Raw genomic sequence first — 72,089 nt, forward strand, 5'->3', positions numbered from 1 at the left:
TGATGAATTAACATTTTCTGAAAACACCCAGCCACTTCTGCATATTTTGAATTATGTGGTTGTTTTGTGATCAGGACAAGCATTTTACAGTGTTTGTGTTTGTGATCTACAGATCAACATTTTCTTCCTCGTACCCGTTTTCTGACTGTTTTCACCCTTTCATTTCTTTTTTTTTTTTCTCAGAATGAAAAGAAAAAAAAAAGTGGAGATGTGTTGAATTTCTGCATTTTCAGACTGATCCAAGTAATGCCTGATCTAAACAGCACTACTGTGGTGGGGGCCAGGTTGAGACCCCCTCGGTGGGTACATTTGGGCAGGCTGTGGGCCCAGGCCACAGTGAGGGTCTGTTGGCTTCTTTCATGCAGAGTTTGGGGGGCAGAGTGAGCATCTAGGCTCATTTACATTGTCCCCAGTGGGGTTTCAACCAAGCAATGATGGTGCAAAAGGTGTGGTAAGAGTTATTTCTAGATAACAGTGGCATGGTTAATAAACAGGTGGCATAATGATGGAATTCAATTATATTTTTTAAACCTCTCAATGGTCATCAAAGTAGATAAATGAAAATAGCATATTATGCTATTTTTTGTCTCTGGACAAAATTTTAAAGTAAATATAATCAATAAAATTTATTTCTCATGCTGAGATTCATTTGGCATTTTATCAGGAGAAGATCAGAAGAGCTCTGAACAACTGTGAATGTTGACTACATTGGTTTTTGCCAAATCTTCTATCAGCTACTTGAAGATACTGGGACAAATGAATCATTCTTTACTACCAAAGATCTCAAAAATATTTGTAATTTTATTGGGATAAGAACCTGCTCTCTGTAATACTCTTTTTATAAGCACAAGTATAAATATACTGTATTTTGAATACTAATTTTGTTCCTGTAACACTCAGAGATATTGAGCAAGGCTCAATATGGCCACTAAGGTTCAAGGCCAGGCTGGATGGGGCTTAGAGCAACCTGATCTAGTGGAAGGTGTCCCTGCCCATGGCAGGGGGTTGGAACTGGATAAGCTTTAAGGTCCTTCCAACCCAAACCATTCTATGATTCTATGATAAGATGAACAACAGCTGAAAGTTAAGGAAGATAACTTTACTAATCTTCCTGCAAATACAATCATTCATTATTATTACTATTTTGAGCAGTTAATATGCATGCCAGGAAAGGCTGCAACGTTTCCAGAATTTTTTTAAGTGCAAGGGGATTTTTTTTTTATTGGAATATTCTGTTCAGTTTTCAGAAAAATTGAGATGCCTTGAATAGTTATTTGTTTAGCAAATATTATTTTCTTTACTATCGAGATTTAGCCAGTATCCATGCAGATCGTTCTTATCCCTGAGAACAAGAAACTCGTTATTTTCTTGGTGCATAAAATGTACTGCTATCTGCCTTCATGAATTAAATACAAATTATTTATTGTTAAATAATAGAAGATACAGGTTATATTTAAAATGGAGCTTTAGAGATGCATGCCAAATGTCAATGGATTTGTCTAAATAATAGAAAAGTTGAAATTATGCAACTTAAAATTGTTGGCTTTCTAACAAAAGAAGGCTTTAGCTACAGGAATTGTAATTGCTTAATACTGACAACTTTGAAATAAAATAACTCGATGTGGAAAGCTTGTAGGGGCAATTCTAACAGTTCTAACAGTTCCTTCTCTGTTTCCAGAGAGATCACATCTCACTATTATTTCCTTTTACTTTCTCCTTAATTTTCTAAAATTTACATTAGCAGCCTGTAAAAACTAGGGAGAAACAAAAAGCTTTTTAAAGTTGTAATTCATAGATCTGCAGTGGGCTGCTGCAACTCCAAAGCCATCACACACAGGTTAGTGTCTTCACCAGTGGCACTGTGACCTTGCAAACCAAAGGAGGAGCAAATGCAGCCCACAGGGGGAATTGTTTCTTCTAATGGGCAGTGCAGAAGAGGTGGGGAACACTTGGGTTTGGGACAAAATGAGTTAAGCATCACATGGCACCAGGCTTGGTGGCCCATCACCACCCTGGGTCCCCTTCCATTCTGAGTTGTCCAAGCATGGGATAATGCAGATGCTCACCCATTTTTGTTGAGAGTAATCAAATGGAATATTTTCTCTATAAACACTTCAGAAAGTAACCATCACCTGCCTTTCAGAGTTGAAGGATTTAAACTTTCAGCTACCTGTTTGCTGTAGATGCTAAAACAAAGGGCTAGAAATTACACCAGGACTGTGGTAAGCAGAAGAAGCTACAAGTCCAACAGCTTTGGGCAGGCTCTGTTGACAAATCTCCAGTAAGTTTTACACCTAAGAACTGCCATTCCCCACATCTAAGACTGTTGAACTCAAGCTACTCAAGCTGGTGGCAGTATGTCTATTGAATGTCCTCACAGTCCTACATTTGACAGAGGTAAGTCCTGTAATCCTGCCTTTGATAAGTCTAATTATGGATCAAGGTTAATTTATGAGGAATTGCAGTAATCAGGTATATAACATAAGAGGTATTGAATGATGAGTGGGGAGAAATGTGCACGCAAATGGACATACTCAGAAAGTAGAGGTTTTCCAGTGTGACACAGAATAGGCTGTCACTGTGGTCAAGAAATGAATGGGAAATAAGAAAAACATATGCCATGTACTGGCTTCAGCGTTCAAGGTTGGGTTTTTCAAGTCACTATTCTCAGAATCATTAAAGATCAAAAGTAAATTTATTCATGTCTTTCTATCTTGTATAGTCTATCACTTTCATATTTAACAGTGACTCCCATATATCTGTTTGTGTTTACTAGAAATGGAGGTGACTATCAGAAATCTGAAAGTCTTTTTTTATTATTAGGGCTTTTTGAAGTTTAAACTTCTAAATCATATGCAAAAAATATTAAAATAATACTATCAAAGGCTCTGTCTTTCGGAGATTCAGTTCATAAATATGCACTTTGATGGAGGAAATGCAGACCCTTTTATGCAGTATGAATGTCATCAAGGAGATATTCTCATGCTAATTATTACAGACAATTCATGGCTGAACAGCTCTCAGATAATGTAAGAAATGGCGGGGGCTTATTTCCGCATTCTTCTATTCTTCTGCTAAAGCTCCTGTTAACCACTTTTTCACTAGCTCTGCTATTTCGTTTGCAACTTGACATCTCCAGGGACAGGGAGCTTCTCATTTGGAAATAGTTGTTGGTGACAGTGGAAAGCCCTGATGGCCCTGAGCAGCCCCAGCTGGGACCTGCATGGACACAATGCTGGGCTAGGAGCCCCTTTCCAGCCCAGGGCACCCAACCCTTCCCCATTTGCCCTGAGGGTGCAGGGCTTCCTGCAACAGTCACACATGTGCTGCTCCTTTGCAAGTGGTAGGTGTACTTACTATATTTGCCTTTGTATTTAGACCAGATAATGATGTTATAGAAGTAGTCTATCTCAGCCTATGGTGATATCCACCATAAGTAACAGCTACTGTTGGTAAGAACATGGAATATCAGGTTCTGGAATGAGATGGACACAAGAAATGCATATGCATGATGAAAGTGGAAGATTAAATCATGAAGATCCAACTTATTTTCATTATCTTTCCTATTGGCATCTCTGCACCATTAATGAGATAAAATCCCAGCAGTCTGCAAAGAAATGGAGAAACCCATCCGCCCCTCTCTGAGCTCTGAATTTTATGCTTGTCGCAGTAGTTGTGAGCATCTCAAGCTAGAAGAGATGTAGAAAATAAACAAGTGAGGAAAAACAGCTTAAGGCAGAACAAGTTTAATATATTTTTTCCTTTTACATTAGGGAAGGGGGGAGAAGTGGGTGCCAAATTGAAAGTTGACAGCCGATGGCCATTACTTATGTAAGTAAGTTTGGCTTGCCAGCCCAGTGCACAAGGCTGCCTGACCTTGGCAGCCATATGTCAGTATTATTTTCCCACAAATCCAGTGTTCTTTGGCAGTTTCTGCCGTGCTCTGAACAGACGCAGGCTTGTCAGTTTATAGAATATGTTCTTCCTATCTTTTACCCTTTTCTTTCAAGAAGCAAGGGAAAACTAATGCTGGATTCTGTTTTAAGGGATGTTAAAGTGTGTGTGTGTGTATCTTTCAATTTGCTGTACTGAGAGAGCAGTTGTGGAGCTGGGTAGCATATAGAAAATGTTGTAGAAAAGCAAGCTCTTGAAATGTATGCTGGAATAGATGAATTCAGGTAGTAAAGGAAGAATAACTGAGGCTGAGCATCCTGACAAGGTTGTGCTGTTTGCATTTCCTCTGGGTGGGTGCAGACTCTACTGTGTGCCATTTTGCTGTCAGTACGGATCCTAAACAGGACTCAAGGAGGGGAGCTGAAATGCGCGTTAAGTGTGAACCAGAAATGTCAGGTTTCCAGGTCGGGAAACTAGCACAAAAATAAATGGGTGGGAAAAAAAGGGCATCTGCAATAACTGGCAGCTGAACTAGGGATTAATTATAGCAGCACAACACTGAATGATAGTGAGGTCTGTCAGATTTTACCACCCTGGGTCTGAAATGTTACAAAGCTGGTAGAATCCCTGGTTTTGGACCAGCTCACAGGCCGGTTTCAGGTCATGTCCAGTTCTGGGAGACCAACACCCCAGGACATGGGTGGTGCCCCATAGCTCTTACTGAGGACCTTACAAAGGACAGTCTGAAACTGTCCAGAGACAGTCACCCAGCTGTGACCCAAATTTGTTTTTCATTTGGTTGAATCCCAAATCAGAATAAAAGCAGGATAACCTGAAAAGATCAGGCGAAGTTTTGCCAGATTGATTTCATGAGCTCCTTAGAAGCTATCTTGGAAAATACATGAGACAGCATGGGGGTGTCTGGATCCCAGCACAGTGGCAACATATTACAATGATTTTCTTCCTGACATCCAGAGGCAGCCGGCTGCCATCTCCTCACCCTGCGCCAGCAGGCTCATCAGTAAGGGTTTTCAGCTATTGCTGCAAAAAGACATTTACCCACTTGTTCCCTTTAGCCTGAATACAAATCACTTTCAGCTAAACGAGTAGTTAAGACTGAGTCTAAGCCAGTAGTACTGGCTTAGACTGACTATTAGTTCACTGCTGTTTGTGTCTAGTTCATGCTTTATACATCAAAATGGAAAATGAAGTGCGAGTTTGCCCACTCTTGCTCTTTCCATCTGCTGCCAGGGTCGTTGAGCATGGCACATGCTCACATAAAGTCACATAAAAGGCGTAGAGGATAAAAGGGAAGTAGGGGTGAATGTCTGTAAGTGTGTATATATGTGTATCTATATATATATAAAGAAACAGCCTTCCTGGGACAGGGATAGAATCATAGAATCATAGAATGGTTAGGGTTGGAAAGGACCTGAAGATCATCTAGTTCCAATCCCCCTGCCATGGGCAGAGACACCTCGCACTAAACCATGTCGCCCAAGGCTCTGTCCAACCTGGCCTTGAACACCACCAGGGATGGAGCATTCACAACCTCCCTGGGCAACCCATTCCAGTGCTTCACCACCCTCACTGTAAAGAACTTCTTCCTTATATCTAATCTAAACTTCCCCTGTTTAAGTTTGTAAGCCATTACCCCTTGTCCTACCACCACAGTCCCTAATGAAGAGTCCCTCCCCAGCATCCTTATAGGCTCCCTTCAGACACTGAAAGGCTGCTATGAGGTCTCCACGCAACCTTCTCTTCTCCAGACTTTCTCAGCCTGTCTTCATACAGGAGGTGCTCCAGCCCTCTTGTCATCCTCATGGCCCTCCTCTGGACTTGCTCCAACAGCTCCATGTCCTTTTTATGTTGAGGATGGAAGACTGCTTCATGTCTTGATGTTCTAATGCGTGTAATTGCAGGTATACTTCAGCCATGAACAAGATTTTTTTTATTTAAAGCAGGTCAATTTCATTTAAATGTTGATAAAAATCTCGCTATGCTACACCTTTCATCTTTGTTCAAAAAATATGTATTTTTAAGCATCTTTCTTTCTATGTCCAACAGTGACTCAAGTGTCTAATTCTGTATGGATGAATTTTTTATCTGTAGTGTGATCCTGCTATTGTTGTAGATTCGTCCATCCCTTAGGCATTTTGGATGTATGCATGTGAATGATCAGACCTGTCTTTTGTAAGCTAATCTGGTAAACTATTAGTCTGTCATACTATAATAGGGAGTATAGCCAGGACTTTCCGATTACAAACACTCTATAACCGAGCTGGTCCCCTCAGTTTTCTCATCACTTTTGAACATTTCAGATGTCAGGCCTTCTTTGTCATAAGAAAGCCTTTAACATAGACCACTTCTGAGGCACGAATCAGGCTTATTTGATTTTGCTACTTATATGAATACTCAGGGTTTGGTTTTATTTCTTGCTGCTTTTCTGCTGGTGAAATAGGCTCTGACTCAAAGACTCATAGAATGGATTTATAGAATGGTTTGAGTTGGAAGGGAACTTAAAGATCATCTGGTTCCAACCCCCTTCCACGGGCAGGGACACCTTCCACTAGCCCAGGTTTCTCCAAGCCCCATCCAGCCTGGCCTTGAACACTGCCAGGGATGGGACAGTCACAGCTTCTCTTGGCAATCTATTCCAATGCCTCACCACCCCCACAGACTGCCATGACTTCTCCAATATAATTTTACTTTTTCACCCAGCTATAGTGTAAGTGCAAAAGAAGAAGGCAACATGGAATAGTAAACGAGAATTTTATATCCATATCCTTCCATAATATGATCCTGCCATCAGGTCCCCAGGGAGAGATCTTCCAGCAGCGCTCTTGAAAGCAAGTTTGCTGAGACCCACCAGCAGAACTAAGGGCTGCAGGGCTTGACCTCACTATCTAGTGATGGTGGCTAAGGGAGGACACACAAATGTACTTGCTCAAAATTAGAAGTAATTCTCTCTTTGTACAACAATGTACTTTCCTTTTACTAAAACTTATAATTTTTTTTTTTTTAAATTATACATTGTGCTTTTCTTTCAACACTCTATAAGCTCCTACTTCTTTTGTATCTTAATAAGGAAGCGAAGCTGAACTGAAGTTTTTAATATATTATATCAGAAACCTAGACTGGAATGAAAGATAAGAATCCGATAACACCAAAAAACCACATAGAATAGAATCGGTTATAAATGATCTATGCACCAGGATTAGGAGGTTAAAAAGGCAAAAACTTTAATGTTCACTCATGCAAGAATGTCAAATCACTGGCCTAAATATGGAATTTGACAGTAATAAGATTTTAAGAGTGGACATTTTCAGGTAGTGCTATCTGCTGTAATAAACAGAGGTCATAAAACTTTGATCTCAGTGTATTCCTGGGATGTTAATGGCTAAGATGGTCACTCAGCTGAACTTTGAAAGTGTATTTTATAACCTGTTTTAATAAACAGCTATTAATACAAGGCATATTTATATGCCTCAGTAAGACTGCTTCCTAGACTAGCTTTCATTATCTGTACCTCTACAGTCCTTGCCTAATGGCAGACAGTGCCAGTCTTCTGAAGGATTTGCTGCAGAGATAAACCTCATTTAGTTTCCATCTTGTCTAGGGTGAAAAGCATGCAATTGTCTTGAAAGCTTGATGAGAGAGGAATTTCTACATGCTAATGAAGGACATCTGTCCCTGAGTTACTTGGGGTGGAACTTTTCTTCCAGGATAGCACATGAGATATGACAGGAAAGCAGAGTTACTAAACTCACTGCAAAATTAAGTCCTCTTCCTGCTAGCATGTGTTTACATTTATTTTGAACGTGGAAAAGCTGAAAAACATGAAGTCTAGCTGTAGATAGATCAAAAAATAGTCCTGCCCTTCCTACAAAATCTACTTGTTGAATCAGAAGATTAGACACAAGAATAAAAACCAAGTTATAGCAAGCAGGGCATGGCAGGTACTTTAGATTGCTGCTTAAAATCCCTTGTTACTGTTTATAAATACCAGGTCAGACTGTAAATCTAAAGGGAATAACTATATAATTTTTACTTCAGCCTTTCAGAAAAATGGCTGATGCTTGGTGGTCTCTTTTCAGAAAAAGGTGATGTGCAGCAGCCACAGCCGAGGAGCTCTAGCAATGGTTCAAGCCTTATACTGTGGTATCATCTCTTTGCAGAACAAAAGGCATCACTTTGCCCACGGTGCCCATTGCTGTGCAGACCTGCACCGCAGGACCCGAGGTGTCGACAAGGGAGATGCCTCTGGGCTCGAGCAGCGGTGACATTGCTGGGGCTGAGCGGGAGGGACGGGGAAGGGGCCGGGGCTAAAGCAAGGTAGTTTTGGGGGCTAAAAAGCGTGGCACGAAGTGTCCACAGCTCAGTCTTTCTGGTCTGTCTGACAAATTAGCTCGTACCTGCTTTTGTGTGCGGCAGCAGTGACATCTCATGGCTGTCGGCCAGCATTGCAGCGGGGACCAGCCCGGTGCCACCCCGGAGCTCGCTCTCATGCCGCTCCCCGTCCCCGCCACTCTCGTTATTTCCAGCAATCGCACACATGACGGTATTTTTGGGGAAGTGCTTCCCGCAATGCCAAGAGTTCATCCTGCTCTCTTCCGCAGGGAGTGACACGGTTCCTGGCCCCTGGGAGCACTGCGCAGCACCTTGCCTGCATCCCACCTTCAGCATCCACTGCCACCAGGGTACCACGCGTGACCTGGCAGCTGTGTCTTCAACATTCCTCCTCTGTTATAAGCTGCTTGCTGCTTTAGCTACATATGACCAGCCACTGCATCATTTTTCCCTGCTATCAGCAGGAAAGAGACGGGTGGGCTGTGGTGTCATGCAGACAGTGCTCTAACTAAAATGCTCCTCAGTGGCATACACAGAAAGTTAAGAGAAGGAGAGAAAAAAACACTGATTTCTGTTTGAAAAATGTTCAAAGCTCAACGTTGGTACAAAAGCTCAGGAAACTCTTCCGAGAGCACAAGCTAGTTAGTCATTAAATTGGTAGTTTATTTATTTTTCGAGAGAGAGAAAGAGAGGAGGAAGGGGGGAGAGCATGGGGGACATGTAGGAGTTGAAAGAGCACTTGTGTTATTCACCATGCAGCCAGGAGCAGAAAATAAAGAGGCAATTAGAAGGTCAGAGCCAATAATAATGCACTGGCAACCCACAGAAGCTGCAGAGCAGGTGTTTGTTCTCTTGGTATTTTTACTGCAAACCATCATTAAAGCTGTGTGACACCACCAGTTCTCATGCCACAATTATTTGCATGCAAATTTGACATCTTCAATGTGAAGACAGATTATATCTTCACTAATTTGGTCCAAGGCAAATTGTCACTATTTCCTTAAGAAAACACTGCTTTTCATGAGGAAATGATTGAGTGCCAACTGAGGGGTTTTTTTTCATGAATTTAGCCCAGGCAACCAGACAGAATCATGCTTTTATTATTTACTTCCACTGTATAATCAGCTTTTCATTGAAGATGACAGCTTTCAGCCAAGAAAGTCCAATTTTTTTTTTTCTCAGGGAAACAAGACAAACAGGAGGCAAAAAATGTTGAGCTTTTCTGGGGCTGAAGAAAGCTGTTGGTTTTGCTATTCCTCCTATACATACACATAAATGTACACGCATAGATGCACTCCAAGCATGCACACATGGAGCTGTGGCTTCACTGAGAGCTAAGGAGCGGCATGCAACCCTATGCACTGTTACAAAGCAGATCTAAAGCAATGATCAGAAAAGGCACTTCAGGACTTGGAGAAATCAGGGCTGAAATTTCCCACAAGGAGCGCAATGAATGGGTGGAAGCTTAACAGCTGTTGGGTTTAAGTTTTTATTACACAGGTGTGCTCTGATTTTCCGTCTTCAGTCTCAGGCTTGAAATGAAAGTGACATGTGGGGAGGGAGTCATGGTATAATATTCAAGCTTTTCCCCTGTTTGGGGCTGTCTTCAGACAGCCCATAGCAGACCTGTTGTGCCTCTGGCTCCACAGAGATGTGGCTGTTCAGGCACAGCCCGTGCTGGGCAGGAGGCAGGGGTTATGTGCGGCAGCAAGGGCATGTAAGCCCTTGTCCTGCGACACTCCAAAAGCAGCAGGACATCTCTGTTCCTTCAGGGTGGCCTTTACAAGGCAGGTTTTATTACAAAAGAGTCAAGTCTGTAATTTCTATGTATTATGCCCAGGAAGTCTATGCTTTGCTTAGCTTTGGAGCTGAGGCTCATGGCTGAGGGTCATGGTTAAATACACAGTCATGATGAATTGTTCAAGGACAAGTTCCTAAACCAAGTCTCCCTTAAAAGTATTGCCCTGCAACAAAATGTGCCACTTTCTAAGAGCTGAAGACGAAAAAAAAAAAAAGACAGGAAAAACTGTATCTGCCAGCACTGCTTTTGCTTTCCCTTCTTTCCTGTGCCCTCGGGGCTTTTCTTATGTGCTCATTATAAAGTGACTTTTCTTGCCATACCTGGAAAGTGAGTGTCACTTTCTCAAACCTGATGCCTTACAGCTCTCGTTTACACACACACACCCTTAAAAGAGAAGGAGCCTCAGTTTGTCATGCTTGGTCCTTCCACAGGGCACCTGAAGGTCAAGCCCTACTGGACTGGCCACAAGTTGAAAGCCCCTGGCCTTTGGCTAAGGCCATGGGAAGCGTTGATGAGTGTCAGCTTTCTAGGAGCCCCTGCTGCCTCTCTCCAGAGCCTTTGCGTCCATTTTTATCAAACCAGACAGCAAGGCATTGATCTCGCATGTACACTTGAAGCGGAAAATGGAAAAATATTAATGTTTCATTGTCTTCATGTTTAAAAGTGAAACCTTTTAAAGAAATGGGTCTTCACCAAAGATAAGTGAAATGTTTTTCTTAACTGCATAGCAACAAGCTATAGCTGCAATTATTTATATCAAGTATGAAATTCCCTGAGTGCTTCATTTATTCAAAGCTATATTTTTACTCGGTTCTTGTTTTCACAGATGGCTAAGCTAAGATGCTGTCTTGGGCTTAAATATCTACACAAACTTTGGCAGTCCCTACCAACAAACAAAAATAGATTAAAAAAAACCAACACAGAAAAATTGCAGTTAAACTTGCAAAGCCCTCCAAAGAGCACAGCAATGTTTTTAACTTGTTTAAAACTACGATTATCTACCGAGGTATTTAATGTAATTTTGCAATTGCAACATAGTATTAAAACAGCCTTTATGGGAACCAGTGGTTGTCAAATGACAATTATATGTAGGATTTAATTTTTTTTTATATAATTCTTTTACAAAAGGCACAGGTTTATAATTTGGTTCCAGCACTTGTTGTGAGTGCTTTGCTCATGGAAAATTTATTATTAAGGAAAAGAAAGTTGACTGTTTGCAACTGAAATGTACGCGCTCAGCCGGCACTGAGATTCAATTTCAGTGTTTTCTCTCATGCTCTTTCAGGGTGAGAAAGTGTGGTTTGCTATGTTGTTTTTGTTTCACCTTTTCCCTGGTTCAGACAACCAGGGATGTGGTGCCCTCACCCAGGCACTCACACTGAGTGTGGGCACATGTTACCCTGTCCGTCTACACTGGGAAGTAACCGCTTTCATATCCAGCCTGACCTAGAACACATTCATTTTTCACTGCATCTGCTCTTTAAGATGCTAATTTTATAAGTGACTGAAATCTCCAGGTATTTCCAAAGAATTATTTTGGTTTTGATATCATTTTGCATTTAGGGACCATAACTTAATAGACCTTCCCTCCAAGATAAGCATTGCCCTCCTACATGTCTTCATTTGCTTCAACAGTAATGTGTTTTCCTACTGTTTTTTACCCTGTATGTGGTATTTTGGTGCTGGGCATGGCTTCAGCTGGCTATAGACATCCTTTCTCTCAGGCAAACTCGGCTTCATACCAGTCTGGAGTGTTATTTAAGAGTAATGCAGAAACACGATGGGCTTGCCCAGGCCCAGGAGACCACAAAGACTATAGACCAGTAAGTAGGACAAGGATATGGTCATTACTACCTCTGTAGAACACATAGATATTGAGGTAGTGTTTTTCATCAGATGGGAGGTTCCTTGCTCATCTGGTCCTATCACCAACCTCCAGTTTTGATGCAGTGCTCTAAAAAAATTAATCTAACTCTAGCATTGAGATCAACAAGCAGGCTTCACCTTGAATATGAGTCTCCTGAAGTATGTGCCAAGTGTGACAGACAGGGACTTCTGCAGCGTGTGGGTTATTTTGGCTCTGCTGCCTAAAGGTGCTGAGAAACCTGCTCTGCTTCTCTATGGCTCAGTTTCCTGAGCTATAATATTGGATTAGGGCTCCTTTGAAGTCTGACAAAGGTGTGAAAATGACTTCTATGGACCAGGTAGTACAAAAATACTGATTTAAAGCTATGTTCACCATTTAAAATAAAACATAGTGGGGATGCTTCAACTTTCATAAAGGTCTCATGAATGAGTTACCATCCTGTCTATCACAGCCTCTGTGCCAGTGCTTTAGCACTCATCAGTCAGCATGAGTGTGGTTGCCACAATCAGAAACAATTGCTCACTTCCATTGCAACTCCAAACAGAAAGAATAACAAATACTTTTTACCAGCTCCTGCCACTCTATGTTTTCATATCAACCAGTCAATCAGATTCTGTATAAAACAGCATGTGTCTGTTCATTAAGAGGAGAAAAAGCTGATTGGTACCAGAAGATGAGTGCAGATTGATTTAATTGTAGCCCTTTGGAACATCTGTTAGATACATTAAGCACTTAGACACTCCACAGTGACAGCAACAGTGGGAATTATATCGGAATAGTATGATATTTAAAGCTGTACTTACACACAAAAAAACCCCAAAAACCAAAAACAACGAAGAAAGAAATGCTGCAGATTTTGATATCTATGATTAAGTATTCCAGGTAATTTCACATCATCAGTTAGTCTTTCTCCTTAAACCAGACTGAAGGCTGTTAACTCCCCTCTTCTGCACAAGCTGATCTATAAAGAAGGAATATTTTCTTACAAACAGAGTGTTGTTATTGATTGGCGAGATGTATTGTTACCATTTTATTATACTTGATCTTTATACACTCCTCTACTACCAGAATTTTCTTATTCATCACCAAGTTAGAGACCTGCAAACTCCATGGGCATCCTCCCTCAGTACATAGCTGGGAGGGGTGTCACCTCCTGGGCAGAAGCAGGGTTCTCCTGAGTACAATTATTGGCAATAAGCCATCATTTTACTGTTAAAATCTGTTGTCTGAAACCCACCCTGGATCTTAACTGGGTTTCTCAGAGTACTTTTACTATTCCAGTCTTCTGGAACCTGTGAAAGGATAGCTGTAAGAGGAACGATATATTGTGGACTGCAGTTTCTTAAGGAATTGTAGGTACGAGTCACTTACTACCTTCAGACAGAGAAAAGAAAGACAAATCAGACGTGTTTTCTGTTGCTCAACAAGCGTGATTCATGATCTTTTTAATAACGTTTTAGTTATTTAAATTCCAGGGAAGCAGCTGCAGAGTGGCTGATTTGCAAAGGACAGAAGCTCAAGGGTCTGCTCCAGAGGTGTCTTGGCATTCTGTGGTGCAGCTCTGGTGCCCTGTAGTTCAGCCCCTCTGCCAGCATCACTTCTTGACAGACTGGTTCAGTATGGCCATTAAGTTTGGCCGCTTCTGTACTGCTCATTTTGCCAACTTCTCCACCTTACTGCAGGTCTCTGGATCCATAGAGTGTTTGCTGAAACCCAGCGCTCCTGAAAAATGGGGTCACCTCAGAGTTCATCTTAGGAAGAAAAAACACGTTCCTCCAATGCCAAAAGTCAAAGAAAGATAATATAGCAGTTACTATATTTTAAAAACATAACTCTTTTTCAGGATTGTTTAGATTTCCTGTGGAGTGTCCACATTTTCTTCTATTAGCAATATTTAAAGCAGGACCAGATTAAGATGCTGGAAACCAATACACTCAGCAAAGCACAGGAGCTTTCTCCAGCCACTGTCTTCCTAAGCACCAAGGACAGTCCTGGTCCCAAAGAAGAGGGCAGCTCCTTTCGCACACCTGCCTGGCCCCTGAATCAAGGACCCTGCCCATCCTTGTTCTAGGTAAGGGTGCTCACATACTACAGTGTTGCTGATGCTTTCCTCTGTGGGCATCCTCTCTTGAGGATGTCTGTATCATCTTCCTTTATCATTCATCCTCTGTGGGTTCCCCTCTTGAGGAACATAAATCCTATGGGAACATGAAGTGCTACAGCCCTAAGAAGAACTAGAGCACAGGTAGGAATAGAGGTACAATGTGGCTGAGACTGCTCTGGGAAGCCAAGTGGCTTCATGCTACCCCCAGCGTGTGCCACGATGTCTAGCTGGCTATGAGCATCAAGCCGTTTTCGCTAAGGAGCCAGCAAGCTTTCAAATCCTGTCCTAACAATCCCGAATGTATCATTATGGGAAGAGCATGGCTGAGTCTCTTTTATTGTTTCCGTTTGAAATGTATTCTGCACTAAAACATTTTTGTGGGGCTGGAAATTCTTTTTAGAACCTGCTAATTATTTTCACAATCTACAGTCTGCTCTTACATTTCTAATTGTAACTATTAATCCTCACTCATCTACATGTCCTAGATCTGTGCAAGGCAATAACGCATATTATGCTCAGCAGCACCCTGCCTCTTGACTCATTTGTCAAAAAGGTTATTGTACAGTCAGTGCTGAATGTGAGGAATTATCTGCATAAACTTGGCCATTAAAGAGAATACCTGTGTATTACCTGTGCTGGGCATTGGTTTGCACACAGTAATTCCCTCCTCAAATATGCAAATACAATCTAACTAGTTTCAGTTAGATTCATACATACAAATTTGGAAGTGAGTTGAATGTAATTTCACCTTTGTGTCAAGTCAAATGTTGTTATAATTCTAATTAATAAGGGCTGAACTTGACTTCAGTCTCTTGACTCATATTTGGTTTCCTAAAGAAATTTTTTAATCTGTTTTGAAACATGGCAAATACAGAACATGCGCTGTTGTTTTTAAATTGTGATCAGGTAGCTGCCTGCAATTATTGACACCAAAAGTCTGACATATATCTACAATTGCCATTCATCAATTCTGGCAAGATAAGGCAGCATCCCTGCCGCTGCATTCAGAGGCAGAGGAGAGGAGTCAGACCAGACTAGTATCCATTTCACTTCAGCTGTGTAGGAATTATGTGCTTTCCAACCCCTTCCAATTCCTCTTTTCTGTCTAATGAATGTTGTCTACACAGGCATCTCTGGATAGATTTCAGTGAGGGTTGTTTGATGGTGAAATCCATCAGTAGCTGCCTTATCAGAACAGCAGTGGGCACTGCCCCTACTCTTACTGCCAGAGACAGCAGCCAAATATTTTCTGTTGGCAAAGTATGAAGAAGTCTACTGAAGCATTCATCTATACTAAAATTTGGCCTATTATTTTTGTGGACAGCCCTCAAGCTGCACAAAGGTCTGTTCACTTCTTGGCTTACGGTTATTCACGTTCATCAAACACACTCTACAAGAAGACCACTGGGAGAAAAATGGCAGAGAAGACACTTTAGTAGTTATGTCCTATTAGTCTCAGCTGTAGCATGGCCAAACTCAGCCAGAGCCTGTGTGCCTCATCCTTGGTGTGTGGTTGGGGTTCAGAGATTCATCTTCTCAAGTTGCACCACAACCTCTGCTCCAGGCTCTTGCACAAATCCAGCATCATGTCTCAATGCTGATGCTTAGTTTATGAAGCTCACTGAAATGTGCAGGTCACACTCCTCGCGCTCTCACCACCACCGCCAGTGGCCTGGTTTCTCCTGGGGTTTCCCTTGGGCCATGTGAGCCTTCATTCCTCCTGGCAACCTACAGCCTCCTCTGGCAAAGATGGAGAGAATCCACCTGCCCTGAAGCCCTGTGCAACTAACCTGCTGCTAGCCTCATGTTTGGAGCTAGTTCAGCCCTTGCTTTGGATTCGGAAGCTTCAGGGGTCAGTCTGTTAAAGTGATTCCTTTGCCAGTGATCCGTTTGGCCTGTGTTGGAGACAGCAGATAGTCCCACTAGCTAAGGACCCCTGTGAGAGGAGGTACAGAGCCGTGTGTACCAGTTCTCTGAAAATGCCATAATATTTGTATCACTTGATGTGATATGAGTTGGTGTGGTACTCTTATGTTTCAACTTGCTTGCACCAGTGCAAAATCTCTTCCAAGGCTTTATAGTTATTTTAAATGTTGAAGTACAAAATCCTTTCCCTCTCCTTTATCTGGCACAAGCTTTCATAGATAATTACACTTATCCTGCTAAAGCTTGAAGATACATCAGGCTGAAGATTACTATATGCGTACAGGTAATTGGGGTGGCATGCTCTAATGGGAAATGCTTAATTAAAAGAAGCTTTACTCAGGAGACCAGAAAATGACCATGTTCTGAAATAAATCAGATCTTGCAGGAGAAGCATGTATTTTTTTCCCGTCACTCCTGCCGATATGCAAGAGGCCACCCAGACAGAGGCTGTCATTGTACTGGCTGACAAAGATGACTCAACTGTAATCTGCAATCCAGACTAGCTTTGCAGAACTGCTTCTCTGCTCTACATCTGCTTTACTGCCTCACCCAAGCCATTTAGCCGCCTGCTTCCTATTTCAAAAGGTGGCATTTATTCTAATTCTTTGTTCGCATTCACTCCATTAAGCTTCTGCTTTCAATCATCAGCTGCTGAAGCACTTGGCTGCACTGCTAAGCAAGCCTCAGTGTTTGGCTCATGCTGGAACAGTGCTGCGCCCTTCTTTATCACTTTGCTGACACTGGATGATAAAACTTATCTTTTCTGGGGGCTGGTGCTGGGGAGGGGCCTTTAAAACAAAATGAATTTTTCCATGTGTAGAGATAGCGCTGTTCCAAGGAATAAGGATTGAGGCGGCTTTTGCCTAGCATGGTGTGTGGCCTCAGCCTGGGGACGGCACACAAAGGCTTCTGGGAGAACTGCTGAAGTGACTCGGAAGCCTTGTGTTACTCTCTGTCGTATTAATTTACTCTTCATTCTGAAGTTTTCAGCAAGCATGCCAAGAAAGCTGGAACAGAAGAGCACTTGTCTGTATGTGAAATAGCAAATGCAGTTGTGGAGGGAGGAGAAAGGAAGGTGTAAGAAAGGTGTCTTCTGAAAGAAATTATAACAAGATAAATATAAAACTGATAAAAATCAAGTGAAAATTAGGAACAACATAGTTTATTGCCTGTCCTGCACATCAAAAATGAAAAAAACGGGGGTGAGGGGGGAATGCTTAACACAGGCAAGCTAGATATGAATTCACTTTTGAATTGACTCCTGGACATCACCAACATGCATGGTGTTACAGAGGAAGTTGTAACAGCTGTATGTGTATCTCCCTTGGGTTTCCTAACCCCCAGCTACCTGAAACCCCTTGAATAAATGTAGTGCCCTCAGAGATGTGCTGATTTTTTGTACCCACACCAGTCTCTCGAGCCCTGTTGCATCAGCCAGATAGGGCAGAGGACTATGAGCATAGCACCATGCCCAGGCCTCTCCAGGACTATCCTGGACAAATTGCCTACGGCTGGGGAGTAAATTCAGACAAGGGCTACTGTGTGTTGGGATATGCCCAGCTGAAGAAACTGTTTCTGATGGAAAAATGGGTAAATTTTGGCTAAAGTAGTAGGATTAGGTCCTCCATAGTGTGAACAAGCTCAGCTGCAAGTAATCCGAGCACCAAACAAGTGGGTTTGAGCTATGTTAGCTTTTTCTTCACAGCCTGGACGCCTGTTCTGACCGCCACTGAAGTGTCACCAGGTCTCTTATCTGCTATAATGTCCTCACAGGGTGAGACCCTGCTGGGAGCCTCTTCTGCAGAGCAATATAGTAGCAGGGTACTCAAGATGAGCTACGGGCAGTCATTAGGAGCATCTGATCTTGGAAACTTCCAAGGTGTGGCCTGACATGACATGTTTATTCATCCTCTGCTTTCACAACAAGCTAATAAAGGTAAGACAATTGTCAAAATATAAAACTATTCCATTTGAAAATGAGGTTTTTTTAATGCAGTTTAAGAAAAAAAAGACTTTGTATGAGCAGTCTTTTCTATGACAGCTTTTTAATTTCCCCAGTCTTCACTGAACCCTTTCATTTCTCTTTTTTTCATTATTCAAAAGACCTTCCAGGAGACTACACGTAATTTTTTAGTGTGATGACAGGGTAGTGTGTTCCCGTAAGGTGCTCTTTGAATATGGGAATTTAGATTCTCTTTTCAGATGAGGATCACATCATCATTTTGTCTTTCCAGTTTCTCTGTGCCGTGAGCATGTAGAGGTTGCAATTTCACTATGGCAGCTTCAGCTTCGCTTGCCATTTGTCTTTATTCTGTCAATGCTTCCTTAGAAAACAGGCAAAACCCAAACAAGAAACTGCTGCAGGTGTGGGCAAGCCACTGTTGCTGGTTTGCAAGGAGGGAAACCAGGTGTAAATGTTAAGTGAATGATGATGGCTTAGAGGCTGTAGAGTCCTACAGCTTAAGGGAAGGCTGACTGGTAAGGGGTGTATTCAGGAGAAGATGGAGATTTTGAGCTGGAGATGTAGGCTGGAATGGCTTTCCTTTTCTTCAACTTTGAAGGTCTCTTCTGTTGTCTGTGAGTTTTATGTTTATAATTTATAGCTAAGTAGTAGCCTAAAGCTTAAGGGTTTAGAAGAGTAACTTTTTTCTACTTGTGCTTTCTTGGTTTTGGATGTTGTTATTTTGTGCACCAACTAAGTCACATCTTTCTTCCTTTCAAAAGAACTCGTGTGCAGAGAGAGGCTTTTCTGTCCTCCCGAAACGCTGATAACTTAATGTGGTGAAATCTGAATGCTGAAGCTGCTACAGCCGTATCTTTAGGATACACAAAGTAAAACATCTTAGTTTGGCTTAGTCAAGGTATTCGTGGCTTTTTGTTTAACATACAGCTGCATGGGCTATTAGAAACGAAATATGAACATATTGAAACATATGAAACCATAATTGAAAAAAAAAAAATCCTTTTTCCAGTGATAGGAGCAAAGACTTTCGGTCTCTGCTTAATATATAATAGCCTAAGTGGTGCATCTGTTCAAAAAGTGAAACAAAAAGCTGCAGAGGTGGTGTTATAATTTATTTTCTTATTATTTGTATAAATGTTACCTTTAAATCAAACAACAGCAGCATCCCAGCATTATTATTTTTTTCTTTTTCTCCTTTTTTTTTTCCTTTCCTTTTCTTTCCTTTTTCCTTTTTACATGTTAACTGTTTGTACTATTAATACAAAGGTAGGTGGTTGCTCAGGAAGCAATCATATTGAATTTCTATATGGCCTTTAGAAAAGCTAGGAATTTTTTCTCTCACTTGTCAAGAAGGAAGAAATGTCATCTTGTTACAACTGATTAAGTCGATCATATGACGTATTAGGCATGAGTAAACTCAGTTTTTCAAGCTCTTTTTGACCAGCCAGTGATTGTCTCAGGTTCTTTACTGTAGGCAAAATATTAAAGATGGATGAAAGAATATGCATTGATCAGGGCTTAAAACCAATGGACCACTGCTTTTCTGGCATCGTGCTCCCACACCTCACAGCAGAGTTAGGGCAAACACAGCATTTGTGAAACTTCATTCACAGCATTATGTTTCCTTGGGGTTTTTTCACCAGTTTCTAACTCTGAAGTCAAGCTCTGTGATAGCCACGAAAGTATGTTGCAGAGAGCTATCACAGCTCCACCTCAGTAGTGGAATAAAGCTGAGAAGGAGGTGTGTGTGCACAAACCCATGTATGGAGAGCAAAGAGGCAGAGAGAAAGCTTGTAAGTTAACTTGCAGGAATATACCATAACAAAGCCAAATGCTACCTTGATCCAAATCATTACCTGTGCTGAGTATGCAAACCTGTACCCCTGCAGCATTTATTTCCTCCCACTAATGCATACAAGCTGAAGAAGCGGGCAGCAGATTGCACGTTCTCTTTCATATTTACTTTCAGGTTGCAAGATTGAAGGAAGCTCTCTTGTTCTAAGTTGACAGAAATAAGTTTCAGGAGAAAGTTTTAGAGTTATTGTGCAAATCAGGAGAAAAATCATAGTACTTCCCAAAATGACTTAACTTTGATCCCAGGGAAAATTAAAAAAAGCTTTAAATAATACCACTGTGTACAAGAAACTACATACTTTTTTTAAAATATTACAAAATAATATCTGTCTTTTAGGAGAGCTAGAATTTTGTTTCTCAAAGCCAGCACTTCCCCTTATTAACACAACCTCTGTTCGTTATTTTTAATTTTTATTTAGCTTATGTCTCACTTGCATTTTAAAATATTCCATATCAAAATCTTTTTTCCCAACTTTTTCCCTTTTTCTGGCTTCTATTGCGGAAAGTATAAAAATAAATCAAAAGCCAGGATTTGTGGCACTTACTTAGACTGTAATAAGCCTCACTCTTTTCCTCTTTCTCTGCCTTACACTTGCTGTGAAAGTGTTGCTGAAATGATCTAAATTGTAGGACACTCTCTGTAAGATAAGAGGAAGGGAAGAATTGAAATTGAGACATAAGAGCCAGATGTATTGCCAAGTACATTTTCCCTGTAGAACAGGACAAGTTAGTAAATGAAGACCTTTGGGATGGCTGTCCAGAGTTCAGAAAAGCAACATCACATCCCAGTGTGCTGGGCTTACAGTGTAAATGGTGTTCTTGGTAATTCTGCCACCAGAAAAAGCCCTTAACTTCACATGAGCCTTGGTCCCAAGATGCATAGCCTGAGGAAGATCCCTAATAGACTGTGCTGCATGTCATGGTACCTGTGATAGTGGATCACGTATCCCAGCCAAGTGATGGTTTTAGGTTAGATGAACCTACTGAGTGCTTTTAAAGTATTGTACCACTTGTCTTGAAGAAGCAATTGTTAGTGCCAATAGATCCTTATACTCACATATGGCTTGCCAGAGGCATGATTTTATTTCTTTTGTGACTTGCTTTTCTAAGTTATTCATGAAGTAACTCGGGATCTTCATATCACTCGGATGCTCAAGCTGGTTCAGTGAGCAAAACAGAAACGTGACTGTATGCAACAGGGCGTGTTCTTCTGCACAGAAGGACAGACCCTTGTGAGGAGGTATCCTTCCAATCTACCATGTTGAGGGGTTTTTGATCCTGATTAACATCTGGATAGCTAACAAAGAGCTAACAGTTTTACTAACACTTTAATCAGAGCAGTTGTTTGGAAAAAAAAAATATTGTGGAGTGTAGAGATGCTGGGGTATGCAGTGAGAGACAGAGATTTGCCAAAGATGTACCAGACAGGGCTTAGATGCAGCACGTCTGTCGAGTGGTAGTAATGGTTTTGTCTGTTGATGATAGTTTTTCTGAATTGAGTCTTGGTAAATTATTCTGCTGAATGTATTTCATTCGTCTCTAAAGAGCAACGTGACATTTGCAAATATCTTTTGGTATCTCTTAAAAGCTATTGTGGATAGCTTGAGAAATTCGTGTTTAAATATGATAAACTTCTGAGTCTGTATGGAAAGTTTAAGATGAAGCAAACAGGAACCTATTTAATTTAGGATTTGAATTCATGCTGTGGACAAACTAGATGTTTATTCCATCCGACCTGAAAGTGAAGAGCAGCAATGACTCTAGCAGTACAAAAAGTGTTTTCCCCTCTTTGACGCCCGTTGCCGCACACCAAGTTTGAATATCCATCTCGTAATGATATTTCGTGCTTTGAAATATGACAAAGTCTGTGATCACTGGTTGTGATTTCTGACAGTGAAAAGCAAAAAGATTGACGTTTGGTACACTGTGGGTCTTCGTAAGCCAAAAAATTCGAGCCAAAATCACTGCTCAGCTGAAGTATCCTTGGAAAAGTTAGAAATGTTTTCAGCAACAGCACTGAGAAACGGGATTTGACAACTCTTTCACAATTACTAAAAAAACTGCAAGAGAAAAGTCCCCTGTGTTTTTTGGAACAATTATGGTAGGCTTGTGTGTAGTTTTGCCATATGGTTACTTCTGCTTTCCCAAAAAGAGGAGAGAAAAAAAAAAAAAAGACAGACTCGTTCCCAGCACACATTATCATCACAAAGATTTTAAGGGACTGATCTGTAAAAGTGAAGAACTTGTAATTTACAGCTTGATAAATCAACAGTCTCATAGGCACATCTAAACTCTATTATACTGAAGTGGAGTTGGGAACAAAAGTGAATCATAGTAGCACCTGTGAGTCAGAAAAACATAAATGACTTGCAGGATTAACTTTTTTTTAAGTAAATTAAGTTAACAATAGTTTATTCTCTTAGCGCTGTTAAGCCTCTTAGGAGCTTTCTTTTCTGCAAAATCCAAATGTTTGGTTTTATTAAAGGGAGTTCAAATTCTGTATTTTATCAGTAGGGATATTATTTTTTTGTAATGTTTTGCCAATTGTTTCATTATGTATTTACACAAGTCACATATTTTAATTTCTGAACATCCTTTATCTGTTGCCACACTGGAGAGTTTAACAGAAGCTGGGAGGATACAAAGATTTAGTCTTTTGTAATGAAGAAAAATATGTGTAATTCTTTTCAAAGAACATAAAGAAGTACTAGGAGGTAATTTTCTCGGGGAATCAGTATGTGGAAGCAAAGATTTTTGCATTCTTTCTTTGTCCCACAAATAAAGCACTTCTATGACTTGGTGCAAAGTGAGTCCTGTAGTGCCGTGATTGTGTGGAGCTAAAGGATTTTTGCCTGGCAGCAGGTTGCTGGCTTTAACCCAGCTGGATCTCAGAGAGACCAAAATTCCTGCTCGCTTTAGTCTGGATCAAACGAATTGATGAAATGATCTTAATTAGGTGATCTGATGGGTGTCACCGCAAGTGACAGGGACTGTTGTGATTGCAGGTCTGAAGTGTCTGGAGAAGGCAGGTGCTGCTGTAGGTGAGCAGGGGCATGACCACGTGTAATCATCTATCACCCCATGTGCAAGCAGGATAGCCATAGGACACAAATATTCTGAATCACTTTTCTCTGGCGCTTTATTCTTTTTCTACGCTGAGCCTCCTCTACTGCTTCGCTTCTTTCCAAGTGAAAAGGGATGCAACTGGTATTCCAGTGCTACTGTACAACAGGTACCAGACAAGGAATCATTGTCACCTTTTTCTGCTATTTGTTGCTTCTCTATGACTCTATTCAGACTTGAATATCTCTAAACATTCAGCAGTACCCAGGGAAGGGCTGCTCTGAATGCTGGAAAGCTTATGTCTAGTGGATTAGAAAGTAATGCACTGGCTGACCATGATATATTGACCTGCATTAAAGAAATCAGCAATCTCACAGAAGGAGCTTTCATCTCAAGTGTATAATCAGCGTGGCATCAGATCAGGTGCCCAGTAGAAGATGTTATGCCATTAAGTCAAAAATGCTTGATGGTGCAGAGATAAGTAGCTGTGCTCTCAGTTGCTTGCGGTGCAAAATTGAATCAGTGCATTGCTTTTGTAATGTCAAAGAACAGCTTGATAGACATGGATTCGCAGCAACCTACAGATATGCTTTGGACAGCCTTGCACCAGGGCTTTCCCATTTTTTGTTGCCTTCACAGTGCAGCTTTGACCCTGCAGGTATTTACATCCCATTTGGAACCTGCCTTAGCACAGATTTGTGATTGACCTTTCTGGGCAGTGGCAGAGTGGGGTGGAAATGTAAGGAGCTTCTCAACTTCCATCTGCTTTTTCCATGCAATGGCTTTTCCCCAGAAATACAGTCAGTATTGGAAGATCCTCAGCACAGTCAGGTTTCCAATGATATGCCATGATAGGCTTTGCTTGACTTTACTGAAATTTTGTCTTCTGTGCTGAGGGACCTAAAGGAAATAATGTTATACAGAAAAAACAAAGATCATATATCATAGAGCAGAGACAGAAAACTCCTAAGAAAAAAACTGGCATTTAAAATCACATTAGAAAGACACCATCAATCTTCACTTAGTATCACTTCTGTCAATGTGTCTATCTCTAAACCATACACAAAACAGGCATCCTTGGTCTTTATAGCTTTCAGTGGTAGCATTAGCATTTTAATGATTTGCCATGTTCTCTGTTCAGTCTTAATTTGGTAATTAATGTGCTGTTGTAAGCTAAGCTTTGGAATAATCCCTTTTCCGTGTTTTAAATTTGATTTTATTTGTATTCAGCAGAGAGTCAAGAATAGAAGGCAGCCCTGTGTTTCTCTTGCTTTTAGTACTTGCTGCTCAGGTATACACTGCTGCTCTTAGCATGAGAAACTCACTCATGTTCTGACTTAAAGATGGGACGTTGGTGTATTTGGAGGGACACATGAGGATGATGGTGTGTGGCTTGACCCTGGATGGACACCAGGTGCCCAGCAAAGCTGCTTAATCACTCCCACTCCTCAGCTGGACAGGGGAAAGAAAATGTAATAAATGGCTCGTGAGTTGTGATAAGGACAGGAACAGATCACTTGCCAATTTTTCCACTGACCTAGGTGTCTGCAAGGCTGTTGGTTTCACATATTCTCTGTCCTCTCTCTGGCTGTGACTGCCCCTGTGCAGCAACTTTTCCCTCTTCTTAAATATATTATCCCACATGTGCTACCACTGTCACTGATGGGATCAGTTTTGGCCAGCAGTGGGTCCAGCTCGGAGCCATCTGGCATTGGGTTTGTCAGACATAGGGGAAGCTTCTAGCAGCTTCTCACAGAAGCCACCCCTGTAGCCCCCTACTACAGAACCCTTGTCATGCAAACCCAAAGGGTGTTTGTTCACCTGGCATGGGGGATGAGCACTCTCCTTGCTGCAGAATTTTAGCAGCCGGAGGCAAATGTGGACAGGAGTACATCTGACGAGGCAGGGCAGAGAGTAAAGACCCTGCTGGGCAGCAGCTCCTGGGATGCTTTGGGATGTGGCACAGAACCCAGCACTGCTTTCTGCTCTGCCTTTAAACCCAAGCTTCCAAAGGTACAGGGATAATTTAACTTGGAAAAAGAATGAACTGTTCTTGTGAAAGCAACGATTATGGCTACCCCTGGTAACTCCTCAGGGTGGCTGTAGGATCAAGACTTCTGCTTAGCCAACTAGGATCAGGTCTGCTAGTTTAGGCTGTTGTACAGAAAGCATATCTATTGCCTGGAAGGGGTAGGAAACCACCAGTCTTATTACCAGTGGTTGCAGAGGGAACATCACAAAGGCTTGGTCTCCACAAACATAAAGAGGAAGTTTTTTGCAGTTACTGCAACAAACATAATCAACTGCTTCCTTGTTTGCACAGCTGATGAGTTATAATTCAATGAAATTTCCAGCTGACTGTGAAACTTTTCAGCAACTATGAAGCAGTTGGGCTTAGGTATCCCAAAGTAAAGTAGAGATTTGAGGACTGAGAGGATGAGCCCTCCTGTTTCCAGGCTGAACAGAGATACCCAAAAAATCCTACTACCCTGCAACAATCTATGAAAGCAGGATGGCAGGCAAATGTCCTACAACTAATTTGCTAGCAGGTAAAGCTGGGTGACTGTGGCTGGCACTCAGGAGTGCTGGAAGAAGGATGTCATAGAAATGATTTTGACTTGTGTAAAAGTACTTCTCCATCATGGGAGAGGTACAGGTGATTGTTGAGAGCAGGTGCAAAGCTAACATACAGAAATTAAAGTGATTGCTTTTTCTTTTAAGTAGCAGCCAACCCATGCAATTTTGGTTGGGTTTTTTTTTTAATTAGGGCAGATGAAAAGATAATCTATAGAAAATTATCTGCACTGAGAAATTGAACAAGGGAAACAATATCTTCATGAACCTGAAAGAAATGGACAGTCTAATGGGAAGCCCATTAAACTGTCTCTGTCGCATTGTTAAGCCTTTTCCCATTACATTTTTTTGTGTAATAGCTGTTCTTTTTAAACACAGTGGCATTTTTCATCTAATCTGATGATGATTCAAAGCATTTATGCATTCTACTTATAATATGAACCACTGCTCTTCCACCACAGGGTTCATATTTAAGATTAGACTGCTGTGATTTTCACTGCTGCTCCAGTTGAAGGTCATTTAGTTTAGGAAATGGAGAGGGCAGCTGCCAAAAGGTAATCTCCTCTCATTTTACCTGGCAGTCGGCTGTCAGGTTCAAATCACAGCATTAAAACCCACTGCTACAGCCTGCCTGTAGTCTAGCTTAAAAAAGAATGTGGCTGAGACACGCTGCAACTGTTTCTCAGTAAATTTAAATCCCAGCTTTCCCGGAATGTTTGCTTTGCTAATATGGTACTTGCAGAGCACATCTGATTGATTGCTCATGTCAAACACCATGTCCAACTCTTAATTCCATTTCATGATTATGTAATTTATGATGTGTTGGGTCACATTACGTCTTAACAGTACTCATAACAATTATGCTTTCTTTTTTCCCTCAAACCCACAAATTTTCAGTATCATTTTGGAATGAAATTATTTTCTCCAAAGTTCATTTCACTCTGAGTAGTGGAATTGTGATTAAAAAATCTGAAGCCATCAGCCCATCAAGGCCGACATTGTATATGTTCACCAGCACTTGGTTCCTTTAGTTAGGAGAGGAAAACCTTCTTAGGAGAAGAAGAAATACTTTCAGGTCATCTTAGTAGTTTTCGTACAATATATCCAAATACACGTGAACATTCTGTTTCTCTTTAAGTGAAATGGAGAAGTCAGGTTCATCATCAGTGTCTACAAGCTATAGCTAAAAATCAGAGAATCATGGAATAGTTTGGGTTGGAAAGGACCTTAAAGATTATCTTTATCCAACCCCCTGCCATGGGCAGGACCTTCCACTAGATCAGGTTGCTCAAAGCCCCATCCAGCCTGGCCTTGAACACTGCCAGCGATGGGGCAGCCACAGCTTCTCTGGGCAACCTGTGCCAGTGTCTCACCACCCTCACAGTAAAGAATTTCTTCCTTATATCTAATCTAAATCTACCCATTTTCAGTTTAAAGCCATTACCCCTTGTCCTAACTGTATGTGCCCTTGTAAAAAGTCCTTCTCCAGCGGTGATACAAGGGAAACTTAATTCAAGGGTCAGAATACTTTTTGAAAGGCAAAATATCTAAATATTTCCATGTTTGTTGCCTCTGTTTTCTTCTGTTTAACAGCAGCCAGGTCATAGGCAATGATGCTAAATTTCAGAATCTGTGTGTGTCATGTATACTTATTTTATAAGACCACCACTAAAAAAGGAAAGGAAACCATGACCTCCCCCTCCAAAAAACTGCCCTTAAAGAATTCTGCAATTTGGAGTGATATCAATATCGCACATACCCCCAGTGCGAAGCAGAACAGGATTGAACACTCCCACTTTGCCATCAGGCATTTCCAAATGTCCTCTACACTATCTTTGTTCAGCGTATTTTAAGGAAAGGCTGAGAGCATTAAACTGAGTTTAGTGAAAAAGGGCCAACATATGGCCCTCTCAGCATGATGTCTGCTCAGAGAGTGGCATTAAAGCAGCTGAGAGGAAAGGTGGTTTTACTGATTTCCCTGCATATATATGGGGATCACAGCAGGTAATTTAATTGGAAGGGGCAAGAGGCATCAAGGGGCCTCTCTGTCTGGAGGGCAATAAATACTGTAGATGTTGAAGCTCCCTTTGGGCAGCTGAATAGCAAGTTCAAAAGTGGGTAGAAATTTCCATCCACTGACTAGCATTTGAGCTTAAACAAAAGGTAACTGGAAGCTTGGTTCTGTGTAGCTTAGTAATATTATTTTTAGCTGCAAAAGGACACAATGCTCTATCCCAAGGCTTTATATTGTGTGAAGTCTACAGTTCCCTAGATTTCAGGATTAAGCAGGACAGTTGGCTTTTGGCTTGCAAACAGAAACTACCCTCCTGCTGCTTAGCAGTTAAAAGTCTGCATTAGTCCAGCAGTAAAATTCCATAGCCTATGGTTTTTTTCAGGTTTTCTTAGTGCTTTCTAAAGAATCTGTCCAGTTCTTCTCAGCTTTTTATTCTATGAAGGTTAAAAAATCATCACTGTGATGTGCCCATGTGAGTAATAAATCTACATATCCATGAAAAAGTATTTAAAGATGGTCTTTATTGAGAGCGAAGAGCTAGTAAATTGCTTTTGCATGAACCTTGGAAAACATAGTACTTTGTGTTCAGGGTGTCTGCTTATGAAGTGAAAAATTTTGCCTAATTAGGGACATTAGTACAAAAACTGATTGATCACCAAGAAGTGGGACTTGAAAGACCCTTTTGTTTTACCAAATGTGTGCTTACTTTTCCGGGTAATTGTAGAACCACTATTTGTGTTGGAATGATAGAAACTAGAAAACCCAACTCTATCACCCTTTAATTTTGCGTGGTATATAAATGACCTCTTCTCTCGCTTTTTCCTGGAGAAGCTTAGAATAGGGTATTTTCTGAATCTATAAGAAAAGTTATAGGTATGCCCTGGCCTTCTGTCACCCTTCTTCTCTTGCATGTTTCAACTTTCAGAGTACAGGGTTGACCACAGATGAACTGTTTTCCCCAAGTACATTTCCTAAAGCCTTTGTGTTCATCCGATTTAAGGAAAACATGTATAGTCAAGAAATGTGGCTTCTAACCCATTTTCACTTAGGGAATAAACAGACAAAGGAGAAACCCTTGAGTGCTTAAGATGCTTTATGGGGTTTTGGTTTTTTACCTCTGCTGGAAAGCCTCTAGCATTACCTTACCGATACTCCTCCCAGGTGACTAGTAACGAATATTTTATGAACAAATACAGAATAAAATGACCTTGTTGTACCAGGATAGAAAGAAAAGAAACTATTTGAATGTAAAATATTTATATTCATAAAGAACATATCTGGTACTGTTTATACAACTTATTTACCAAACTTGAATAGTTAGAAACTGCCTCTGGAGGTTTGAGGAAGAGACAATTCCTGACAACCACTTGAAGTAAAATTTTGATAAGCATTATTTTAATTTAATTTAAAAAGTAAACACAAAGACTCCTCTGAAATAGGACTTCAACTTAGATTTTTAGCCCTGATAAAATCAAAGGAACTTCTTAACAAAGAAATTCAAGCTCCAGCCGATTTTATTAATTGTTTCCCTCCATCTTTTAAAGCAAAGATCTTATATTTGATACAAAGAGACTTCAATGAAGTCACCAAAAAATGATTATCAGATTGTGTTTAGTTTAATTTGAGTTGCTCTTTACTGGCGTTTTGCTGCAAGTGTTTGCACACTTATATTAGCAATCGGCTCAGCATTCTCCTTCACAGACATTTGTCATCATGCAGATTAAATAATGTAAAGCTCTAAAGAAACTAGGGGGGATTTTCTCATTTTGTTCTATTTTACTTGAAACGTTAACTGGAGTGAACTGGAAGCTGAATACTGGAAAGGTTGAGAATCCCTGTTATCCGTGGTTAAGCTGAGCTGAATGACAGCATAAAATTCAAAAGCTGGCAAAATGACAGCTGTAATGGCGAAATAATGTGAGGCTTTGAACAGGTACACTTTAGAAGAGCATTTTCCAGTAAGCATTGAATGTCATCCGGGAATAGTACTTGCCATGTGGTACTGCTCTCAGAGGAAGCAGCCATTTCCTGGAGATTTCCATGGCCTTGCATTCTCCCCTTCCTTACTGTGTGCACCATGCTATATTTAAAATAATCTTTCCTGTGGAGTAAAATCTGAAAGCAGTCTCTGCCAGCCAATGAAATATTTTCTGTTTATCAATATCTGGTTTTGAACCAAAATCTATATCCCAAGAAAAAGTAATATTTTGGGGGGTTTGCATTCTGTATTTCTTCTGGGTCTGAAATGGAAGTAAATACATTATTTTTATTGCAGCTGTGTCAAGATACAATAACAGAAATCAAGGCCAGAAAAAAAAACCTCTCAAAGCTGCATGTATACCCTTAGTAGATGCTCTCCAGCATTCAGAGTCTTTAGAGTCTTCCTTTTAATTAAAAGTTTGCGTTTTAGCCTGAGGAGAGATGTTTCTAGTCTGGTGGTCACAGTGGGGGAAATGGGAGCTTAGTGCCAGTCTGGTTAACCTGTCACCCTTAGCCCTCGAAAAGGTCCCAGGAAATGTTCAGTGTACTGTGGGTGGTATGTGGGGCTGCATGAGAGACCAACCATGGGGGAATGTGCTGGAGGTGCATGTGAGACCCTCCATCCCTGCACATGTCTAGAAGGAACAATCAAGGGAGCAAAGGGCCTGCCACCTTGGGGCTGCTCGGGTCCTGTGGGGCTTTGCTTCCTCCAGAAGGGGCCAGGAATGAACATGGAGCAGGGTACTGCCAGCATCCACGGAGGTAGCTCACCCTTCACACCTGCAGTGCTGGGCAAGGTTAGCTTTGCAGGTTTGGCAACCTTTCCTTCACGTTTGGCTTTGGATCAAGGCAGTGCTTTTAAAGCAAATTGTGGGATCACTCCCTCCTGTCCTGGTCTGGCTTACCTCACCACCCAGGTCCCTTTTTGGAGTGAGCTGACCTGGGAGGTGACCTTCAGGAGGGCATCTAGTGTCCTACCATTCCTGAAGCTCATTCATCCATATCTGAGATTCAGATAAACCCAGGTAGAAATGCACAACCTAGACATAAATCTGGTGGACACTGAGTCCTCAGCATGAGCTATTTACCTCCAGAGACCCTTTGCTCTTGCACTACAACGTTTGCAAAGGTAGATAGCCTGTATCTTTTAAGAACAGAAAAAATGGTCACAGCCAGCATATTGTTTGTTACCTGGTGATTATCTGTATAGTTCTGTGATGAAAGACTAAATTTCCAGCATTGATTCCTTTTATGACCTTGCCAGAAAGTATTTATCCCACTTTAAATTCTGGCTATCAGCTATACATTGTAACAATCTTGTAGATTGTTGTATTATGTTTTGTAAACCACTAGTAAACAGTCCTGAGTTCATTACTCTATATATCTAAGAAGGTATTTTACCCTGTTTAAATGGCTATTGAAATTGCTTCTTTACATCTGAATATTTACATATGTGTTGCTGGCAATTGTTGCAAATTCAAAAACATATTTTTTCCTAAAAGGGCAATCAGCAGACAAAATTAGAAAAACCTGACACCATAATAAATCAGAGCAACAACGAAATTGTAAAAATAATTTGCAATGACATATTTTGTTGCTGTTCTTGTTTGGTAGATTAGATTTCTGCTAAAGGTAATTGGAGAAAAAAATGTTCTGCTTAGAAGGATAAAATACATTAAAATCAAATTAGCTTCTTGAACTCTGCTTAAGCTTTAGGATATCATAGTTAGGGTGGTGAGGCACTGGAACAAGTTGGCCAAAGAGGTGATAAATGCTCCATCCCTGCAGTGTTCAAGGTCAGGTTGGACAGAGACTTGGGCTACATGGTCTAGTGTGAGGTGTCGCTGCGTATGGCAGGGGGGCTGGAACTGGATGATCTTAAAGTTCTTTTAAACCCTAACCATTCCATGATATAAAAGAACAAAAACACATTAAACAAGCATAGTGGTTACTTTATGTGTTAACCTTAAAATACTTATAGTCCAGCCTTTCTGCCACAGCACAGGTAATGGCTGCGACATTTGGGCAAATCGAAAGCATGGGGCTAGCTTGCTGCTCTCCACCTGCATTTGACCTCTCCTTGTACCTTGCACAAACATGGCATTTTCTACCTGAGAAGCAGTTAGACGCCATGGGGTGCAGACCAGAGCATCCTGCAGTCCAAAGGCTTCAGATGACTGGTGGTACTGCTGCTTTAAGGAGGAGAGATCTCAGTACCTCACTGTCCTTGGCTGCTGGGACCTTGTGTGTGATTGTGCTGGGACTTGAAGTTCAGACTGTGATTTTATTGATTTTCTGTACAGGAACATGAAACTGAACTGCCTCACTTCTGGGCAGCTTTTCATGCCTCTTTCAAATGTCTAATATATACAAACAGGCAGAAAAATAATTCCTCAGACAACAAATATTGAATAACTAAAAATGCCAGTAATTCTCAAAGTACTGTATCCTTAAGAAACTCTGAGCCTACAAAGCTCACTTTCTCCCCTTGTTTCAAAACATAATACCCTATTATAAAATGTGCTTAACAGTTCCTTACGGCTGAATTTGGAAGTAGTATATACTTTAATAATTTATTAATTTGTTTTGATGCATAGTCTCCTATTAAGTATACTCCACTGTCCTTGGTCTCTTTTAACCTGCCCTTCAGTTCTGTCCTTCTTTGCTCCCTCCCTCCCATTTCTCCCTGGAAAGATTCAGTCAGTCATACTAAGAGTCTGGAGTTTGGGCTGGTTTGAGGGTACTTTAAGAAAAGAAAAAATAGCAAACAAAATTGTGAGCAGTCATGAATGGCAGTTTCCTCTGCAAGTGGTATGGGGGAAGGAGCATCTTTACACATCTGTAAAAAACACTTAGGATTTTTCCTTTCTTTTTTATTGTTTACTAAATCAAAGTGAATGCATCTGAGGCTTATAGTGATGATAGCAAAATTTACAAAGACCTTTCATATGCAAAAAGACATTTTTGTTTGAGTGAAGATTTGAAATGTATTGTGCTAATCTTGTATTCAAAGACCAGCTTTGCGGGGTTTGAGTTCTATTATGCAATTTCTGGAGGCTTTTTGTTTCTTGGGTATATTCTCCTTTTCCTTCATTTCCATGAGGTTTGTATTATTAGTACTTTGTAACGTTTTCACAAGGTCTTTCCTTTGAACCCTGTACATGAGATGAATGAAGGAGCTGGTTTTGCTTTATAAATCAGCCTCTCTGTCTTCTGGCTTTGGAAATATCCCCAGAATTCAGAAAACCATCCGGCAATCTTCATCAGCACTTTAGCATGCTGCAGCACACTGCTTTGAAATTTGAAAGATCTTTCTGTTCCACTATTATGCGTCTTGAAGGGATGTGTTATCTCAGTGTCAGGGGATTTGGAAGGGAAGGGTGAACCACTCACAAGAACTAGAACTAAAAAATATTTTTATGACTGAATAACATGTTTTTAATGAAAATTGTCGGCTCCTCATAGTTCAAGGTTGCTCTGTTTTGCTACTGCTGTTATTGGGATATTATCTGTCTGTAGTGATCCATCAGCTGTTCAAGACTTTCAGAGAAATAATTGCTGTCAGGTTTCCTGTTTCCTGGACTTATACCCATTAACTGACTTATTCCCAAAAGTTTAGCTTTTCTTTGACCTATCTCCCAACTGTGCTAGGGGTATGTATCTGCCTTTTACATCAGGCAGTTCCTACAGCCCAGAGTGCAGTTTTGGGCCCCATGACTTCCACAGCATCAGGATTTCCCATCTTATTACCTGGTTTTCTGCCTGGGTGTCCATTTTCTTTGTTATTGAACTAAACGGCACTTAGTACTTTCTTGCAACCGCGAACTCTCCTCTTTTACCAGCATGTCTAGTAACAACTGGTGTTAGGAGGGAAGCGAGAAGCATAAATTTGAACTCTTATTTTAATTAACAGATATACTCCATGAGGAGTCAATGCACAGGGAAACTCTTGCAGCACAATAAGCAAAATATTTAGATACAGTCATGCCATAAATGTCCAAAAAGGTGTCTATTCAGACCCGTGATGTCTCTCTTCCCACTGCAAAAAGTCAGGCTGGTAAGGACCTTGAGACACCAAAGTAGATCCCAGAGTGAGTTGCTGCTGCCAGGTCTGCTCTTGGAGGGGGGTACGACTCCTGTAGCAGGACTGTCAGAATAGATTTTCTCTGTACAAAGCCTGGCAGCTGCAGCTTGCCCCTTCTGCAGTTAGGTTTGCCCCATGTCAGCCCATGCACCGATTTAGCGATGTCTTGGGTGCATGCTCCATTCTGTTGACAGCTACTAGGGTCATCACAGGAAGTAAACCACAAGAAGTTAATGACTTAGTCTCATAGTCATTTGCAGTCTCTATTTGGCCTAAGGCAACCAAGTGCTAGTTAGCTCTTGCCTACTGCAAATTACCTCAAGCAGAACAAGTTCGCTTGCTCAGAAATGAAAGTCCATTAGTTTATAAGCAGCTAGGTGAAGAAATGTTGACTGCAGCTACTAACCCATGTACGTGTTAGCAAGCGTGTGAGCATCAAATAGCCAGCATGGGGTAAAAGTCATTGATTTTGAAATAAAACTGATTCAGAAGGTTAAGGCCAGATATCCTCTTGCCACTGTCAAAACCCGCAGCTACTAAAATGGAAATCAGGAAAGATCTGTCCCAGGAGCTATTGCATTTACAAGTTACAGCTATATTTTAAATTGAGGGCAACAGAGATCAGTTGCCTATTTAGAAGCGTTTGTGCCTTTTAACTATCAGCAGTTTCTGTGCTAAATGAGAAAGATACAATTACAAGAGCTCGTGAAGCATTTTTTCCTCTTGATGACATATTTGGATACATACAAATGAGAGGTAGCTTACAGCGTTGTAGCATCTCAGAATCCTTTTCATAAACAATCCCAAAATTGTCCTGCAGAGCAATATCTATCTACCTTACTGACAGATTCAGAACAAAGTGTGCTATATGTGGTTCATTTTTTTTTTTAATAGACTAAAAGAATTTGCACAGCTATGCAGATGTTTCAGCTATTTGGCTTACTGTAATCAAATATGGTGAAGAAGCTCTAAGTGCATTTCAAGTTTATAGTGTGTCAGTTCAGCTGGCTTGACTGTTTTTTTCTGTAGCAAGTCTGTTGGAAAATGCATTCAGTAGAGCAAAATTGTGCTGCTGCTAATATTAATAATAATACTTAGCACTTCAATTGCATTTCATATTTTCAAAGTGCTGTACAAATGCTAATTAATTAGGCTGTGAAGCTGAATACCAAATAGAGAAAAAGCCTTGTGTCACTGCTTGTAGAACAAGTTATCTTGATTATTGCACTTTTAATATTTTCCTTGGGAAAGCACTAGTAATATAAGGTACAATTCAACTGCACAGAGCACAGCAGGGGCTCGGGGCACAACTGCCACAAAAACCCCAAGGATGTGCTGATCCCAAAGCTGTGACAAGCTCTTGTGATTTGAACATTTGGAATGAAAGAAGTTGACTTTATTCCAGGATTAGGCTTTTAGTTAAATAACAGAAATGGAACAATTCTTATTCAGTACTAAATCCAAGTTCATTGTTTTTATTAATTTCACCTTTACAAGTTTTAATCCTTCCTCAGATGTAAAAAACTCACACATCATCCCAAACACATCCTCAACAACCTTTTATTAAAAAAACTTTACAACTGCTGTCAGAGATGCTATGGAGCCACCTTGTAACTTGATTGGCCAACAAAAAAAGCCTTTTTTGTAACAAAAGCGAGTGGCCAAGACCACCGTCAGGCCACAGGGGCTCAAAGAAAGGGTGCCTCAGCTCATAGCAGGAGGCTGGCCAGGGCAGAGCAGGAGGAGAGGGAACTGAATCTGCCAAATCCCCTTCATTGCTCCTCTGGACACCTCGTGTTAGCTGGAGAGGAAAGGCTTTAACCAGGGAGCACAACTGGGGGCCATAAGATGAATGATAAAGAAATTCCATCTCTAGCCCTTTTGCAGGAGTTAGTAGTGCCATTTGCTAGTTCATATAAAACTATTTTCTGAGGCTCCAAACAGCCAATATTTGCTAAACGTAGTGCAGGTCCTTTGTTTTGTCACCACTGTAACACTTCAGAAAAGTCAAAACCAACCCGCCTGTCATTCTTCAGAAGGTGTCCCTCACACTGGTAGTTTGAAGTCTGAAAGATAGTGAAGCTATTACCCTGAGAGCCAAGCTGAGCTGCTGAAGGCGCTTGGAGGGGGAGTTTGCTTCTTCCTGGAAATGATCATTCTGTTTCAGAGAAAATCAGATGTGAATTACAGTGAAGTAAGGCCCTGGGCTGTGCACTGGTAGCATTAGTTTTCTATCAAGTGTCATAGACATGAGTTATTCCTGAGAGGATGTTGTGCTGCCCCAGCTCAGGGTCCTCTCTGATTAGAAGATTATTATTACTATAAGATAATTTATTATTTTATTTATTTATGTAGTCTTCCATACTGACCAACTTTGGCTCAACTCTGTCAGTAGCTGTTTTGGTCATATTTTTCAATTTTCTCAGAAATTGTTTTCTTATGAACATGACAGAATTTGTACAAGTGCACTATGAGTTAGCAAATCAGGTCCAGCATCCCTTGGCCATCAGCAAGTGCAAACACATTCCCTGGAGCCCAAACTGTAGTTCTGCACCTTTCACTCAAGAGAGTTACCTTCCAATGAAAACAACCTTCTACATACTCAATAAACAACATCAGAAGTAGGAATAGCTTGACTTAAGATAAATTAGGAAATTGCTTTCAAAGGTGCTCTTCTGATTGTATAAAAGAACATCCTGAGAGGGTTTCATAGGCAATGTTTTTGCAATCTCACATGGTTGATTATCCTTACAAACATCCAAACTGTAGGAAGACCATGGGAAAGAAAACCATACCATGCCATGGGAAGGAATCATGACATTTAGACAAATTTATTCATATTTGAAAGGGACTTTACTGTAACCAATAAAGAGATAGAAATAAAGGTAAAATAGTAGTCTTCCTTTTTCCTTCTCTCCCAGAGTTGATGAAAGACTTGTAATTGCTTTTGAAAGAAACAGGCTTTTATCCTGAAAATGCTGCTACCCCATGTTGCTGTTTCAAAAAGACAGAAATAGGCTACTGTTTAGGAATCAACAGTTCAGGAATTTTCTTTGCCTGTACGGATGATTATGAGGAAACGGCAACTAATTTTTGGTCTGACCACCACGCCTTTGTTAATCAATTAAACTTTGCCTTGATGAAAGCAGTGTGCATAGCATCCTACTTTCAGATTGCCTCTTGAAATTGTCTTGGTTTTCTCTATAATACGAAGAAATCACTGTTATATTTTTGTGTAATTTGCATATGAGTAGCTCCTTTCCTCTATTGAAATACAAATGCAAGGTGCTTCCATGACTTTGTTGATGGTATGTTATGATGGTGAATTCTCATATAATACTTCTCAAAAAATGTATACATTGATACATGTACCAAATGTTTAGAAACCAGGGGGCACGTGCAACAGCACGTATTTAGCAGCACTCTTTAATTTCCATATTATATTGAAAATACCATGTTAGTATATTTTTGATTTGTGGTGGTGGGCCCTGTGGCCTGTCATTGACCTCCCCAGACAGCAGTGAGTTTGGAAGGCTCCCAGTACATTTATACTGTTCACTGCACTCTGCCAGCCAATTCCCTCCATGGCAGGAGGCAAAATGCTCCCAAATCAAAAGCTAATTGTAAAGTTATGAAAGATATTACAGAGCTCCCAAACTCTATGGAGGGATGGGTAGCTGAGTGCTAATCAATTCAGAATATATTTCTTCTGAGACCAGCACTTACTGGCAAGTAGTTATTCTTTAAAAGATATATGCCATAATGGATTCTGCTTCCCAAGAACAAAGGCTCAAGTGATATTTCCAAGAACAATACAGGCCAAAATGGGCATCACGTTTCCCCAGTGATGATGGGTATACTTTGATTATATTAATACTGATGCACCAATTAGGATTGCTAGGCACTAACTCTATTAATGCTCCCAGGCAGTAGCTCTACATCAGTGCTCATATGCCAGAATCATTTATTTACACGCTTGCAATGGACAGCCATAAGCTACCTCTGCTCTCCCAGGAACCTCGTTCATGTTGGTGCTAGGATTTTGTAACACATTTATCAAGCATTAAAATTACTCAAAACTTTTACTGCTCAGTGCAGAGTGCAGGAGTCTGCATGTAAATGAGAGTCAGAGTCAGCTGTGATTGTTTACTTATTAGAAGAGAGCTGGTCTGGCTTTAATGAATGATATGGCAGCTATAACTTCATGCTGAATGTGCTGCAGGATTTACTTTTCTGCAGTATTTAGGAGGTAGCAAATTAGTGCCTGTTGTAGCATTATATATCCTGTTGCTAAAAAAACATCCTTTGGGTTATATATGTCTTCTGTGTATATACACATAAATACAGATCATATCTATCCTGCGGATACATTCATGCACATGCAGACTTTGCATTTTATATTCTCTATGGTAGCTCAATAAAGCATTACCCTGAGGTCCTCTCTGGTCATTCACTCTCCTCCCATGTCTCTCTGCTTCTCGCTGCCCAGTTACAATTTGTGCTAAAACTCTTATTTTAGCTAAATTAAACATGTGCTCCATATTCAGCATTCTAAACTTTAAGTTACCTAAAAATATTTTCAAATCTTTACAGGTACTGAAGCTACATGCAAAAATCTCTAGAGTCAATTCTACTCTTACTGATTTCAGAATATAGCCAATACATCTGCACTGAAGATGTACAATAGGATAAGCAAAACCAAAATCTCAGTCATACAATATAAATTATGTCTGAAGAAGTAATTATCTAGTGTCATAAGAAAAGCAATAATAATTTCCTAATGCTTCTTCCAAGTGATATGGGAAGCATCAGACAGTCTGAATCTGTTTGGTAAAGTACAGGAGATGTTAACGAAGATTAAAACTGAATTAGTGGACATACCAGTGCAATCATGTCAAACAAAAGCAACAGATATGCCAGATTATAATTGCAAACGCTGTTTTGTGGCACGTTCTCTCGTGTGGAAGCAAAAATAACCATATTCTCCAGTCCTTTTTCAGTCATTTTAATGAATGTTGTATTTTATTCTTTTTTCCCCACTGTATGAGCCAGGTGTTCCTTTTTGCTGCAAAACAACAATACATCATTTAAGTGAAGTTCATTTTTTGAAGCTCAGCGAGTTGAGACTTTATCCATTTCCCTGGCCGTATCCAATCAGCTAGCGGAGGCACTGGCATGTGTCATAAATTTTGCTGCAAATATGGGCCAGTTGAAATGTATACCAATTCAGAGATCGCATCTCCTCAGCATCCCACTAGGCAGGAAAGTAAATGAAATGTGTTTGCTGTGTTCTGCTGAAGCAAGAGGACAGAGCAAGAGCCAAAAGAAATCTGAATTCTTAGCAGGAAAGAAAACCTCTCTCAAAAGAAAACTTGGAGAAAAATTAACTCCCAGAACACTGTCTATGCTTTTCTCCAAGAGTCTTCTCTTGAGCCTTCACCAAGGCTTTCCCTTTATTGCCCAGCAGTGAATGCCTTTGCTACCTTACACACACGGATGCTATGAACTTGTTTTGCGAGTAGTGTCTGGAAAGCAGGTTGAGAGCAAAAGCCATTTATAATTAAGGAGTGCTGTGATAAGTAAGAGAGTTCACTCTTCTGTCCACATTGAAGTGGTTTTTGTGGCTATTCTACTTGCAGTCCAGGCTTCCAAACACTGGAGAGCAGCATAGTGCATCTCCAGCACTGACATTTCCATCCCACTGCCACGTCCAAGAAGAATGGCGTGGCCAGAGAGACAGTTACTTCTGCAAGTAACTTGCTTTATTGCATAAATGCAGCCACAATGATCTAGTGGCACAGGAAAAAATGTTCTACTCCTGATGTCTAGTCCTCAAAACAACCACACCTGGTTGATGAGTAAGATGCTGTCACGAAAAGTTGTACTTACCAACCTGCTGACCCCACTGCCTTATGTGAGTTCCAGACACACTCCTTCTCTTCTCTACAGACATTTTATGGGGTTTCTAGTGTTACTTGTCATGTTCATGGAATGATCATCTCCCTTTTTAAGCCTGAAACATTAGTCATTTTCTCAGCAAAGCCATGCAGTCTGTCAAGATCACAAGACTTTATCCATTTGCTTGATGCTTTGGCAGGCTGAAGGTCACATTCCTGAATTAAAAAAAAAAATATATATATATATAAATCTACAGAGGATAAAGAAGTGCTTTGTCTCTCAGGAGGTCTGGGTTTGTCAATTCAGCCCTTTGCTCACTCTAGGCTGAGTACATGGCATGTCCACCCTTGGAGCCAGAATCTGTCACAGGAGGAGTAGATATGTATCAAATTTGGAGCTTTTGGTCATCCTGGGGAAATCAGTCCTGACTTGTCTGACCTGAGACTCTGGGCTGTGGTGTCATTCTGCAGTGATTTCTGGTTTACTGTATTACCCCATTTTTTCCTGACAGCACTCTCTCTATTTTGGGAAGCAGAGGTCAGGGTAAAGACATGTCTAAATGACATTTTCTTCTTACTGTTGGGGATTAAATATTCTCCCAAGACTCCTCTCTGTTCCCTTCCAAGGAGGAATGAGCAATTTGAACCCTGAATGGTCTGAGCAAATACAGGCTTGAAATCACTATGAGAGGCAGGGGGGTTGGTTCCCTATATATTTATTTCATGGAGTTTTCCATGACTGTAATGAACTTTGTTCAAGCAATTACATGCTCTCATGTAGCATGTAGCAAAAGAGGTCGGGGGAAGGAGGGAAAAGTAAAAAGGGATTTAATTATGCTTGGTCACTCTCTGGCTTACTCACTGTTGTCTGTTTGTTCCAGGATTTTTCTCTTAACTATGCATCAAGGATATGTATTAACTTTGCTGAATTATTGAAGATAGTTGCAAATGATGCATGAAATGAAAAATCCTTCTTCACCCTTTGCACAGACTGCCAACACACAATTCTGTGCAATCACTGCTGAGCTGCACCGTAATACCAGGTATACCTAGATACCCACAAAAATTTTTGGATTTAATGGTAGTGGGAGTTTCTGTTCTTGATATGTCTCTTACTCCTTTCACCTGTCAGATTCAGAAAAAACACAACCTACTACCAGGGGAATTGCCATCACTGAAAGCAGTTGCACCCACTATAATCTTACGTTGGTATAACTGAGGGTAGCATTTGGGACCAAGTCGAATTAAATAGGGATCCTTCTGGTGTGTTTCTAGAAATCAGTCCCTTCAGCTTCCCTCAGGTTTATGAGCATACACGTGGTGTCTTTTAATATATATTGAGAGCAAGCTTGGGACAGAATACATAAAAATTGCCTAGAAGTTGCTACAGCTTAACATACATCTGCACAACGAGGAAAATGTGTAGATGAGGCCCTTAGTGATATGGTTTAGTGGTGATCTTGGCAGTCCTGGGGTAAAGGTGGGACTTAATGATCTTAAAGGTCTTTTTCAACCTAGTTGTTTCTATGATTCCATGAATTCCTAAGTTGTAACAGGAGGAAGTGGTATGCACAGGAACAAAGCTTACGCTGTGCAAGAGCGGGAAATGGGGTGGTGAAGGAAGGGAGGGGAAAGCATACCAGATGGTGGAAGACTGGACTGTTAGATTCTCAGCCCCAAAGAAAATGCGGAGGGTGCAAAAGTTGAGCCACATCAAAAACAGGTCTAGGAAGAGCACACGTCAGGGTTGAGGCCTCTGGGTTGTCAACATTCATCCCTAGAACAGGAATGAGTAACTTCCAGTGTTGCTCTCCCTGCACTTGTGTGACAGCACCAAAACAGGAGAAACCACAGAGCCTCATACCCCTGCCTGTAGAGTTTGCCATGGGCTCAAAGCAACAGGGAAGTCTGCACTATGCAACATACGGATTCACTGCTTTTTCTCTTTTTAAATATGTTTTTCCTGCAAAAGGAATCTCTATTTTGAAAAGCTACATTTCCATATAGCTACAAATAGAAAGTTGCACCCCATTTGTAATTGAGTAGTACACATGGATGACAAAACTCTGGGATCACAAGAATTTTTCAGCAACTTTGCAAGCTTCTTTTTTGAGTGGTGTTTACTTTAGCAAAACATCCCTTGCTCAGAGGCCCCCCTCCCGAAACATTATAGTTGCCTCATATAATTTGAAAATCTTCTGAAAAGATGTATTATAAGAGTAAGTTATAACATTAGGGTTTGGAGCTTAATTGTGGCTGTGCTGCACAGCTGCTAACACCAGCCTCTTCAGAATTTATGTCCTCATCTAGGTTTTTCAGGAAAATTTAATTTGAGGAAGTTGTGTTTATCAACTTCCTGGCTCACTGTCAACAGCATGCTGCTTTCTTTTTAATATGAGGTGCTAATTATGTTTTTCTCAGACTTCAATATAAATGAAATGTATTTGGCAGTTGCCAACAACTTTGCAGAGTATGATAATGCCATCATGCAAACTTTGAGGTTCTCTGAGCATGAGTTTATGCTTTTGAGTTGTGTAGCTTAGAAGTTTATTTCACACCGTGGACAAGAAGATCTGACCTGCAGAGGTTACTACTAGAGGCACCTGTTTTGCAGATGTTTTTGAGAACATACACTTTCTGACACTTTCTAATAGCACGGAATATCAGAAACACCAGTTTTTTGTGAAGATGGAATGCAAGAAACCTAGTCTTTTGTGAAAATCTTGTGGCGTTAACAAAGAGTTTGAATCAAACTAAGCAAGAGTGCACCTGTGAAATTCCTTCTGGATCCCTAAACTGAGAAGAACTAGGTAGCTCTACTTTGAAAGGGTGGCTTCCTCTTGTTTCTGATGACACATGATGATCTGTGTGCTACTAATCCCCATGAGATTTTTTGTGCAAGAATCATAGAATCAGCTTGGTTGGAAAAGACCTTTAAGATCATCAAGTCCATGAAAATTAACACTTAGTGTTCAGTCAGGGGAAATCACAAAAATCTTTCTAAAAGGAGGCTGATCTCTTCCATGCACCTCCTCTGGGCACAGTGTGTGTGTGGGGGGGGGGCTGTGGCCCTGAAATCCCTTTTCCCTATGCCACAGCTCTGGCATTGGAACACATCCCACTAGGAGATCCTCTCAGACATGACCTGCCCAAGTAAATCTTGGAGATCTTCAATTAGGGATTATTAAAGGAGTATTGAGCCTCTTCAGTTCCCACAATAAAAGAAAACAACAATTGCAGGACGGAAGGGAAGGAATTGGTAAAGGCTTAAATACAGTTTGAATATCACATTGGAGGCAGAGGCAATGTGTTTTCACAGGCCATCACATTAGGGACAGAATCACATTAGTGCAGGACAATCCTGCCATTTCCTTTGACACTGACAGTCTCAATAGCAGTGTTTTGAAGCTAAATAACCTGTGGGCTGCTGCACAGAAGAAAGGATGATGAGGTATCGATTGCCTTTTAGTTAGTGAGAGGGAGAGTGAAAGGGCACAGTCTATTTATAATGTCTGGTTACCACCGTGGATGGAGTGAGACCTGGAAAACCTGGGAAACCTTTGTTTTGATCAGAGGAGATAATTTCACTGAAGTCTCCAGAGCCTTTGCAAATATGCCACCTATATAAAAACTAGAGGGCTGAGCAGAAAGGTAATGTAGGAAGCCATATTTTGAAATTATTGGGTCTATTTTGGGATTCAGAGGTTGTTGGGGTTATTTTTTATTATCCTTTATATTTTTGGAAATCAAACCTTATTTCAGTTATATTGCACTTAAACATTATGCTCTTAAAACTAGCTCTCAGTTTATAGAAAATCTTTAAATGGAAGAGGCTTTTTAACATTTTTGTACTTTAAGTCAAAATTTTAATAATCCCTTTTGCAAAATAGGTTTTACATCTTCCATGCAGATATATCTATAATCTTTCTCCCTATCATAATAAAAAGACACTTCCTTGACATTTCTATCTCCTCTTTTTCTTTTACATTAAATATTTCTTTAGAAGAAATATGGAAACTTGTACTTTTCGTTCTGCTCCTGCTGTGCTATCATCCCCATAGAAGGACTGGTGTCATGTTTGTATTCAGCACGACTGCTTCGTGGCTTTGTTTCCTTCCAAAAGCAGCAATGTTTGCATCTTCCTGGCAAAAGCTGCTCTAGGACCTGTGTGAGATGTTGACAGGATAATTTACAACATTCACCTCCCTTTGAACAGTGTCTTTGACTGATTCGCTCATGCTTGTGCACAGCAGTTGCCCTCCTGAGGATGCACAGTAGTGGAACACCTCTAGGGACTCCTAAAATGCTAGCCAGGCAACAAGGATAACATCTTTGTCCTTCCCCCAGGAGCCACTAACCATGCACAGGCATAGGAGATAAACACATATTTCTTATAACTGCAAGAAAAGAAAAATAATTCAGATCCCTGAAGAGATTTGTGATATGAAAACGTGTCCCTTATTCTTACCCAAACTAAAGCAAATTGTCTTCTCTAGTCAGTTTGATTTAGGTCAGCATGCCAAGAAATGCAAGCGTTGACAAGCCCTTAAGAGGGACAGATTCCTCAGAAATGAAGATATGTCCAGTGTAAATGTGCCCACTGGCACCCCACTGTCCAGTCCCTCATGATTTTAGGCCATTACATCATCTGTTACCATTTCCATTGCTTCTCTTCTTCCTCTCACAGAGGAAGAACCTATTATTTTCCTCATGTTTTTTCTAAGCGTATATTAATGATTAGTCTGGAGGAAATAATGTTTTCTACAGTTGAAACAGAGAAAGTCTGTCTCAATCTGTCCTCCACCACACTGGCTGCACAGTTGCTCATGGTGCTCCTCAGCATGCCCAAAGCCAGCCCTGAGGCCAGGGACAGAGCAGACACCAATGGTTTGGGTGGTCCAGCTGTCTATTTGTGCAAGTGGGTGAAATGAGACCCTTGGCTGTCTTGGGGACAACTGCAGTAACCTTCCTGCTGGTACTTGTTAGTGTCCTTGCTGGTACTTGTTAGTGTCCTTACTGGTACCTTGCCATGATAGATATACTTTGGGAAAGCTGCTCTCAAGGGCATAATACAAGAGAGTGAAAAAATACGAAGGACCGTAGGAAACCCTTGCTCGTGTGCATTGAAATTCACAGAACACTGGAACACTTCTCTTCTGCAGGAGAAAGACATTTTGTTAATAAATACCACATACCTTCATTCATGAAGCCTTGAAAACAGCATGTCAGGGGTCATTTGCTGCTGTTGGTAGACTTTAGAAAATTAAAACCACCCTATGAGGTAGGAAGGTTGTCTCCACAATGGCATGGAGAAGGAAATTTGTATTCAGAGAGTGAAAGACAGGTTTCAGCCAGTGGAAGTTTGGGGTGATCCTCCGCAGAGACATCAGAAGGCACTGAAGAGTCTGTTCCAGGTGCTTTGTGCATGCCTAACTGTAAACACATTAATAATAGAGCAAAGAAAGGAAAGATAGCCTGACTGCCAAGCCAAACTGAAACAGATCAGTGATGAGCATTGCAGACCTCAGAAAGGGCACAGTAGGAGTGCTAACTGCATCAAGTATTGCGTTTTGAGTTGCTCTGTCCTGCGCTGGGCTGGGCAGTGCTTACACTACATGCCCAAGGAGCCCACTCTGACATTTTTCCTCAGTTTAAAATTTGCTTGTACGATCTTTCTGTGCAGCAATTTTGGCACAGATACATTCTGCCCCTGCCAGAATGTGCGCCGTGTTCATCCTTTTGTTCTTCTCAACATAATCATCATAATTTAATTTTGCATAATTAGAAAAAACCCAAAACCCTTAGGCTTTAAATACCCTGATTTTGTTGGGGTATTTTTTTTTTTTTCTGAATGAACATCCTAGAGTAAAACACTAATGTTCCACTTCTACGATTGTATTTATACACTTGAAATCACTTGCTATTTCTTTCTGTCAAAATTAATTTAATCTCATCTCGGGAAAAATAGTTAATTAATTTTAGTTAATTCAGTCCTCTTCTGAGTTCAATTTCCTGCATGAGATTTTTCCCATTTATCCATGTGTTTGTTACAGCCACTGCATGAAATTTATAATTCACCATTGCTTCAAATTTATGACTCGCAGTTATGTCATAAAACCCAAAATGGACAGAAACATGTAAGCTTCATTTATTTTGACTCAATATATGTTTTTTTAATTCTAAATGCCAAAACTGCAGCAGAATCCCAGTCATTTTTGTTCATGACATGAGAAATATTAATAAACCAAATAAAGGAGACCACACTGGAAAATGCAAATTCTAAAAAAATCACAAGGAAAAGCTGAAACTCAGGTTAGGAAAATGAAAGGAAAGAATCCTGAATTTTTTATCAGAACTGTGTTTGGTCTGCATTTTTGAATGTATTTGTCATGCCTCATATACACAGAGAACAATCATAAATCAGGTGATTTATTATTTTTTTAGATTAAGGAAAGAAATGAAAAAGAAAACATAAAGAGGTAATTTTTTTTCTTTATTACTGTGTAGTTGTTGACTTTGGAGTGACTTCAAAGACTTTACGTTTCTTCCAGCATGAGAGTAACATCAGACTCACTCCATATACAACAGATCTACGTTTGACCTATGCAGACATTTTCCATCTTGAACTGTCTTCACCGTATAAAAGGAAACCTCAAGTCTCTTCTCCTAAAACTTGTAATGAAATTGAATATTGTTATATTTCAATGAAAGAGTAATCCCAGTGCAGACAAAGTCTAATAGAAGTCCAAGGATGGAAACTCAGTAGAAAGTTTGAAGTGAGATAATCAATCAGAAAATCATAGAAGATCTTCTTACAAATGAAAAATTAAGATTTTTGGTCTCACATTTGAGGTTAGTGGGGGAGGGGGGTAAGAATCTGTAAGTGAAAATAATGCCTCTGTCCCAGTATTTGGGCTGTGGATTGAGCTTGACGCGGCTGTTCCCAGATGTCCTCACTGCGCAAAGTTTGATTTGGAGCTATAACCACTCAATCACACAATTTGGTACCTTGCAGATTAAAATAGTGTTGCTGAGATGCCCATCTTCTTTTCTGAGAAGTCATTTTGTTTCCTTTCAAAAGCAGAACACTGGGGCTTTGCAGTGGTGATTGTCATAGGATTTTCTGGATTTATTTTCTGATTAGGAATGACAAACTGCATCAGTCTTGACTTCTAGGTAAGTCTGATCACTGCTTAAAATAACCTAGTATTTAAACTGTAGTTTATGTTAGAAATACAGAGAAAACAGGTATAATACCATAATTTTAACCACAGTTTCTGTGACCTATATGCTTTAAAGGGTGATAAATATTCTTAAACACAATTGCTTATTTCGCAGAGAACAATTTTTACAAATCTGTCTTTATTCATCCAGTAATAAAGGCAAAAAAAGGCAAAAATAAATTGTTTCAGCATTAAGATTGGTTAACTATCCAGCTAATTCTGTGTTTTGAAGACTAGCATGGTACCTGCATAAACTGTGTTTTTACATATGGGCATTGTGGGGGTGGGAGGGAAATAAGCTCCAGTTAACTATGTTAGTATCACTGTGTAAAATAGTTACTAAGTTGAACTAGTTTCATCAAGAATGGGCATCTTGGTACTCACACTTTGAATTAATACGCAATGCTCTTTGAAGTCATTAAGACAAGTTTCCTGTTGGGCTAAGTGTCACTGGGGTTTTCTGCTTGGGTGGAAAGAGGCAGGCTCTGAACAAGTAGAATAAGGAGAAAAACATATATCAAGCACCTGAGAAACTTCTCTCATTTGCATGAACTTATAGAAAGAGGCAGACTTGCAAGCAGGGAGGTGGTAACTTACAGCACTCCATTTTTGCAATTGCAGAAAAGAGGCTGATTTTTGTAGAGTGAATATGGATTATAGGACAGCAAATAGATAGAACAGTCAGTCTGTGGGACATACAGGCAGTGCCAGGAAGTGGCTGCCTACTTCCAATTCAATCCATCCCATTTTGACCTCAAAATTTTTTAATACTTATAAAGGTCTGTCAGAACTAGCACAGAATCTGGAATCTGAGGTTTCAGGAAGATGTATAGGACCAATGAATGATACTTGTACACTGAGGAGGATTGGCACTTGAATGTGATGACAAGTATTTCTAAATTACAGTGGTGGGTGGCAAAGCAATCCATAGGGAAATTAAGACTTTTTATTTTTAGGAAGGTGGAAGAGCAACATGCTACGAGAAAGCACGAAGCAAACAGAAGTGGGCTGGGGGAATATAGGAGATAAGCAAGCTATGCAGGGCAAGTGCATAAAATGAAAAGCCACATGGATAAAATTAGAAAACTAGAGCAAAATTTCTGACTCAGGTGTAAATCCTGAAGTATGTGATTGAACCTGGGGTTTATTTATCCAGAACAACCAAGAAAGAAGAAAAAGACTAAATACGTTTGCTAAAAGAAAGAAAAATGAAATTTCTGTCATGGGAAACTGGTTAAATAGCAATATGTTTGGGGTTCTGAAGCTTTCTCGCAGTCTGGGACCCATGGCTGCCAATCCATGGCTGAACCTTATCAGTGCTCACTTATCAGAGATGGCTGCGAATGGCCAGGTATCAGGAGGTAATGGGAGAGAGGCTGGGTTATAGGGCACCAAGGCAGCTTTCTATAGGCAACACCACTCTGCAACAGCGTTTTTCCCCCCTGAGATGTAGCTGGCCACATGCCAGATTGGTTATTTTCCCATGTCCTTTCCATTTTGTAATGGGAGATGGCAAAGCACAGAGACACCAAAATAATGTACAGGTGAGTCAGAAATTAAAGAATTGAAAAGGACTAAAATATATTGTGGAAATGAGGAGATACCAGTTTAACATAAGCATAGCACCAAATGGACTTCGTTTTCACCCAGAATAATGGCTGTCCTACATTTCTGTCTGATACAGCACTGTTGTGGCACCTCAGCTTGTCAGAAGCACTCAGTCCTGTGAGAGGTTTCCCACATGTGTGCTCAGGGTAGAAGCTGCTGTTCTCAGTCTTCTGTAAAGATCACTGTAATTGTGGTGTCTTTGGACTGTAAAAGGATCATTAACTCCCCACTGATCTTAAATGTTTATCGGTCTTCTTTTCACTTCAATTGATTTTCTAAACGCAGGTGTCCCTGAAACTGGAGTATTTGTGTCTCTGAGGATCTGGGTACATGGTTTTTCCTTCTATCACAGGGCAAGGGCAGGAGGGAATGCTTGCTCAGTGAGAACTGCTTCAGGAGAGGTGACTATGATGCTTACTTGTTTTCTGTAAGCATTCTCTTCAGATTCTGCCAAGCCAATTTGAATGTTAATGGTACTTTTTCTCCTCCATTTCTCACAGATGCAAAGTGTCCACTGCACTGTACATACAGCTCACTGATACATACCCGTCAGTAGCTTCTGTCCTGCTACAGAAAACAGAAGGATTCCATGAAAAAACAAGTTCATAGGTTTATAACTTGTCAAAGACAGGGAGAAACACGTGAAAAGCATAAAAGTTAGCAGCTTGGGGTGGGTGGAGTGGGAATTTCTAGTCTGAGGTCTTGTTGATTTTGGGAAAACGTAATTTAAGAAGGATTCATAGAATCATAGAATAGTTAGGGTTGGAAAGGACCTTAAGATCATCTAGTTCCAACCCCCCTGCCATGGGCAGGGACACCTTGCACTAAACCATGTGGCCCAAGGCTCTGTCCAACCTGGCCTTGAACACTGCCGGGGATGGAGCATCCACAACCTCCTTGGGCAACCCATTCCAGTGCCTCACCACCCTCGCAATAAAGAACTTCTTCCTTATATCTAATCTAAACTTCCCTTGTTTAGGTTTGAAGCCACTACCCCTTGTCCTACCACCACAGTCCCTAAGGAAGAGTCCCTCCCCAGCATCCTTATAGGCACCCTTCAGATACTGAAAGGCTGCTATGAAGTCTTCACGCTGTGAAGACCTCTTCTCCAGGCTGAACAGCCTCAACTCTCTCAGCCTGTCTTCATACGGGAGGTGTTCCAGCTTCCTGATCATCCTTGTGGCCCTCCTCTGGACTTGCTCCAACAGCTCCATGTCCTTTTTATATTGAGGACAGCAGAACTGTACGCAGTACTCCAAGTGAGGTCTCACGAGAGGAGAGTAGAGGGGCAGGATCACCTCCTTTGACCTGCTTGTCATGCTTCTTTTGATGCAGCCCAGGATATGGTTGGCTTTCTGGGCTGCAAGCGCTCATGTTAAGCTTCTCATCAACCAACACCCCCAAGTCCTTCTCCACAGGGCTGCTCTGAATCTCTTCTCTGCCCAACCTGTAGCAGTGCCTGGGATTGCCCCGACCCAGGTGTAGGACCTTACACTTGGCTTGGTTAAACTTCATAAGGTTGGCATCAGCCCACCTCACAAGCGTGTCAAGGTCCCTCTGGATGCCATGCCTTCCCTCCAGCATATCAACCGAACCACAGCTTGGTGTTGTCAGCAAATTCTCTGAGGGTGCACTCAATCCCACTGTCCATGTCGCCAACAAAGATGTCGAACAATACAGGTCCCAACACTGATCCCTGAGGGACACCACTCATTATTGTTTTCCAACTGGACATTGAGCTGTTGACCACAACTCTTTGTGTGCGGCCATCCAGCCAGTTCTTTATCCACTGAGTGGTCCATCTATCAAGTTGATGTCTCTCCAATTTAGAAACAAGGATGTCATGCGGGACAGTGTCAAACCCTTAATAGAACAATCAGAATAAGCAAAATTGAGATGTGTGAGTTTTCAAATGTATCCATTTATATGAGACTGGACCCAAGGATCCTGAGGTACATCTGCTCTCTTCTTCACCCTTATACTTTCTGATCTTCTACCTATGGAAACTGCTGGACTTCCTTGGCCACATAGGAAGGAAACTTTGACTTTCCAAGCAATTAACATCAGTTTGTGAAGAGACTTGTTTGTTTGTTTGATTAAATGGTGTTCAATCTCAGCGGGAGACATTGGCCATCCAACCTTTCTTCGCTGGCTTCATATTCCCCCTGCCTATAAAGTTAGGTAGATGTTTTCAGAAGACACCTTCTTGCCTAATATGTTAGAGAAAATGGGTACTTGGACAAACCTTTCCAGCTCAAGACAGCTTAAGACAGCCAAGAATGTTATCAGAGTATACAAGCTGATATCAATAAATTGGTCAGGAACAGGTTTTACATTTGAAGTGCAGTAAATAAACGTACAGAAATGTTAAAGGTTTGAAAGTAAAACCTTATATAATAATACTACAATTTCTTCCCTGAAATGTTTTATAATGTATTCATTTTAGGGAGTTTACTACGTTTAAACATCTTGAAAAGGAAAATACCCTTGAAATCAGTATTTGAATTTTCTATTATTTTTTTCTTATCTTTTTTATTTAATAACTATATTTTTAACAGCATTAGTGATTTTAACCTGTAAACCTAAATGCTTACTTTTGTCAGACAAATAAACTAAACCCAAACCTAAAATAGCCTCTTATGTCTGAGGGGATTTTCTCCTGTTAATTGAAAATGAACTGGAACTAAGCTAAATTACTTGAATGCTTAATCTTTTTTTGCTATACTAAGGTTACTAGTGGGTGCAAGCATAGTCACATTTCTAAATAGAAATAACAACCTATTTAGTGTTCCAGCTTTGGTAAATGCTGAGAAGGGTGGTGACCTTTAATACCAGAAAGAGTATGAGCCTTTCAAACTCACAGGCATTCTTGCTAAAATACAACTTCTTAAAACTTAGATCTGTTTGTAGCTGAGCGAAATGTTAAAGAAACTTCCTGTAAGAAAGCTGATTGCCTCCATCATTAATGTAGAGAGAATTTAATCTTCAGAAAATTGAACTAGTGTGCAAACAGAAAAATAAAGACGCTATTTTAAGGATCAAGCAGCAGGATAGACTGGATCTCTTGTCCTGAGGGAAAATTGCAGTAGTTACAGCTCCCCATGGCGTGAAACTCTTGCTAATCTTCCAGGCATGTGCTCCTTTTATCATAAGGCATATCTTACTTACAGCACTTTGAGACCAGTCTTCAAGATGATGTATGTGGGAGCAATTCATGTAGGAAAGCAGAAGGGGGAAATTGACCTCTATCCCTAGGGAAACTCTCAGCACAAAGAAGGCAGGAGAGACGATCTTTCAAATGCATGTGGCAGATAGATGGTGGTTAAGTGCTGCTCTCAGCAGCAGAGATGTTGGGACTGGTGTCCAGCAGAAGCTGATTTGTTGAGCAGGGATAAGGAGGGCTGGGGTAGAGCTCAGCTCACTGCATCTCAGTGAGGAAGGAACCACGCATTAACAAAAGGCAATATTGCATTTACGCAGAGAACAGGCAGAGGCTCTTTAAATATCCTCTCAAAAAAAAATTAAAAAATAAGGCATTTCCTTGACATATTATTTTTACCAGCAGGCAGATCCCCCTGACTCACAGCACTTCACAGCCCCTTGTTAACTTTCTTTTCCCATCCTTTATGTACAGGTGCTGTCTTACTCGACTGCCACAATTAATATTACCTAGATACGTAAATATGTAGTACAAAGGTGCTTTTGGCTCAGCCCCTGAAACCATGGACATCAAGAGCTTGATCCCCAGCCCATTGACATCAGTGGGAGTCTTTCCATTCATCTCTGTTCATCTGTGCCAGGCCAAAGCAGGATATAGATGAGAGAAGGCAATTTGGCCATTGCGTTCTTCTTTCAGCAAGTCAAACTGTTTCTAACGTAACTTCTGCTCCTGAGTTGGAGATATTTGTCAATGTGAAGTGAATTTCCTTTAATAACTACAGAGGGTTTCATGCAATTTCATGATGGGTCTGAGAAGTGCAGTGAAGAACTTGAAACATGTTGGATATATCTAAGGTAAGGAACACTTTTATTATGGGTTTTTTTCTTCATTTGGCAGCTGAGCTAGAGGAAGAGAAGTAAAACCAGTTTGGAGCAGAGCAGGTGGAAAATAAAGGTAAATGAAACATTGGTATGGTGATTCAGATCTAAGCAGCATCCCTGTGCCCTGACATGCAGCAGTGGGGACAGAGCAGTGGCATAAGAGAGGGGGCTGAGAGATGATGTTCAGGTGGCAGGTAAAGCATCAGTGTCACTGTAGAGTTTTCACTTAGAAAAGGAGTAACATTTTCTAAAAAAATAATTTCTCATTAAATATTGACCTGTCTTTCAGAATAATGGATTGCTACTTTCTCCTTTGGGACAGGTGCCAAAAATGGTACCTGGGGTGTGTCCTTTGAGCTATCAGCTTTCTTGGAGGAAATATACTGAGTGACAGTTGAGATCAAAAGTAATGATTTGCCTCTTACTCTTCCTTTATCCTGATGTGAGCATGGCAAAGGCTGGAGACTCAGGTGAAAGGCTCACATTAAGTCAATTTTCTGCCTTCTCCCAGTAGCACCTCAGATGTCTTAATATCTGGAGTGTCACTTATAGGTCAACTTTATTTTGACAAGGCCACATCCCTGGTACGCTTGGGATCACAATCAACCTCTATCAGCTCAGTTCATTGTCAGAGAAGTCTGCAGGTGAGGTTTCTGAGCAATGGCCAGAGAGCCATCTGCTCACAAGTTTGAGCTTTAGTGTGAGTGGAATGGAGAAAAGAGGCAATGCACACACCAGCCTGCCCAAAAGTTATCTCCAGAGGTAAAAATTGAGATTTTTTTTCTTTCTGTACATATAATTTCCCTTAGTACATCTTCTTTTTAGAGTTGTAGATGCCCATTATCTGCATATAAATTGTCATCATTGTTGGAATAGAATTGAAGTTCTGGGACCTCGGACATGGTTACAGTATTGCCCACTTCCATTCCTGAACAGTAAATGCTTATAATCATCTCCAGCCACTTTGGGGATATCAATTAATAACTTACAAACATTAGAAAGAGGTTTCTAATTATTGATCTTTTAAGTAATCAGACTGAGCACATTTAGTGGTTTGGTGCTGAAACTGGATCAGATATATCTTGGATTTTTCATTTATGGCTTGTCAAAGTAACCGTGGCTGTGAGACTTACTCAATTTTAGGTCATGGCATGAACTTCCACCATTGAGATTCTTTCTGAAACCATAATTTATCTATGCTAACAATTTATACTAATTATATAGAAATCTTGTATTGTCACTTCATAGAAATCACCCTAATTATCATGATGTAAAGCTATATTATACATGTGGTGTGTGAGAAGCATGTTGTAAATACGGACCTATGTTCTGTTCTATCTTACTTGATCAAACAAGGTTTTGATTGATTAGAAAGTAAGTGAAATAAGGAGAAATAATGATTTTTTCCTCACACTTACAAGTCTAGCTCTCCCTTTTTCAGTCAACTTAGTGTAATTGTCTACAGAATCAAAATCTCCATGAATTATTTTGAAAGCAATACAACAGCCACTTATATGAGATACAACAATAGAAGCAATATATCTTGGATGTATAGCCAGGATACCAATCACAAGTTGACTGTGTTTTTTTACTAAATATTCATGACAACAAAAGCATGTGTATTTAACTCTGTCAGATTATTGCCTTGGTGGAGTTAAGAGCTAATTTACACCACTGAGACTCCCACTTATTCTGTCAAATTTCAGAATTTTTCATTAAAAAACTTAGATTCTAAAAGAGGAGGGGGAGGAGAAAAAGAAGAAGAAAATATAAAGTTAATTTAGACATGAATAAATAAACTACATTTAACCTTTTTTTCACGGCTTAACTTTCAAAAATTACCTTGCTGTAGGTCTAATGTAATTTGCATTCTCTGCCACCAAAAAACACTTGGAAACTGCCCGTCTCTCCCCTGCTTAAACCCGCTGAGTTGCATGTTGAACAGTAGAGGGTGCCAGGACACAGAATTGGGGGACTGGAGCAATAGGCTTTTCTATGCTCTTTTACCCTTGAATCCCGTGAAATTCTGAATGTGTCCACATGGCTTATCAAGTACACCAGAAGCTGAGATATTATTATGTTCCATCCCAATAATGGCAGCTTCTGGGTCGAGTTACTGTTGACAGAGCACCATTTTTACCCTTTTGAGTGGAAAGCAATAACAGTACTTGATAGCACTTCAAATTTTCAAATTTATCTTTATTTTCCAGAAGTCAGCACAATGTTAAATCCAGTATTCGTAAAATCTTTTTTCTATGGTAATAACTAAGCCATTTTAGCTTGTAGACCCAACTCATAATTACACCAGCTTCCATTGCTGATAGGCTGAAGCTAACAAACCTTCGGTTTGCATACAGGTTGTCACTGAACAAAATATCTGTTTAGCAAACCATCAGAATTTGTGGATGATGGGAAGCAGATGTGTCATTAAGCACTAAATGGAAATATCATTTACAGTAGATGTCATGTTTCATTTTGATAAACTGCAAAAAAAACCCATGTGAAGGATGTAGCGGTGTGTATCCAATGCTGAAAGCAGTGTTTTGAAAGGTAACATTATTGATACTCCACTAGGCTGGCAAATCTAAGATTTATTAGAAAATATGATATATGACTTGAGCATTACCATGAAAGATAATGAAATGTTATCTGATATATGGGATGGTATCCCATATAAAAAGCTCGGAGAAAAGAAGCTAGAAGCAGCAGCCTTCCTTACACTAACACTTTAAAATGCGATTACTGTTTTAAAGTCTTTCATACACGAGACTTCTCCATCCTGCATAATAACAGTACCTATCCCTGCCATGGCACTATGAACTTATGAGCTAATTACTCCTCCCTACTATGATAAATACAAACTTCACTTTGTAGACCAGCCACATGAAGTGGAGGGACTTAACTGAGACCAGCAAGTTGGCATAAGCTGTTTGTGGACTTAGGGTTGCTGTAGACCAATCTTCCTTCATGCTCCAACTATCCTAGCTGAAGAAAAATTGTTGCTGTCATTTTTCATAGCCTGTAATGATCAAATACGCCTTAATGTAAATAAGAAGACACAGTGAAACATGCTTAATTATTTTGTTGTTGGGGGAAAAAAATTCTTCAATTTATCATGCTCCTGTCACTTGAGTGCCAATTTACTATTTTTTAGGCAGGCATCTCTTTGTCATTTTCTTCATTCTGAACATTCTTCCTCCTTTCTCTTCTTCCTATATAATCTCATTTTTAATGTCAGTCTGCATAGAATGTTCATCTTCTAAATTGCAAGTTAGTTGGGAGAAAAATGTATGGAAACAACACAGTTCTTAGGGCTGTTCTAATTCCTGTTTTCACAGTCCGTTTTGTTAAGACTCTGCTTCAGATTTCCACTAAATACTTCTCAACAATTATGTTTTTTCTTTCTCTTTCTGGAATCTTTTTCTCTTTCTGTCTAGGTATTATAACCCATTACGCCTTTTCTTTGGGTATTTACAATTGTTCCCATTATTATCCATGTGAAATATGTATGAAGCAAATGCAAATCATGCTACATTATCATCATAATTAATAGTAAAGCTCGCTCTGCACTGACTAGAGATCCGCTACTGAATAGGTACAGAAAGGTGTTATTGGGTCACAAAGTGTGAAGTATGATAAAATCATAGAATCACAGAATCATAAAATAGTAAGGGTTGGAAAGGACCTTAAGATCATCTAGTTCCAACCCCCCTGCCATGGGCAGGGACACCTTGCACTAAACCATGTGGCCCAAGGCTCTGTCCAACCTGGCCTTGAACACCGCCAGGGATGGAGCATCCACAACCTCCCTGGGCAACCCATTCCAGTGCTTCACCACCCTCACAGTAAAGAATTTCTTCCTTATATCTAATCTAAACTTCCCTTGTTTAAGTTTGAAGCCATTACCCCTTGTACTACCACTACAGTCCCTAAGGAAGAGTCCCTCCCCAGCAAGGCTGCTATGAGGTCTCCACGCAGCCTTCTCTTCTCCAGGCTGAACAGCCCCAACTCTCTCAGCCTGTCTTCATATGGGAGGTGTTCCAGCTTCCTGGTCATCCTCGTGGCCCTCCTCTGGACTTGCTTCAACAGCTCCATGTCCTTTTTATGTTGAGGACAGCAGAACTGTACGCAGTACTCCAAGTGAGGTCTCACGAGAGGAGAGTAGAGGGGCAGGATCACCTCCTTTGACCTGCTGGTCACACTTCTTTTGATGCAGCCCAGGATACGGTTGGCTTTCTGGGCTGCAAGCGCACACTGACGCTGGCTCATGTTAAGCTTCTCATCAACCAACACCCCCAAGTCCTTCTCCACAGGGCTGCTCTGAATCTCTTCTCTGCCCAACCTGTAGCAGTGCCTGGGATTGCCCCGACCCAGGTGTAGGACCTTACACTTGGCTTGGTTAAACTTCATAAGGTTGGCATCAGCCCACCTCACAAGCGTGTCAAGGTCCCTCTGGATGCCATGCCTTCCCTCCAGCATATCAACTGAACCACACAGCTTGGTGTCATCAGCAAACTTGCTGAGGGTGCACTCAATCCGACTGCCCATGTCGCCAACAAAGATGTTTAACAGGACCGGTCCCAACACCAATCCCTGAGGGACACCACTCATTACAGGTTTCCAGCTGGACTTCGAGCCATTTACCACAACTCTTTGTGTGCAGCCATCGAGCCAGTTCTTTATCCGCTGAGTGGTCCATCTATCAAATTGATGTCTCTCCAATTTAGAAACAAGGATGTCATGTGGGACAGTGTCGAATGCTTTGCACAAGTCCAGGTAGATGACGTCAACTGCTCTGCCCCTGTCCATCAGTTCCGTGGCTCCATCATAGAAGGCCACCAAATTGGTCAGGCAGGATTTTCCCTTAGTGAAGCCATGTTGGCTGTCACCAACCACCTCAGTGTCTTTCATGTGCTTTAGCATGGTTTCCACGAGAAACTGTTCCAAGATCTTGCCAGGCACAGAGGTGAGGCTGGCTGGTCTGTAGTTCCCCAGGTCTTCCACTTTCCCCTTCTTGAAAATGGGGGTTTATATTACCCTTCTTCCAGTCATAAGGAACTTCATCTGACTGCCATGATTTTTCAAATATGATGGATAGTGGCTTAGCAACGTCATTCACCAGCTCCTTCAGGACCCGCGGATGGATTTCATCAGGTCCCATGGACTTGTGCACGTTCAGGTTCTTAAGATGGTCTTGAACCTGATCCTCTCCTACTGTGGGCCTAAGGTCTTCATTCTCACAGTCCCTGCATCTGCTTTCCAAGACTTGGGTGGTGTGGTCAGAGCATTTGCTAGTGAAGACTGAGGCAAAGAAGTCATTAAGAACCTCAGCCTTCTCCAAATCCATGGTAGCCAGTTCTCCTGATAGCTTCCGGAGAGGGCCCACGTTGTCCCTAGTCTGTCTTTTATTTGCTACGTACCTATGGAATCCTTTCCTGTTATCTTTCAGATCCCTTGCCAGATTTAATTCTAGCTGGGCCTTAGCTTTCCTAACCTGGTCCCTAGCTTCCCAGACAATGCTCCTATATTCTTCCCAGGCCACCTGTCCTCACTTCCACCTTCTATAAGCTGCTTTTTTCCCTCTAAGTTTCCTCAGCAGCTCCTTGTCCATCCATGGAGGTCTCCTGGCCCTCCTGCCACACTGGGTTTTGATGAGTTATGGTTTGCTAAGCAATGCCTTGACTTGCGATGCAGGTCTGCTGGGAAGCTACAGATCAGTCATTCCATTGTGAATAGTGGTGCTGGAGAATCACTGTTTTACCAGAGCTTGGCCAGATCAACAAAGGCAATTTGCAGATATCGTTGGAGGGGTATTCTGTCCTAATCCTGAAAAAGTGTATTCCTTTACCCAAACCTTTGATCCAAACTGGAGTCCTGATGGCACTTCTTGAAATAAACAGTGGTTGGACATAATGAGCAGTTCACCACAATGCATTCAGGTTTGGGTACTGCTTGTGGATTGTAAAGACCATGAGCCCGTACCTTCCCATGCACATTACATGAGCAAAGGGGACTCCTAGAGGAAAACAAGGGTGTTGAAATGCATCAGTTTTGCACACCAGCACTTGTTTAGGGAAGACTATTAGGAGAGCGAAGGGAAGTGGACACCAGTACATGCAGCCATGTGGTACAGCAGGTTTCCAGATGGGTCGGAAAATCTTCCCAGGCAGTGGGTCAGCACTAAGGAGAAAAGGTGCTGGTCATTGTGAGACAAGCATGCCACCAACAAACTCCTGAGGTGGTGGGTGTTCTCTGAGGCTGTTGGGATTCACCAACCTGCCTGTGGAGCTGAGAGCAATGGACTTGCTGTGCTCATGCTCCTGCCACCCAGCAGTAGCTGAGCAGAGGAGCAAATGCTAGCATGGGTACTGGTTTACTGCTGTCCTGAACTGTGCCTGCAAGCCAGCACCTCTCTGAAAACGGAAAGCACTGTTGTTTTTTTTAAGTGCCTAATGGCTCTAACTGACAAAAAGTGCTGCCAGGGTGACACAGAAGACAGCAGTGAGGACAGGGAAGATGGTTATGGATGGCTCTTACATGCAGAATGACAGATGTGCCTCACTTTTCATCGTTATGCTGCAAAGTGCTGGGTCCAATCTATGAACTGATCTCCTCCGTGCTCCCAAGCCTCTCTGAGGCTCACACCACAACTAATGACAAATGAACAGCAATCAAATTAATTTCAGTAAAGCAATAAGGAATCAATAGCAGTAGAGTGTAACTGTTAGTTAAACCGTTAACTGCACGTAACTAATCGTGCTCAGAAGTTGGGGTGCTTTTGTTCTGCTGACATTTATAAATTGCAAAGCCTTCACTTTCATAGTTTATTATGTCAGATGAATCCCTTGGGAAAGTATTTTCCTCCCAAATTATGTTTAAATGTCTATAATTCTGTGCTGAATGCAATTTACCAACAATTGTAGTGCTTTAAAGCATACAGTGAACTCCCTTATTTCTGTATCAAGCAACTTGACATTTAAGATAATTTGTTAACTGCAGCAAAAATATATAAACAATATAATTTTCTTGTAAACAGTTGCCATGTAAGACGCGCAGTATAATTGGTAACCTCTGTCGCAGGCACGAACAATGCCATTGAGCTGTGGACGTGGGTGTACAAAATCAAAAGAATTCCACTGGGTTGCACCTGCACTGTGTCTGCTCAACTGGGAAAGTAAAACAGCCCACAGACAGGTTTGCTGCTGGAAATGGTTCTTTAGAGGGGAAAAAAGGCATTTTCTCTAAGGCTCATTCATCCTCCTTCTGTCTCTCTGCAGTGGGGCTGAGCTGCCTGGATGTGGCAGAAGCTTGTGAATCTGTTGGGTACCAGTCCCCAGCATAAGCAGTACCGCAGTGCTGGGATCGTACTATACAGCTATCTGGGACTTGGATCCCTGCTTCTGGTGGGGGCAAGGGAGCAAAACGGTCATTTCTGAGTATGAAAATGCCTCATTGTCCACCACGAGTCAGTGCCAGAGCCCTGCCAGCTTCATGGCAATGGGGCACCTGAGAGCCTGTGAGAGGGCAGAGCTTGGGTCCCTCTTCCCAGGATATCAGCTGAGTTTTTGCAACATGTATGACCCATAGTTATGTTCTCAGCAGTCCACTCTGCTTTTTATGTGCATTTTTGTGCTTTTGGAACAGAAAGAAACCCTTTGTTTCTGGTGACCAAGTGTATAAGGATATACCTCTACACATCTTATTGAAGCTGTTTTTATTAGCAAGGTGACAGACATACACTGCAGCATACAGCAATTCATAAACATTTTGGTTGATGAAGAGAAAATATACAATCACTAAAAGCAACGTATTCAAAGAATTTGCTTAGAGATTCCTGGTGATACGATTCTACCTTAGCCACAGTTTGGAGGATACAGTAGAATTTCTTAAAAATGCTGGATGTTTCTTGCTAGTCTGTTGTAAACTGCACCAACACAACACATATTCATTAACTCACTGCAATCATTAATACTCTGTAAGCTGTGGTTCCTAAGAAAGCTTCTGAGAGAGGAGAAAGAGGATTTATTTCTAGAGGCACATTATTCTGAAGGTACCCTTCATCTGGCCACTGAAAAGGTTCATTTTCCTCTCCTATTCACTTTGCTTTCTTGCAGGACTGTCTTTTGTGAACCACCTGTCTTTGCAGGGTCTAGGGCTCTTCTAGGTGATAACTAGGCTGCCACAAGCTTTCCCCATTCAGATGCCCTCTCCTATTATTATAGCAGCTACCCTTTGTGGATGCTATTGTCCTCTTCTATTTCTCTGGAATCAAAATCAAACGCTCTGTTTCTCCCAGTGCATAATGGTGGAAACATGCTTTTCACAGAAAAGATCTGTATCTGTGGTTCCACTAGTTATCTGCCTCGGTACCGAAGTCTTTATTCTGAGTTTATATTATGAATCCTGCTTCTATTCAAATTGTGCTTACAGTATATTTAAAGGCACGTGAAACATTTGCAAGCACCTTATCTTTATTTAAAAATAAAATAAAATTTTATTTCCTTCTCAAATGCAGTCTTTTAGGGGAATAAGGGTTTATGTACTCCTGGTGCATAGTAACGGTGTTGCTAGGGGGACAGTATTTCTGCAGAATCTCCTTCAGCTGAGGTTTCATCTTAACATTTGTCAACTCGTTCAGTGAGATAAAGCAGAGCATTAAAAAACACCCCACACTACTCACATCACCTTAAACTTTCTACAGATTCAAGGGTTATGGTAACAAGGACTTTTTTGTCCTCTCAGTTAGGGATGGTGCACACCAGCTTTGTACAGAAGTAAATGAAATCAGACTGCTCATTTAGTCTTCAAAATCTGTGCAAATGATGTTTTTGTCTTCATGATCAAGCTTTATTACCAAGTGGGAAATGCACATTTAGCACACAGAGCCATAATGAAGTAGGGGTTTGTTTACCCAAAAAGGCTAAAAGTGGAAGATGTTCAGGCTCGTTTTGCTTCTGTGAAAGCTGAGATTTTGTAGCAATCCACGAGCTTTCCTCATAAGTGGCCAGGATGCGCTGTGTGAAGACCTATCTAACCAAACACCACCCCACACGCTGGAGTATGTACTTGCCTTCAAATGCACATGTATTTGTGAACATATGTGCTTAAGCACACACTCAGGCACCAGCATCAGGGAGACAGAAAGGATTGCACTGAGTAGTTTTATTAACAAAGTTAATCAGATTTAAGTTTCTCTTTTAACCCCATCAGAAACATCATGGCTATTCTTTTAGATCACGAAGGCCTTGACTTCAGACAAATCACAATTTAAAATGAGCACAGAAATCAGATGCTGGCCAAGGCCTTTTATTTGCATCAAATAAAGGGAACGATAAGAAACACGCATCCTTGCATTGATTCTTTAAGGCCATATGACACTCCTATAGCAGTGGCTTTACCTGTTTAAGCTGAAGCATGTCCATATTATTCTTGACAAAAACATCCCAACTGTATCTCAACAGAGGTGATTTTCAAAACACAGTCACAACATAGGATTTGCTCTTATATTTAATTAGTTTAGTAGAAATTAAGATGCTGTTTCTCATAAACACATCGCTTGTTTGTTTTTCCTTAAAAATCCATTAGCTTCTATTCAGACCTTTAAATATTTATAAGTTTTAAATAATCTTTTAAGGCATCCTCAGAGAAGACATTGACTCTTCTTTTAGTTAAATAGCTCTTATTTTTCTGGTAGGGGAATTGTTTAAGTACTCAGCCAACTAATTCCCCAAATTCATCACAATATTTTTATACTCAAATGTCTATTTTACGTAAGCAAAGAGAAATACAAGAGACAAATTGTTATATTTATGTGTAAGCTGACCTACTGCTTGTATGATGGGGATATTATGCAGTGATTCTGGAGCTGGCTGTAAATTGAAGATGCTTTTAAATAATCACCTCAGGAAGTTCGCACCCCTCTAGATATTTGTATTAGAAGAAAAGTTTTGCCACAAAATATTTCTCATCTTCATATTTCCTCCTTAAAGCCATCTGAAGTGTTCAGACTATTTGTAAAATGGGTGCTGGAGAACAAGCAATGAGGTTTGTGATGAAAGCCAGAATTAGAGACAACTCCGGAGATGAGCAATATAACCCCTTGCCATAGCATCTTCTCTCACAGCTCGTGGTTAAAACATGCTGCAAGTGAATGAACAGAGGCTCGTGAGCTGTGTTTTTTATTTAGTTGGCTTTATTTGGTCTCCTCTTTTTGCTGAGCAGAGTTTTGGCTTCTTTGCTTGCTTCTGCTACCAGCAGAGTTACTATGTGCCTCTAGAATTAAATTAAATGCCAGGCTTAAGTTGTTTCTTAAGTACAATTAATTGCACTTAGAGATATGGCAAAGACGGTCTCTGGCATCATGCAAGTTCAACATCATTTTCCTTCATGTTCAGCTTGTGAGGAATCCCTCAGCTAAAACCAATACTTCTTAGGCACATTCTGCTGAGAAGCAAATCTGCCTTTTCAAATTCAAAGTCTTGTTTCCTCTGCCCACCACATTGCCCCTGGCAGCTATTTGGCAGCCACAGCAAATTCGCACCAGCAGAAATTTCCTCACTGGTGGGGAAATAAGTAATGAGGAAAACCCAAACCACCCATACACATGGTTTCACCCTACAAAGATGTTCTTGAAGGTCATTCATATTAATGCTCTTAAAACAAAACAAGCACTGTATGACTGTAGCCAACACCAATGTAAGCATAGGGTGTTTTCTAGCATTAGCCTAACCCTGTGGTGATATGATAAGAGATGTTCCCTTTTTTTATTCCAGGGACAATATTCTTGTTGGCTGATTTAAGTGTTTTTATTGGAAATAGCTTCCAATAATAACCTGCCTTGTTAGTACTATAAATTCTGCAGGCTAAAATCCTTTGTTTCTCATTAAATTAACTAATTACTGTCTCACTGGATCAATGAATTTAGGAGCGACTGACACAATCTTGCTAGGAAAGGAAAGCTGCCAAATTCCATCACTTTGCTTAAATCTATTACCCTAGGATCTGAGCACTGGCAGAAATTTATCACCATGTAATTAATGGTTTTAGTTGGTTGAGTGCCATATCAAAACAAGGCAAAGATACAAGTTTTAAGCTAAACAAACAAACAAGGCACCAGAGGAACTGCATATACAGTTTATTAAATTAAGGGGTTTTTTTAAACACATAAAAAAATATTTTTGGGGAAAAATACCCAAACACATAGAATTCTGCCTATCCTTGCAAGGCAGATGATGTTCAGCATGCCTAGAAGTAGCATTCAACTGGCCAAAAGCAGCAAAGGCTCCAGGCACATGCTCAGGAGCTGCGAGGGGTGTTGGTCCACCCAGGCACACACTGCGTGCTCCCCAATTTGGCTAGGAGCAGGTATCCGTACACTTGAAACTTGCCTCAGGGATGAATCTGCTTTGCATAACCAGGCAATCAAATGTCAGACTGAGGATCCCGTGCACCATGATAGGCTTTACCCGACCCTCTGAACCTTGAGCCCCACGCCTATTGTTTGTGATTCCGATAAAACCCCACTTATTTGGTTTTTTGCCTACCTCTGCAAAGGAATATTTAGGGTCCTGTCCTATGTGAGAAATACAAAAACAGGATTTCATAGGATTAGAGATCCAATTAATCTCTAAAACAGTTGATCCATAAGGTAGGAGGACTAAATCTTAGCAGGTTAATGATGCAGTCAAAGCCATTTCTCAGCTGCAAGCACTGCACTATATCCTACTCCCAGCTTAGCTATCCAAGTGGGTTTATTATGTTTGCTGAGCTTTAATTTATACACATTTTAACATACTCTTAGTTATTTTTAATTTTAAACTAAGAAAGCCTAACAAATCTCTTTCAATATAATTAGAATTTTTCCTTTAGTTTGCTATTTAGTCATTATTTTCTTATTTCCACTTTATTTTCTGGGGATAAATCTTCTTATTCATTTGTTTCAATGAAACTTGATGAAAGGTCATTTAAATTGATTCACCTTTCTTATCTCCTTTGCATTTATTCTATAATCCTACCTTCCATTGTGTGGAGAATAGCTTTCTTTTCACTGCTTGTTTCTGCCAGAAGAAAAATAGTAACCTTTTATTAAATAAATCTGGGAAAGCTGTGCTCCAAATCCATATTATCACTAGCTTGGGGGAACATATTATTTCACAAACTTAAAAAAAGAAAACATACAGCACTTTTTGGAGTTTGCTGTTAGATGGCCTGAACTTACTGCCTCAAGCCCCTTAAATGACCAAGGGGAATAGTTTGGTATAATTTGCAAAAGCAAATGCACACACAAAAATTCAGGCAGCCAATTGTAAGAGCAATTTTCAATTGTGAAGCTGTGTGGAGGTGAGGAGCACCACTGATCTCTGTGATGCTGGGGCACGTGGCCGTCCATTTTTTTCCTGCTATTCCCAGGTATTTCCATGTTTAAAAGCACTGTCCAAACTCATCAACTTGCCTCTTAACACACAGCACAGTTTCTGGAGCTTTACCAGGCTTCAGCCTTGAAGGGAATATTTCTGGTTTTGATTCCTAACCTGGAATACATACTATCTACCTCTTTGTGCACTTTTTAGCTTTTTTAAATGCAAATCTAAACTGAAAAGTGCCAACTGGACCAGAACAACTTTATGCAAGGATAAAGGATTTGATGTTAAAATAATCCTGAGCAACTACTCAGTTTGCCTTGAAAATTTACGTGAGTGCATACTTTTATATCCTGTTTATAGTCAGTTGACAAGAGTGTCTATAGGCTCCTGCACTACTTTCTGGACACTTTCTAGTTCTGTTTCAGACAGAAGATTGATTTTTTTTTTTTCCCTGATCAGATGATGTTCTGTGATGTAGGACAGGTTTTATACAAAGACAAATGTTATTTTCTAACATTGGAATGTTTACAGAAGCAAGAGGAGGAAATGTAGGATTGAGATGTACGTTTAGGAAAATAAAAACAACCCAAACCTTTCTGTTAACAGTATGTTCACACACATAAGGGTGTATGTTCCTCATTTTAAACAACTAAACCAGTATCGCTTTTTATATTGTTGCCAAGGTTACTGAATTTTTAATAGTCTCCAGAGGGTGGTGGTTTTAACCCACTGAATGGCATCATTGTTTAATATTAAGAATATTCTGATGAAAGCTACCTCAGCTATGGAAAATCAGTTCTTTCTTCAAAAACACCTAAAACTCCATTGCCATTTTAAAACCACTGGAAAGAGAAGGCAATTTTCTGACTACAAAAGTGCTGCAAATAGCAGTTAGGTAAAATCACCCTCCGCATCACGTCAGCATGGGCCCATCTGGACCTGAAAGAGCTCCCCATGCCTGGCAGCACTGTCGGGGGTGTGTTCAGGGGTAGCTCTGAGTTTGGCAGCCCAAAGTTTGCCAGTGGCATCTGTGAGGTTTGCAGCATGGACATGGCTCCATGCTGCTGGTGGGAGACCTCCAGATGCACTTCAGTTACGCCTGCAGTGAGCCAGGCGATGCCAGGGATGGGCAAGCGAGGCTGAGAGGGGATGTGTCAGGCACAATCACTTGGCACAGGCTCAAGAGCAGGGAAGGTGATGTTCAGAGGAGAAGAAACATTTTTTAGATCAATGTCATGGGCAGAATACAGATAAGTGCAGGGAAGATACAGAAGCTGTCTTCAGGATCACCACGGTGATAAGAATGCAATGAAATCTCACCTTGTAATCACTGAAATAAAAAGGCGGGGGACCCTGACTGCAGTGCAGAGACAACCAGTCCCACAGAAGAGTGAAGATAAAAGATGATGGTAAAGAAAGGGAGAAACACTCAGGACCTAGCCTTGATGACCCCTATTTCAAAATGGGAAATGGATACCAACAGGAGGCAGGATTCCTCCAGAATTGACCAGGTTTTAGAAAGACAGCAGGAATGAGATCCCTTAGCAAACCAGACTTGCATACAAGGGAGTCACTACCACTGTGGGATTTTTTCTTTTCCCCTCCTTCCGTAGTCACTTGCAGAAACTGCATTGTGGCACAGCACATCTCACATTAACATTGCTTGTTCCTCCTGGTGAGGCATAAATACATGAGAATGTGTGGAAATGGCCTTCCTCCTCCATGTTGGAGGTTGCGTCAAAGGTCACACCTGCAGAACATGAGAGAGAAAAGGACATAAGTCAGCACGCAAAGACTAGAAAGAAAGAGGGGTAGGCTCAGCTGGGGGACAGGGATACTTGAGTTTTTCAGTCCACTCTTCGCTCAAATTTGGCTAGCAGGCTATTGAATCCATGACATGCAGCCCACCATCCTCACTTGCCCTGTGAAGCACTCCTTTTGCGTTTGAAATATACATTCTGCAGCACCCCGCCAGAGTACTCTCAAGGCAAAACAAGGTTTTAAAATCTCTAGGAAGACAGACTCAAATAAGTTAGAAATCTCCTTCCCCTCTGGTAGCCCAATAATGTAAATGAAAACTTTTTTGGTTTCATTAGGTTTCAGAAAGCTGCTTTCCTCTAACTACCTGTGTGTTCAGTTCTGCAATGCTCTTCTGTGAGTTTGGCTCTTAAGCGTTGAGTGCCACTGCTCGAAACTGGAGCCACACTACTGGGTGCTGCTATAATGACCTTCCTCATGAATATGTATTGCCAGATAAGTAAAGCAGAATAAAAGATTAGAAACTTTTAACACTCAAAACTCTCCAGAGCTTCAGTCCTGGAGATTGGAAAAGTATTCTATTTCTTCAGGAGCAAAGCAGGGAGCGATCTTGGGGATCTTTATGGTCCATTGTTGTGGTTCCTTGGCCTCTAACAAAAAATAAAAATAGAACAGAAAACCCATTTATTGCGCTACTATTTTCCATTCAAAAAGCAGTAGTGTAAAATGCAATGAGAGTTTTGTACAAAATCTAAAAAATTAACCATCAAGGAGTGATAAACTAATTACTAAAGAAAAATGTGGCTCCAGAACACACCTGGTTATTAAGGAGTTTGAATCCATTTCAAAATTAGATCAAATTTAATTCCGCACAGAATGGATAGTAGTTGATATAATCATAATGAACATTACCATGTACTGTGCAGTGAGAGAACTCAGCTGAGCTTGGCAAAATTCATTCCTGAAAACACCGCCAACACAAAAAAATAGCTTCACCCACGGGTACAATACTGTGGAGTTTTAAAAACACTTCAGAGTGATGTTAGAGTTATGTTTCAAAAGTACCTACTTAAGTTTTGGAAACTGCTCCATGCTACTCATTCCCCAGACTAGAGTCCTGGATCTCTGATGTTATGACTTTGTGTGGTCATTCAGTGACCATCTGTCACTTATCTCCTTTGGCTCCTCTTGTCCTCTGCACTGATCATCATTGATTTTTTATCTTTTTTTTTTTTGCAAAAGGAGAACCATAAACTAAATGCAGCAATAATTGCGTTCAGGTCAGGGGCAAAAAAGAGAAAAAGAAAAGCCCTTTGTTGCTCTAAATTGTTTATGTGTTTCTAAAGTGTTGGTTAGAAGCAGCCAACAAAAGGAGACATCATTTTATAGAAGCCCTTTCGCACTGGGATCATTAAGCTCATGTCCACAGTTTCATTACCAGCCTTTATTTTCAGAGAGGTAAAAGTCATATGCAAAAATATCCATACTAAGTTTCTGTGCTGCATAGAAGTGTCATCTCTGCTGCCTCCAGTTCCTCAACCTTTTTGAACTCCATTTGACTGTTTTGTGCTTCTCACAAAACCTACAAATTTCTCCCAAAATCACATTGCCAGTGAGTCAGCTGCTCTTCCCTTCCTTTCAGGACTGACTTTACCCGCCACACACACAACACCACTGCCACTACTCTCTTCTGAACAGCTCACATCCTGGGGCTGGTTTTGGGTTCCTAATCCCATCCCAGGGTTCCCTAGTGCCAACCTGGGGAGCCCACCCAAACCACTGCCTTGGGCTCTGGAGATGGCCCTGCTCTGCATGGCCCCACACTTGTGTTAGGCCGATCAACAATCAATCTGTTTGCGATGCTGGTTCTTTCCTATATTCCAAACAAATACAGACTTCATAAGAATACAATATTATAAACAGAATCACAGAATTTTAATCTACTATTTTGTCAAAAATTATCTTCAAATGCCTTGTAAAACTGTCCTGAGCATAAGATTTACTTTTTACATTATCCTGTAAATTTCAGGTATAGTAATGTTTCTGTTCATTAATGGCATAGTTATCTTTGGAATAAATTACATTTAGCCTGGTATTAGCATTTTATCAGTAATCAATAACTCCTTTCATCAAGCTAGTTCTAAATCTGGGAAAAAACTGACCTTATGCAGCTATCTTCACATGAAAGCGATCATACTAAACTCTACCTTGAGGCAAAAAGTCCAAAGGGATTTCATCCTGAGGATTCGCTGTTTTCCCTTTTGAAAGGGTGTTTCTCCCTGTTTCTGAAGCAACCAAGAACAAGAACTAGATCTGAAGTTCTTTGATATTTATCCAGTATGTCCATTGATTAGGTACATCTCCTACATAAATACTTTAGGTGCATGTGTCTTCTACCTGGGGAAATAAGAAATTGAGATCTGTCTCAGTGGGATTTTAGAGATCTTGCACTCAGTGTTGCAACACCCAAGATAGATACATAAAACTGACATTTGTACCTTGCTTTTCCTGCATATTGAAGAGGGAGGAATCTGTTATTACGCAAAGAGATTTGTAACGTTCAGCACCCTGCACAGACACTTGTATTTGGAAAGCAACACCAAGTGCAGCTATACAATCCAAAGAGCTATCTTATTCATGAAACACTGTCCTACAACATCCATTATTTCTTTCAGCTTTTGTATACTAATGGAAGCAGTATCTCCAAGCACTTTTAGACTGCCCTGGAAAATCCCAACTTCATTTTGCCTTTCCTAAAGATAGAGGTTCTCTGAATAATGCATGCAGAAACTAGACTTCTCTATAGAATCCAGCCATTTTCGTCTCCCTTGGAAGTTCCAGAACCATAGTACTGTGATCCTACCAGGTTTAGATCTGTATGTTCTGATGTATGTATGTATGGAGACTATATGTTCTGATGGTTATAGACTGCCACTTAGCAGATTGCAAAATACCTGATTAATACCTTAGCTGAAATCATACCTTTGAGATAGTACATTTAACAGAAGAATGACTTCGTGGTTTATTTGGCCTCATTTATGGGATGCTATTTTAACTTGGATGAAGTCTTACTACAAATGTGGTTAGAAGATCACGAAAGCGCATTTTGTGTGAAGGATGCCACTTTTTCTCTGCTATTCTTAATATCATGGTGCATAACTGCAAAAGTAGACTTGGAGGAGATAATCCTATCAGTCATGGGAACACAATAAAAATAAATGCTCTCTAACAATGCTTTTTAAAATATTTATAGTTTCCCAAGTTAGTAATTTCTGTACTGCTTACTGATCTCCTTGGAAGACCATGCCATTGCGCAGGGCGATACAGATCTGAGGACAAAACAGGACTTTCAAAAGCCAGAGCATCTATCCCAATGAAAAGTCTTCCCTCTATCTGCTTTCCAGATTATTCTTTAGTCTTGCTTTCTCGTATTTTCAGATCGCATCTTCTCCTCTCTGATTAGCAAGAGGTACATATATTTTGCTGGCTTTTCTTCTTTTCACCAATGGCTTCAAACCCAAGAGATAGTTAGCTTTGTCTCACCAGTTGTGACACTGGGAAACAGAACCTGCTTCAGCCCCTTTCTCTGACTTTTCCCCTTTTTGTTCAGCAGAACCTTGTTCAGGTCATTACTTGCAATTACCTTCATGTGAAGTGAGTCAGCAACAGCAACCACAGGATTTCCTTAACTCTTGAACTCCCAGATAACTGCTATTAGGACTCCTTGGGTGGTGACTCCTCAGAGGAGGATTGGGTTTGGGGATTTTTTTAAGACGAAGTGTTTGCACAGGTTTATGATTGTGAAGGGATGTGGTAAAGGAAGTCTTTATTGAATCATAGAATCATAGAATCATAGAATCGTAAGCGTTGGAAAGGACCTTAAGATCATCTAGTTCCAACCCCCCTGCCATGGGCAGGGACACCTTGCCCTAAACCATGTGGCTCAAGGCTCTGTCCAACCTGGCCTTGAAGACCGCCAGGGATGGAGCATCCACAACCTCCCTGGGCAACCCATTCCAGTGCTTCACCATTGGCTTTATTATTGGTAGTACTTTGAAATGTTTTGCTTGAAACGTGCTTTCAAAGTGTTTTCTTTTCTTTGCATTTATCTCTGCTCTGCCAGCTTTAAAATGTTCTTTCAAAGACTTCTGGGAATTATAGCTTAATGTGAGTGGTTTTTCCCAAGTAAAGGTTTGCGCTAAGAATGCTGTTTTCTTTCCAAAATTAGAATGTGTTGAATTCCTAACTACAGCAATTGGTCTAGCACCTTTTCACGAGAGTATGAGTTAAAAATACCGCTTGTGTGAGGCTGCAATTGAAACTACACAGCCAAAACTCCATTTTGAGAGAAAAGTTGTTCAGTTAACACCATTTTGTCCAAGCAGTTCTTGGTGGGGAAAGTGGTGGGGAATGTTTTTATCTGTCAAACTAATCTGGGGTGCAGCTTTTCGCATTAAAAAGTACTTTAACTTCTAATAAACATGGATTTCAGAGCACATGTACATTTACTTGGTCATTTTCAATGAAGATTAATTTCTTGGGGAGCACAAAGTCTGCACAAGAATCCTTAATTTGGAAACAGTTTCTGATTAAAAGCTAGCAAAATGTGTTGAGGCTTCCAATTACCACAGGAAAACAATTAATTGCTTGGCTAGCAGTTCGTGACCAGTGTTTTTTCAAAGACTGTTAGAGTCTGGGACTAAGAAACTATTTATAAATGTAAACTTTATATGTGTCAACTATGTACATATGTCAAATATAAATTTATATTCAATTAAGCAAGCAATAATCAAGAACATTCATACTGATGCACTGAAACGGAGACCAAATCTGAGAGTAAAAAATTCTGTCTGACAATGGTTTTTACATCAAATGATTTTAAGGATTGTCGTCTTTGAATTTCATTCAGCAAGAACATAATTTGGTTTTGGCCTTCCAGAGTTATGACGTATCCTTGCAGAATGCACATTTTTCGAAGCACAAAAATTAGCAAGGATTTTCAGTGTATGTTGCTATTGTATATTAATTCCTTAATGTAAGGTCTTCTAGCTGTGCATATTTTGCTACTGCTTTCTTTAGTAATCCTATCATCATTTCTCTTTTATTTAGGCACATTGCTAATGCCACTCTCAGCAGTGAAAGCAAGTTCTAACTTATGGTTTTACACAAATGAATTGTACTCCGGTTCATAATTCAATATTTATATTTTAAATACATTCAATGTACTTGATGCCAATAAAAGTATTTTGGGGAAATACAAAATTAATTTAATGAAATATAATACATTTCACTATCTCGTCTTTTGCAAGAAGAGGGTCTAATTCTTTTCTCATTTGCACTAGTTTAATGTTGGTTAAGCTCAATTGGCAGGAGTTAAATTATTTTTCATTTACTAGAGTATATGTGACACCAGAGATTCATTTTTATATATCTTGTCTTTACATTTCCTAATACAGGGTAATGATGCTAAGCACCTGCTCAAAACATGATTGCTCATTCTCATGATTTCCATTATATTAAAATATCACCTGGGGAAAAAAAAACCCTATTGTTTCATTTAGTAAGCAAGTTCAGAAACCAAGTCTGTTAAAACATGCCTTCAATCTTGGTTACATAAATAGCCACCCAACATTATGACAATCAAGCTTCTATCTACCAGGATGCACAGAGCTTGCCAGAAATAATTGCAGAGTGGTTGCAGTGGCCAGCCCTTTCCCTTGTTCCAG

The sequence above is a fragment of the Strigops habroptila genome, chromosome 5 (assembly GCF_004027225.2).
Source record: "Strigops habroptila isolate Jane chromosome 5, bStrHab1.2.pri, whole genome shotgun sequence".
Lineage (NCBI taxonomy): Eukaryota > Metazoa > Chordata > Aves > Psittaciformes > Psittacidae > Strigops > Strigops habroptila.